This window comes from Arachis hypogaea, chromosome 5 (assembly GCF_003086295.3).
Source record: "Arachis hypogaea cultivar Tifrunner chromosome 5, arahy.Tifrunner.gnm2.J5K5, whole genome shotgun sequence".
Lineage (NCBI taxonomy): Eukaryota > Viridiplantae > Streptophyta > Magnoliopsida > Fabales > Fabaceae > Arachis > Arachis hypogaea.
Window position 1 is genome coordinate 105,497,813 of NC_092040.1, and position 72,089 is coordinate 105,569,901.

The 72,089-nt window shown below is 31.3% G+C and overlaps 4 protein-coding genes and 1 long non-coding RNA gene across 7 annotated transcripts in view; all 5 read right to left on the bottom strand.

Moving 5' to 3' along the window:
- The window catches only part of LOC140184539 (uncharacterized), a 3,600-nt gene extending 1,008 nt beyond the window's left edge, over window positions 1-2,592 (bottom strand). Inside the window, exon 1 of the long non-coding RNA XR_011881571.1 lies at window positions 360-2,592. This is a non-coding gene — a long non-coding RNA (uncharacterized lncRNA). The remainder of the gene's footprint in view (window positions 1-359) is intronic.
- Window positions 2,593-8,414: 5,822 nt separating this feature from the next.
- Window positions 8,415-36,930, bottom strand: LOC112802460 (2-methylene-furan-3-one reductase). Of its 3 annotated transcripts, XM_025845693.3 has the most exons (4): window positions 36,131-36,930; window positions 35,541-35,864; window positions 33,777-33,936; window positions 32,762-33,235 (listed from the first exon to the last, which is right to left on the bottom strand). In XM_025845693.3, exons 1-4 carry the CDS (start codon window positions 36,344-36,346, stop codon window positions 32,970-32,972), a joined length of 966 nt encoding a protein of 321 aa, XP_025701478.1. In that variant the 5' UTR covers window positions 36,347-36,930; the 3' UTR covers window positions 32,762-32,969. The 3 variants fall into 3 exon arrangements, with proteins under 3 accessions (XP_072092458.1, XP_025701480.1, XP_025701478.1); XM_072236357.1 differs by lacking the exons at window positions 32,762-33,235; window positions 33,777-33,936; window positions 35,541-35,864 and adding exons at window positions 8,415-9,000; window positions 9,276-9,596 and having other exon boundaries at window positions 36,131-36,490; XM_025845695.3 differs by lacking the exons at window positions 32,762-33,235; window positions 33,777-33,936; window positions 35,541-35,864; window positions 36,131-36,930 and adding exons at window positions 8,415-9,000; window positions 9,276-9,596; window positions 12,227-12,444.
- A 3,363-nt stretch (window positions 36,931-40,293) lies between these two features.
- On the bottom strand, window positions 40,294-42,615 carry LOC112802461 (2-methylene-furan-3-one reductase). Its single transcript, XM_025845694.3, has 4 exons — window positions 42,218-42,615; window positions 41,655-41,978; window positions 40,892-41,051; window positions 40,294-40,805 (listed from the first exon to the last, which is right to left on the bottom strand). Exons 1-4 carry the CDS (start codon window positions 42,428-42,430, stop codon window positions 40,540-40,542), a joined length of 963 nt encoding a protein of 320 aa, XP_025701479.1. The 5' UTR covers window positions 42,431-42,615; the 3' UTR covers window positions 40,294-40,539.
- Window positions 42,616-46,914: 4,299 nt separating this feature from the next.
- On the bottom strand, window positions 46,915-54,405 carry LOC112799831 (CASP-like protein N24). The gene is made up of 3 exons (XM_025841841.3): window positions 53,831-54,405; window positions 52,205-52,340; window positions 46,915-47,323 (listed from the first exon to the last, which is right to left on the bottom strand). Exons 1-3 carry the CDS (start codon window positions 54,295-54,297, stop codon window positions 47,105-47,107), a joined length of 822 nt encoding a protein of 273 aa, XP_025697626.1. The 5' UTR covers window positions 54,298-54,405; the 3' UTR covers window positions 46,915-47,104.
- A 5,168-nt stretch (window positions 54,406-59,573) lies between these two features.
- LOC112802464 (protein farnesyltransferase subunit beta) lies at window positions 59,574-65,979 on the bottom strand. Its single transcript, XM_025845696.3, has 15 exons — window positions 65,567-65,979; window positions 64,061-64,241; window positions 63,878-63,964; window positions 63,678-63,783; window positions 62,992-63,027; window positions 62,377-62,459; window positions 62,224-62,277; window positions 61,997-62,048; window positions 61,736-61,800; window positions 61,289-61,345; window positions 61,133-61,205; window positions 60,938-61,024; window positions 60,722-60,866; window positions 60,507-60,631; window positions 59,574-60,003 (listed from the first exon to the last, which is right to left on the bottom strand). Exons 2-15 carry the CDS (start codon window positions 64,180-64,182, stop codon window positions 59,764-59,766), a joined length of 1,332 nt encoding a protein of 443 aa, XP_025701481.1. The 5' UTR covers window positions 64,183-64,241; window positions 65,567-65,979; the 3' UTR covers window positions 59,574-59,763.
- Window positions 65,980-72,089: the final 6,110 nt, after the last annotated feature.

The window sequence follows — 72,089 nt, forward strand, 5'->3', positions numbered from 1 at the left end:
AGCCAGCAAACAAACAAATAATGAAGCCAGTAAATAAAATCATGAACAGAGAACAAATAAATCAAGCACAGAAAATCAAAATCAGAAAGCAGCAACAAAATCAATTTTACCATACCACCATCAACAATTCAGATTCAATGAAAATCAGCAACCAAAATTAACAACTCAATCAGAAAAACCAGCATAAAGCCATAAACAACTCAGAATTAACATAAACAACTCAGAATCAGAAAAAATTCTAGCATTAACAATGTTCATCAACAACGCAGAATCGAAAATATTAACGGCCAACAACTCAAAAATCAGAATAAATAAAATTAACAAAATAACCAAAAATAAATTGAGGCAGTAGTGCTTACTGGCGGCGAGGGAGGAAAGAAGGTGACGGCGCGGTGAATACTCCACAGCCGAGCAGAGAGACACGTCGCAGTGAGAAAGAGAGCGACAGAGAGAGCTCGAAACCTCGAATAGAGAGAGAACTCGAAGAGAGAGATGGGCACCAACAAATCGAGCACAGACGACAATGGAGAAGCCCTTCGCGGCGGCGTCGCCAACAGTTTCGAACAAGCACTCGACGTTGAGGAGAAGAGGATCGAGAAGCGAGCAGACCTTCCACGAGCGAAGACGGCACCCAAGTCTGTCTCTGCCGGCGGCGACAACACCGTCTATCGGAAGAGAAGAGCACGGCAATGGGATGGGGTTGGGTTCCTACCGCCGTTAGGGTTTGAGTTTGCCCAGAGAGAGAGAGAGAGAGAGAAAGGGGCAGAGGTGGGTGAGGGCCTGAGGGTTCTGAACGTTTTTTTTTAACAATATATATATATATATATATATATATATATATATATATATATATATATATATATATATATTACTGAACCGAAAAAAAATCGAGCAATTTTGGCAGTTCACCGGTTAATCGTCGGTTTGACCGGTTTTTAAGTCAGTTTTTTGCAGGACGTTTTTTCACAGCAACTGAATTGGACAAATGACTGATTTCCGGTTAACCGGTCGAACCGGCCAGTCCGGTTCGTGTTTTCAGAACTGATTAATATATATAAGGATGTGTGTGGTAGTAAATAATTGAGGCTTGTATTATTATTGTGTCATAAGACGACCTTGTCATTTTCTATGTTATCTGTTTCTATGTATGCCGATAATTATTATAAATATTATCTTCTGCTGAATGATAATGATTGGTGATGACCAATATTCATGTGTATGTTCATAAATAATTCCTGGTCTAGTTTATAGAACTAATTAATAAGATACACGTTGTGTAGTGTGTTGAATATTGGAACAAGAAGAATGTGTACTTACCTATGGAACTAAACTTTAACATCCCACCAGAAGAAAACGGTATATATTTGTAACAAAACTGTTGCATTATATTCTAAAACTGTTATAAAATATTGTTTTTTGAGTATATATACATTTTAGTCCTTAAAGAATTTCGAACCAGACACTTTAGTTTTCAACTAAAATTAATTATTCGATTGTTCTTTAACAATTAATTCCGTCAGTCACTTAGGTCCTTGGCTCCGTCAACTTTAACAGAAGACAAGATGGTCCCTGACAACTCTAACAGGAGACAAAATGATCCCTGACAACTCTAATAAGGGACAAAATGATCCCTTACCCCTTTATTCGAAAATGACGCTATTCTTTCCTAATTTTTATCATATCTCGCATAACCCTAACATTCATATTCTCCTTCTTCACCTTCATAGTCTTCTTTTCCATCTTTTCCTTCCCCCTCTTTTGCTCCAAGATTAAACCTTGGTGTAATTGCTACACGTGTCGCACCTACCTCAACATGTCCCGGACCACACATTTTCTAAATCTCTATAACTGGTACATCCACCTCCTCTGCACTTCACCCACCAGAAGCATCCACTTCCACGTCTTCGATAACATCACCTCCAACCCCGACAACGTCCACGACATCCTCAAGACCAGGTTCCACAACTACCCTAAGGGCATGCCTTTCTCCACTCTTTGGCAAGCAATATAGATTGTTAGACATTAGAACATCATGAGAAGATTATCCTTTGACATCATATTCAAATTCTCATTTGAAATAGACACTGAGTACTTCATTCCTTCTTTCCCGGAGTCCAAGTTGGCAGGCACCTTCGACCTCGCATCCAAGCTATCAGTACAACGAGCAATGTCGTCGTTGCCGCTCATATGGAAACTAAAGCAATTATTGAACATTGGTTCGGAGAAGAAGCTGAAGGAAGCGATCAGAGTGGTGGACAATGTGGTCATGGAGATGATAGGGCAGAGGAGGAGGGAGATTGCAACGACGACGACGGGTCTTGACAAATCAGATTTGCTGTCTTGATTCATGAGATCCATTGAAGATGACAAGTAGTTGAGAGACATAGTCATTAGTTTCCTGAGTATGAATTGGTTGAAAACAAGTTGAGAATTTTTTTTTCTTGTGAACATTGAAGTTATAGAGTGTGCATTGTGTAATTTGAAGTTATCGTATTAGACTATTAGTGTTATGCGAGATATGATAGAAATTGGGAGAGAACAGTGTCGTTTTGGAATAGAGGAAATCAGTGACTATTTTGTCCCATGTTAGAGTTGTCAGGGCCTATTTTGTCCTCTGTTAGAGTTGACAGAGTAAAGAACCTAAGTGATTGACAGAATTAATTGTTAGGGACCAATCGAGTAATTAATTTTAGTTGGGAACTAAAATGTTTAGTCTGAAATTCTTTGAGAACCAAAATTGATATATACTCTTGTTTTTTTTAATAAAATTTTGTCATTGTTGTAAAATATTTTTTTGTAACAACATGAAAATTTATTTCAAGTTTCTGTAGTAATTTTTTTTTACAAAATGCATCGTTTTTTTGTAACAATAAGTTATTTTAATGCAAAAGCTCAAAATGCTTTATAACAAAAAATTAATTTATTGCAAAAATTTAAAATATTTTAAAACGATAAATTTTTGTAACAAAATATTATTTTATTTAAAAAGTACATAATGTTTTGCAACAAAAAATTATGTCACAAAATTTAATATATTTTGTAACAAAATAATTGTATATCACAAAATTTAAAGATATTTTGTAATAAAAATATTTTCTTTAAAGAATTCAAATCTTTTTGTATTAGAAAAGAGAAAAGAAAAACATGTTTTAAAATTTCAAAACTTTTTGTATAAGAACTATATTTTCGGAGGACTTATTAGATCATTTCATCCATTCTCTTTTTTTAGCTAGAGCTTTTTTTTTTAGCGAGAGTTTTAACTTTCTTTTTATCTTTGTTGTTATTTTAAAGAAAGGTTGTGGCTGCTAACCTTGTAAGTATAGTTGTCAAAATCGAACCAGTAATCAACTCGATTAGATTATTGGATTACTGGGTTATTGATTCGACCGTTGAGTTACTGGTTGAACCGATTAATCCGATTCCATTTAAATAAAAATATATAATAATCAATTAATAAACATTAAATCTATATTAAAAAAAATCTCTACTAACATTCTACCAACAAATTTTAATTTCTAAAAATAACTAATAAAAGAATTCTGATTAGCAATAAATCTATATTATTATTTAAACACTCATGTAATAGTAGCAATAAGAATAACAATCAAGTATTAAATCTACGTTAAAACAGCAATAATCAAATATTAATATGGTAACAATTAAGTATTAAATTTACAATAAATCAGTAACAATTAAATATTAAACCAGCAACAACCAAGTATTAAGTACTCTATACAATAACAAAGTATTAAATTTACATTAAACAAGCAACAATCAAGTTTTAATCCAATAACAATCAAGTATTCCATACAAATTTCAATTAGCATAAAAAGTTTAAAACGACAACACCAGCATTAAATTCCAATTGCTTTCAAATTTGCTTTAAAATGTCACTGAATATAAATTCTAATAAACATCAATTTATTTATTTTAAATCTACAATTAAACAGCAGCAATCAAGTTTTAAAAATCAATATACAATAACCAAAAAGATAGAAGTCCAGAATCAGAACTATCTCACAGTGTTTCAATCTGTTCCCATCACAGAGCCAAAGTCAGAGGAGATATGAGATGGAGAGGGCCAGAAGCAGAAACAGAGGAGGCACAAGACAGGCACAAGGCAGAGGCAAAACACACGCAAAGAATAGGGCGACCAAGCACAACGAAGCAAAAACTGGCAAGGGGGAGGCAGAAGCAACAGAGAGCCACGCCGAACGATGACGCGACAATGATGACAAAGACGCATAAGAGCAATGAGATGCGCCAACGCGGTGAAGGCGGACCACGGACATAGGCGACGGCGCAGCGAAGGAGATGCACAGGAGACGACAAGACGATGCAAAGAAACCGGCGACGTGCGGTGGCGGTGACAAACTAAGTGAGAGAATGAGATGCTGAGAGCTTTGTGCCTCTGTGACTTGTGAGTTGTGAGATTGAGTCCGAGAGAGCGAAGGGGATGGGGCTCCGTTAGGGTTTTAATTTTTCCAAAAAGAAGAGCGGGGGAACGGCGTCGTTTCGTGGGAGAAGTTTAAAAAAAATAAAAATCGAACCGGTCCGTTTTTTAAACTCGCCGGTTCAGCAGTTTTTCTTACAACTGACCAGGTCAAACTGGTTCACACCGGTTTCTTGTTCTACCCAGACCGGTCTTATGTCAGTTCACCAATTTTTCGGTCCAACTAATTGAATCGTCCAATTCTGACAACAATACTTGTAACCCTCTCCTCTCTTTTATATTTTTATTTTATTATTTTTTTTCTTTTTCTTGTGTTCTCTTTTATCTTTTTCCTTTTCTCTATTTTTTTTTCAAACCCCTTTTTGCTTTTTTTTTTCTTTTTTTTCTTTCCTTTCTTAATTTCCACCATTTCATTTTCTCCATCTTTTTAAAGGTGTGACCTTAAGAAAAAGAAGAAGTTTGAATCAAAGTGCTCTTCTAAAACTTGAAGCGTGTAACACAGTAAGTTAAGTAAGATATTTTTTTATTTAGTCTCTTTCAACAACAAAAGATAAAAGAAAAAATAGTAGAGAAAACGATATCAATATGTATCCTTGTTTAATCTCGAAATGCAATGAAGTCTACGTCTAGTCTCCACCACAATAACGACAAAATTTCACTATATCCAATTCAAGATATTACAATCACCAATGCCAAGATTAAGATCAAAACAAAAACAAATCGAACCAAATCAGTTCTACACCAAGACCAACGAAGCAATAATTCCGAGCTTCACAAAGTAATGTCAAGACCAAACCAAATTGCCAAGACAAAAAAAAAAGAACAAACTAAATATAAAAAAGTATGATCTTTTCTTCTTAGTTTATGACTATGCACTCAGGCTTTTTTAGATAATCTCTCAATGAATCATAAGTCTTTTATATTAGGAAGACTCAAACAAAATTAAATACATCAAGATGAAAAGACACTCAATGTGCTATCTTTGATTTTTGAATTTTTTTCTTTCCGCCGAGCCTCAAAACCTTATTCTTCTTCTTATATCATAAGCCTAGGTTTTTGTTAGTGATTGCAATAAATCAACCTTCATAAAGACTTGATACTTTTCTTCCTTTGAGTAGCAATACAAATTTTTATATTCTCTTCATATTTTACTCTTATTAGTTGATTAAATATTTTTAAATATAATCAAATTAATATTTTTTTTATCAACTAGTTGTTTGTTGTCCAATCTCTCTCATAATTGTCATGATTGTTTTCTTTTTTATTTGACAATATTAATCTCTTTTATATCTTACTCTTAATAAATCATCATACATATTAATGTTAATCTGAAATTTTATAACACAAATAATGACACCATAAAGTAGAATAAACTATTAATGAGTTCTGTTAAATAAACAACGGAAAATATGAACAATGTAAATAATAGACTCCACTCCAGACTCACTAAAACAAAAAACATTCTACTCTATTTATCTACCACAATTCTAGCATCTCATCTTCTACCTTTTTTTCCTTTTACTGCAGCCGCTTTACTCCCCCTTCCCTGTCGAGCCATCACCAACACACCTCACTGCCATCGACATCGTCTAAAGAAGCAACACGCTGAACCGCCGTTGCACCTTCTTCTCCCATGAATTGTGCTGTCCTTGTGCTTCCTGCAACCGATGCCGCCGCTGCACCTTCTTCTTCCCTGCATCACGTCCCTTGCTCTTGACGCCGCCGTTGCACCGTCTTTTCCCGTAAGTTGTCCCGCCCTATTTTCCCTACAAGCAACGTTGCTACTGCGCGCATTCTCTCTACAATTATTCACACCTACGCTACCGTCGCGAGCTGCGCAACACGTGCCTCCAGCTCAGTGTTCCGCATGTGGCCTTCTCAACCACCGCGCGCCTCCTTCTCCCTGAGCAGCTGTGCCACCACCTCCTCCGCCGCGGTCAACAGCACCCAGTAGTGTCTTTGTCTTTTCTTTACCAATGTCCGTCGCAACTCCTAAACCCTACTCAGATGAAGAAAAAAAAATTGTTTACATCAGTGCTCGCCAAAAATAAATAGAGACCGGAGCCTTTAGAGCAAACTGAAATTGATGAAAAGAATGTTGCTGATCGTGGAAGCCTTATGATTGGTTGTTTTGAACTTTTATCCCAAAAAAAGAATAATAATTAAAAAACAATGAATAATTTGGTACCTGAGTTTAGCAGAATTGTTCAATTTCATTCCTTTATTATTTGATTTGGGAAGCAAAGCCTTGTGAGAATAGAGATAAAAAAAAGAAGATGAAGATTGAAATTTATGAAGTTATAATATTTGTTATGGTTATTGTGGAGATTGAGATTTGAAATATATCAATAGATTATTATTATTGTTGTATGTTGTTGTTGTTAATTGTGGGATTTTTTCTTAGAATTAGTACCTGAAAATTAAATGATAATGTTAGGTGATGAGTTAGAAAAAAGGAGATGGACAAATTTATAAATGAGATAAATTTAAATTTAAGGTTCTTTTATTTTTCATTTTTTTTTAATGAAAAAAGAGGAAAAAAAATGAAAGAAGAACACATAGCAAGAGATTAAAGATTAAAGATGATTAGTAATAGAGTTAATTTTGGAAGTTAATGTGGTTTTTAAATGAAGTTAACCAAAAGTTTAACAATTGAATATTTTTATCGAATATAATTCATCTTTTATGAATATAAAATTAATTTAATTCTTAATGATCAATTTTACCAGTGTTTGAATTTTCATGCTCAGAAATATTTATTTATTTTTTTAAAAAATAACTAAGCTAATGACACTTTTCTACGTGTGTGCGTGAAGTAGTACTAACAAATCCAAGGTAGTATAAACACGATTTTTCAACTATTTATGCTTGGTTTGTACTTTCAAACTTGCATTGGCTGCTTCTTTTTCTTGTTGATTTGTCAAGCTAAGTATTGTTCCAATTTCAACATAGTGGCATGCAACAAGTTTAGATTAAATCTTCAAAGATTTTCTGAAACTTCTACACTTACAAACAAAAATTGATGTTAAAATCTTTAGAATTTTATATTTTGATGTACTTTACGCATTATATTCTCGGAACACCTGAAAGTGTTTTCTGAAAATTCAAAACTAGACGTAGTTGCCTGCGTCTTCATAAATATTACCATTTTGCTTTAGCTTCTAATTAGTAATTCTATTTTTAATCAATTATATACTTTTTCGAAAGGAGAATTCAACTTAACAAGTATGCGATCAATTTGCTCCTCTCTCTCCATCAACCAAACAAAGTAAACTCATCAAACTAATAAAGTTTTGTTTCATTATTCTTCTACCTTCCAAAGTAACTATTAATATATACCGGTGATGGCTTCTTCAGATAATTATTCCACCATTCCAAGTCACACAAAAGCATGGTTCTATTCGGAACATGGGAATCCAGGTGATGTAAAGGTACATCCAAATTGGCCAAACATAATGTTGTCAAATGTTTCTTTTGCTTTTTCTTTCATCTCCCTTAGTAAATGTAGAACTTTCTTTTTTATATATCTTGATTCTGATTATGCATTGGACTAATGCCTTGATGTAGCTGAAGTAACACAAATTGGACTGAGATGAACATATTAGGTCTGCAACACTATTACACACATTAACCACACTTTGGACTTTCAATCTAATATAATATTTGTCATCATCTTATCATATTAAAAATAATTCTAACTCAACAAGAAAAATATAACAATATGCAAAGAAAAAACAATTATATGTGTAAGAGTATAACATTTTCATGTATTAGTAATATGGCTAGCTAGTGTCATGTAAGTGCAACTAACCTATGGTTCCAACTAACTGCCAAGGAGGGGTCTTTATAGGAAAGAAATTTAGTATATATAAGCGGTGTCCAAATAACATAGTTTGATGTTGTTAATCGTTATTTGGTTAATAAAAAGAAAATAAAATAAGGATACGATTAGACTTCGAAATAAATAATAAATAAGAATTTTTATATATACCATAGCATTATACTATTATCATACATACTCTGAATTATTTTTGCCAATAAAACACAACCAATATGTGCAACTATTTTACAACCACCATTTCGAATGGATTTATTACCAATTCACACTCACACTCACACACACACTTAAACAGAAATATTGAATATGCATTATATGCTTATGGGATTGGATGTATAACTACTTTTCCAGTGGCTCTATTGGTCTTGAGGTAGGAAAATGCTTCTATTGCCTTAGAAAATGGGAGAGGGCTCTTTGGATCCAACACTGGCTTCACCTTGCCACTGTCTAAATAAGGTTTGAGTTTGTCCAAGACTGCACCATCTGAATGGAGAAAGAACCATATTGCAGGTGGACTTGCAGGTCCTGCTATTGTTATTACTTGTCCTCCTACTGTGTCATACACAAAATCAAACTTTTCTGGCAGTTCTTCAAAATTCTCCTTTGTATAATCAATAGGCAAGTCTGCTCCTAACTCCCTTAACAGCTCCAATTTTGCAGTACTAGCAGTAGCTGCTACCTTAGATGCACCAAAAACTTGCTTGGCTAACTACAACATCAAATCGCCAGTGACACATGTTTTATACTCCACAATTGGAAAAGAATAAATAAATAAGAATGTTAATAATTAGGTGAAAATCATATCCTAAAAGCAAAAATAGAGTTGGTTTTCTACTAATTAACTTCTTTCGACCAACAATTATTAGTGAATAACCTTTTTCTTTAAACTTGTTCCCTCCCTTTAATCTTTGGCCATTTACTATTTTATTGGCCGAATATTGATAGAAGAAAAGTTGATTCCTTTTAAGATAGCATCATCCAAACCTGAATAACAAGACTTCCAACTCCACCAGCACCTCCAAGAACAAGAATAGATTTTCCAGAAGAAAATTGAGCTCTCTCGATTCCTTGATAAGCAGTGATGATTGCTAAAGGGAGGCTAGAAGCTTCAATAAAGCTCAAATTAGAGGGTTTGTGTGCCAACACCTTCTCTTCGGCACTAGTATACTCTGCTAACGTCCCAATAGCCTTTGGATTCCCAGCATTCTCATTGATATCACCATAAACTTCATCTCCAACCTTAAATTTCTTCACTTTGCTTCCCACTTTCACCACCACACCAGCAACATCATACCCTGGAGCTGTCTTTTCAAACAAAAGCCACACACCAAAATTTCATGTTGAAAAGATTATATACAAATTTTAGTATTATATATTCAGTGGAACTAAATAAGTAGAGGAAAAAATTAAGTAAAAATCAACTTTTAAACTAAACTTTTATCATAAAAAACTGAAACAATGATAATTTTAATTCGGGTTAAGTACGATTTTGGTTCTTAAGATATAGATCGAAAATTTTTTTCGTTCCTAACATTTTTTTTAAAAACAAAATCTTCCCTAAGATTTAAGTTAATTTTAAAATTATCCTTTTTACTTAAATTTTTATTTTTATTATCAAATTACCCCTAACCAAATAAATTATAAAAAAAAAAAGGAGAAACGGAATGGATGAGGGGGAGAAGGGAATTACGCGAGAGGGGGAAGAAGAAGAAGGGGGCAGGAAAGAAGAGGGAGAAAAGAGGGGGGAGGGGGGCACCGGCGAGGCTTGGAGCTGCCGTCGCCATCGGATATCAGAACCAAAGGATGAGAGAGAGAGAGAGAGGTGCTTCGTTGTCGTCGGCGCTCTGCCATTGCCGCCGGTGCTACTGACCTTGCTGCCGCTTCGCGTCTTTGTTGTTGGTCTTTCTTAGGGTTCCAATTTTGTTTTTAATTTGTTCTGCTTCTGATTCTAATTTATTTTGCTTCTGATTCTGTTTCTTTGATTTTATTGTTGTTGTGCTTCTGATTTCATTGTTCTTCTGATTCTGATTTGTTCTGCTTCTGATTATTCTTCTGCTTCTATTTTTTAATTTTAATTTTATTATTTTTGTATTTCTGATTCTGTTTATTTGATTTCATTATTGTTGCACTTTTGATTTTATTGTTCTTCTGATTCTAATTTGTTCTGCTTTTGCTTCTGATTTGTTCTACTTCTAATTGTTCTTCTGCTTTTGATTTTATTTATGCTTCTATTTCTGATTCTACTTTTTATGTTTATTACAGTGAATTTGTTTTTGATTTTATTGTTGCTACTGCTGGTGTTGTGATGAAGAAGAAGAGATGCTGCTGTGATGGAGAAGAAGAAAAAGAATAATAGAAACGAGGTATTTTTGTGAAGAAAAAAAATGGTATTTTGGTATGAAGGATGGTTTTAAAACTAAATTAAACCTTGGGGACGATTTTATGGACAAAAAAAAAGAGTTAAATCTCAATTTGTCCCCTAAAACTTGGCTCAATACTCAATTTAACTCTTACAATTTCGTTAACCCTAATTAGAACCCCTGAATTTGCAACAGTGGCTCTCCCTGCGATCATCTCCGTCACCAAAAGACTGATCTGACACATTTACTTGATAATGATTATATGATTTAGAGGTGTTAGATGACTTAATATGGTCCCTGCAATTAAAATGAATCCCTAGACAAAGTCCCAAAATTTTTAAATTGATCATCCATTGTCATCTTTCCAGAGCTCTGCTAGGTTAAGTTCATATAGAAGCAACTATTCCCATCTATCTCACCACAGCAAGCACGCTCACCACTCCCACCGCATTCCTATCCAAACCAGCGACTCCCTCCTCTCTTCAAATATCACAGTGCCTCGCACAGTCACACCTCTCTTTTTCCCAACTTGGTCGGGGTCGTAGACCTCGCAGGAATGGCATTCAAATTTTTTTGTTCCTCCACCAATATTTGAAAACTTCACGATGTCGCTTCGAAATGGCATTGTTTTGGTCCCTTCCCCTTCAACACAAAAGTCCGCCGCAACTGTAATAACATTAAAAATCGCTCAAAGTTATGGTACAGCAACTTTGTTTCCTCTTCTGCTTTTCTCTTTGTCTGTCTCTCTCTATGCCTCTGCCCTTTTTTTGAAAAAAAAATCAAATGTTTTTATTGTTATTGTTGTTGATGATGGTGAAGAGAGTTATAGGGAAGCTTGTACATAGAGAGAAAAACAGTGGTGGTTATAATGGTGGGATAGTTGTGCGATTTGGAAGGAGAGTTTTAACACCCATTCATACTTAAATGACGTTGCTTTCATAGGATTTGGGCACGAAACCAATATGACTCCATCTTAGATGTGTCATGTGTGTTAAGTAAATGTGCCAGATCAGCATTTCGGTTACGGAGATGATTGCAGGGGCAATCTAGAGCTACTGTTACAAATTTGGGATTCTAATTGAAGTTAGCGAAATTATAAGGATTAAATTGATGAGTATCGAACCAAATTTCAAGGGTTAAAATGAGATTTAATTCGCAAAAGAAAGGTTAAGGATGAAAAAAATTTTCAACCTATACTTTAAGAACCAAAATTGTACTTTTTTAATTATAAAAAATATAATCTAATTTGATATTTTAAAAAATTGTTTTAGTTCTACAAAATTACCAAAAATAATAATCTATTGAATAATTTTGTCAGAATCTTAAAAAGTTTTATGTTCAGATAATTAATTTATAAAAATATTATTTGTATATTAAAATTAACAATCATTTATATATTTATATATTTATGTATAAATATATATTATTTAATTTATTTTTATTATATATTTATATTTTAATATATATTTTATATTAATGATTAAATTTAGTGTACATCTAACTTCGTTGATTAATTTATTCAAGTATATGCATCAAAACTCTTCCTTCAGAATAATAATAATAATAAATTCTTACTGGGAATGGAGAGTCAGTATCTTTAAAAAGTCCAAGGGCCCTCTTATAATCAACAGGGTTAAGGGCTGCAGCCACAACCTTGATGAGAACTTGGTCATCCTTGATTTGTGGCGTAGCTATGTTTGGGTCTAACTTGAGAGTCTCTTCAATGTTCCCATATTCATTGTAGACCCAGGCTTTTATGTGAGATGGGATGCTAGTCGTGCTTGCTGCCATGAACTTGGTTGAGCAGAAAAGCTTAGAAACTGAAGAGGGTATATGAAGAGTGCTAATAAGGTTGAACTTTAAATTAGTGCTCTAGGTAGTGAGTAAATTGCTTCAAAGGTGTGTTACGTTACAATTGGGTAACGTCGCAATCACTGCTTCCAGTGACCACCATGCCTTCTTTTCTGGTTAGGTACATTTTCAGAGATTTTTCTGGAAATGTCACGATGCATGTAGCCGATTTTTCAACAAGGTTCAGGATTTTCCCTTTTCCTTATGTTTTAATTACCATTTATTTAATTTGACGTACATGGTACTACCTTTAAATCTTTTCTAATTTTCAAATTTGGAGGAAAATATGTACAAGGAAATAAGAAATATTCATCAATAATATGTATCTCATTATTCACTAAAAAAAAATTAAAATATTTTAGTGACAATTTATTTTATTTAAAACCACAATAAAAATAATCACTAAGATTCTTATTCACAATTATATATTAGTTGGCTTATACCATTTTTGATAAAAAAATTTATTGGTCATTATGTATAACTTTCAAATGATTGCAAACCAAAAAAAATATTAATTTTTAGTGGTTACTATTCTTAGCAATTTGTATGACGATTAAAATTAATGTTATATTGTCATGTAATTACTTTTAGTTATTATTATTATTAAAATTTTAAGAAATTTTTTAATTATATTCATGCTTAGGGGTGTATTATCTTTTAATACGGCGGTTGCTTGTGGCTAGACAGAGCAAGTGAGAGAGTGAAGGAGGAGCTCGAAAGGGAGATGCTACTGCCTGGTAGCTAGCGTGCTCAGTTGCTCACTCAAGGAAGGAGATTAGGGTTCTGGCCTTTTGGGACTTAGGTAGCGGGTTAGTGGGTTACAAGGAACGAAACAACGTCGTTTTTTTCATAATTAAAAAACGTTCAAGTCTCGAATCGATTTGACTAAGCGATTTTTGGCTGATTCGACGGTCTAATTCCAACTTTTTAAAATTTGCGGACATAGCTCCTAATCGAACCACAATCATCATCGGTTCATGGTTCGACCGATTCAACCAGTCGGTTCAAACCAATTTTCAGAACCTTTGGTCATATGAGTTTCAAATTCACAATAATTACAACACAAATCGGACCAACTCCATCCTAACAAAATTATCCTCATTCATCATGCATGTATCACTTCACCAACAACATACCATAACTCATAATAAAAGCATTGAATACAATCATAAAAGAAAAGCTAAAATAAGATATGGACAATACATGCCTCTCTTCCGATCCCTTGCACGCAATTGTCTCTCATATGCAATATTAGAGTGCGTTTGATTTGTATTTTTATTTTCTGTTTTTATTTTTAATATTTTTTGTTTTTAGATTTTGTGAAGAAAAAGTGAAAACAGAAAATATAATTGTATTATTTTTACTGTTTTCATTTTTTTCTTCACAAAATTCAAAAAACAAAAAACACTAAAATAAAAACACAAATTAAACACACCCCTAATTTTCCTACAATAGATAACAAAAAGTATATTAGTGTTGGTTTTAAACATCAGTATAATTAACTATTTCTAATTTCATGTCAAACAAGTATTTAAACAAAGTGATTAAAAAAAAAAAAGTCACCAAGGCAAAATGAAGAGATAGCTATATACCTATATCACTATATCTTAATACAAGTTGATGCATACAGTCTTTTGAAATTGCGGTTACGGCGGTACCATAACATTATGACGTGACAGGTTTTAACCTTGCCACTATATAGTAGTCATCCGTAGTTTTCACGACCGCATTTGCAGTAGCACCATGGCGGAATGGAATGTAAATGGAAAAATTGTGAGTTTTTCAAATTTTTCAAAAAAGATCTGAGACTGTTTTGGGTAAATTAAGAAAATTAAGTGTTTCGACCAGTCCTAATAATCAGCCTCTTATTTAAAAACTCTCTCCTATGTCTCATCTTCACAAAAATTTCTCTGCCTCATCCATCTCGTCGCACCAATCATCACTGCTGCTAACCACGGTTCCTCTTTTGGTTCGTACATCTTATTTCAACTTTGGAGACAAGTATACAGAACAACACCTTTAAACATGTTGTCATATTGCTTCTCTTCAATATCACGGTGTCCAAAATTCAATTAATCTTTTTTCTAATCTGATGGGAACTCAAGTAACTAAATACCATTTTAAACAAATAATTATTCTTTATTCCTTGTGGTAATCACTTACATGAATATAGAGACATAGGATGAAAACTGAAATTGAAATTTAAAGAAGAAATAATAAAAGGAATACTTATATAATCTACATGCTTATTACATAGACCAAATGGAATCTATAACAAAGAAGGGGATTTAACAAGATTAATTGTAGTAAGAACATGAAATCTAAACGTGTTAAACAATCCCGCTGAAAAAACAAGGCAAGATCTAATGTGCTAGAAAGCCCCAATTACCTAACAACTACTGTTCAAAATAAATAATGCTATTTTTTTTATAAAAACAAAGTTTAAATAATTGTGAAATATATATCTTGCCGTTAGGTTTGTTATAAAAAGAAATATTATATTATATTATATTATATAATTTGGTTAAATTTTTTTATCTTCAATCTCAATTATTTGGATTGAGATATTTTTAAAAAATGTTATTCAAAATTTTTAAATTATTAAATTAAATTAATTATAACTAATTAATTAGGTTGATTAAATATCTAGATATTTTATAATTTAATATAATATAATTTAATTTATATAGATACATGACTTATTACAGTTTTATTATTTATGTAATAAATTCTAAAGATAATTTTTGTAACTTATAATTTATTTTTTTATCTGTATAGTTAATATTAAAGAATAATTTTTTTAATTTTTTATTTATGAATAGATTATTTTCTACTTTAATATATATATATATATATATATATATATATATATATATATATATATATATATATATATGACGAATATTTACTTATAATTTTAAATTATTGTCTAAATATAATTAATATGATATTATTTCCATTATTTGAGCATCAATAATGTCTTTATGAATTTTTTTTATTACATAATTCACTTTGACAAAAAAAAATTGATTTATGAAAATTTAAACTTGAGCAGGTACTATGGTTAAGTTCAAATTTTAATTTATTTTATCATATTATATAAATATTAAATTCTTTGATTAAACACTTATTCAATTATGATACGATATTATATATAATTTTTATATTAGCAATTAAATTTCAGTTGTTATACAAATGTTATATTTTAGGTAATTATATATTTTTTTGTTATTTTAAAAATTATTATATATTTTTAAGATCATTTAATTATGTTTATTTTTTTAAAAGCATTGTCATTATTGAAAAATGATGAGTTTGGAAAACTCTAAATTAACATTTGTGATGACTAAACATTATTAACTTAATTAATTGCAAAAATATTAATTCACATGGGCTGATTAAATTAATTTTTGCAAATACAGGTTTTGTTTGGGCCGAAAATAAAATAAAATGTTGTAAGCCCAAGTGTGAATTTATTTCTCAATTCAGCATTGATTAAAAAATATTCAATGATGTATGGCTGAATTGTTGTGATGTTAATTGGGCCAGTTTACACTATTATTGTTACAAGCCCAAGATCTATGCTAAGTGATCAATGCTTGATCCAAAAAAAAATCCATCAGGAAAGCAAATGTTATCATTTGCCTTGTGCCTTCCAGCGGATTCCATTTCTCACTTTGGGATGTATTTCAAATTTTAATTTGCTGAGCATTGGAAACATAAATGAGAGAGAGAGAGAGAGTATGAGTGACATGATTGATTTGATTAATGCAGCACGCCACTCAAGCAAGGGAAGTAAACGCAATCTCATTAATTTGTTTCATTTCAATTAATTACTTTTACTTTAACTCTACATTCTCTCTCATCTTTCCTTCTTCTCTTTCGGTCTTTACCCAGCAACCATGGAAGCTACACCTACTCACCGAAAGGAAGATGGAGCACGTCTCAAGACCATCATGATGATGGCAAGAAAACATAACAAAATAAAAGTATGCTGTGGCTGAGATCTCCAACCATGAATGGTAAGATATGGTGACAAGATCTTGGCTTCTTCATACCAAAAAAGGTAGAAAGAGATTCGGCCAGCAAGGTGGAGATTCTTGGAGGCATGACTTGTCTCTGATTCTGCTCAACCCCACAGGAAGTAGCTAGAGTGGCGAAGTGATAGAAGAGGCAGAGATTGGAGCAGATGAAGTCATCATCATCATGAAGCATCAAGGACCAGAAATCCATCTTGGAGAGCAAGCTAAGGATGGAGAGCTCGGATTGATGAAGAGTGATGACCAAGGAAGAACTAGAGGTATTTGCATGTTGGGTTTTGCATGGGTTACCTCCTCTCCTCTCTCTCTGGCCGAACTGGTTACGTGTGAAGGAAAAGAAGTTAAGCTAGGTTTTTGGCTTCAAAGGTAAAGGCTTCCCTCTTCTATAAAAAGAGAGAACAACTACTGTTTGAAGCAAGGAGTTAGAAGTAAGTGTGAGAGTGCAAGGCACAGAAGTCTCATAGCTACCTAAGCTTACAGATTTTCTTCTCCTTCAATGTATTCTGTTTTGTAATTTTTCTGTTTAATTTTGTCATGTCTTGAGTCTCATGGAAAAAGACAAACAGTGAGGTTTGTATGAAAAAGCCATAGAGCGGAAAAAGGCAGAGAGTGCAAAATTAAAAGAAAAAGCCATAGATGTCCTTGGAGTTCCTTTGTACATCTGTGTTGTGTTTCATGATTCTGTGGAAATCCCCTTGTAAGTTGGGTTGGTACTTTACAGTTGAAAGCTTGGCAGTGACCAAGTTAAGTTCAGGATTGGGTTTAGAATTTTGGACTTGTCCCAGATAGGAAGGGTAGTTCCTAGGAAGAATTGGTGTATGTAATCAAAGTTGATTATAGTGAAATTCCATCATTGTTGTGATGGAAACTGGATGTAGGCTGCACTGCACTTAGCAGCTGAACCAGGATATATCTGGGTGTTTTTTTCCTTCTCTTCTACTCTATTTTCTGTTTCTTCTGCCCAGGAGATAAAATCGCAAAATATCTTGTGCCAAGTGACGAGACAAAAAGAAAAGTCTTGTGGCTAGGGACGAGACAAAAATCACCAGAAGTTGTTTCAAAGATAAGCAAGTGTTCTGAAGTGAAAAAGGGGCTAAGATTCAACCCCCCTTCTCTTAGCCACTGAAAATCATCAATTGGTATCAGAGCTTGGTCTCAAAGAGATCAAGCTTTGCAGCTTGGAGAAAAGATCCAGATGGCAGAAAGTAGTGGCTCAAATCTGGTGTCCTACAACCTTACAGAAGGACAGTCAAGCAACAGACCGCCTCTTTTCAATGGGAAAAACTAAACCTATTGGAAGGAGATAATGAAGATCTTTGTGCAAGTAGTAGACTACAGACTATGAAAGATTATCCTGGAGGGTCCTCAATTTCCAACCACCACAAGTGCTGAAGGAGTAGTCTCCCTTAAACCAGAAACAAGATGGACCGAGGAAGATAGAAAGAAAGTAGAGTTAAATGCCAAGGCTGTAAACCTACTCAACTGTGCTATCAGCTTTGAGGAATACCGACGGGTATCACGATGCACAACGGCAAAGGAAATCTGGGACAAACTGCAAATCACTCATGAAGGAACCACCATTGTGAAGAAGACTCGGATAGACATGTTGAACAGAGAGTATGAAATGTTTGTAATGAAGGAAGGAGAATCTATTGATGAATTTTTCGAACGGTTCAACACCATCATTGTTGGCTTAGATGTTATGGGAATAACACATTCTGATTCTGTGCTTGTGAGAAGAGTGTTGAGATGTCTCACTAAAGGAAGGAGAATCTATTGATGAACTGTTCGAATGGTTCAACACCATCATTGTTGGCTTAGATGCTATGGGAATAACACATTCTGATTCTGTGCTTGTGAGAAGAGTGTTGAGATGTCTCACTAAAGAGTGGAAAATAAAAGCTTTAATTATTTCTGAGAGCAGTAGCCTAGATTCCATGACATGTGATGATTTGAGAGGAAACTTACTTGCCTTTGAAAACACTTATTTGAAAAAAATTCAAAAAAGAAAGGAATTGCTTTTTCTTCTGTAACTAACCCCTGGATGATGAATCCAGTGATAATTTCTCTGAAAATGAGTTTGTGTTGTTTGCCAAAAAATTCAGGAAAATGGTGAAGTTCAAAGGGAAAGGCAAAGACAGCAGCTCACGGAAAATGAAGAAAGATCTAAGCAAAGTAACTTGTTACAACTGCAAGGAAATGAGGCATTTCAAATCTGATTGTCCCAAGTTGAAGAAGGAGGAGAAGCCAAAAGGAGGAAAGAAGAAGGGACTGATGGCTTCATGGGAGGACTTGGAAAATGACTCAGACAATGATGAAGAATCAGAAACCAAGTCACAACCTTGTCTCATGGCAGATCACATAGATCAGGTAGTCTTTCACAACCCTAACACTGAAGATCTTCATCTTATGATAGACCACCTTTCTGGAAAAATAAGATGTTTTCTACTTGATAACCAAGATCTTGAACAACAAATTATCATTCTTAAAGTTAAAAATGGTTTTCTCAAGGAAAAGCTAAGGGAGGCTGAAACTGCTTGTGATCTTGTTGAAGAAAATAAGCAGTTAAAAGCCCAACTTAGAAGTTGTGAAAGTGACTATTTTGTTATTGCATATGTAAATTGTTTTAAGGAGAATGAAGAGTTGCTGAAAAAGATTAAAAATCTTGAAAATGACTTAGCCAAATTTACTCAAAGTTCTGAAAATTTAAATCAAATATTGGCTAGTCAAAAACCACTCTTTGATAAAGCTGGTTTAGGGTTTTACAAAATCTGATGAGAAACCTTCTTTTGAAAATAGAGCTTCATCTTCTAATGACACAAGGTTTCAAGATCCCACATACTTTAACAAATCAGCAACTCCAAAGTTTTGTAGACTATGCAACCGAAATGGACACTTTCCCATTCAATGCTTTTTTGGTGAAAGAATGATTGGTGACAAAGTTTACAAAATTATTTTTGATTACAATGGCTTGGGTCATAGGAGATGGTTTAACGTGAAAGGATCCAAGAAAATTTGGATACCTAAGGTCACTTGAGCTTGTTTTGTAGGTGTGCCTAGCATCCAAACGGAAGAAAAATATGTGGTACATGGACAGCGGATGTTCTAGGCACATGACCGGAAAGACAACCTTCTTCATAAAGCTTGATGAATATGATGGAGGACTTGTCACTTTCGGTGATGATGGTAAAGGAAAGATAGTGGCCGTTGGTAAAGTTGGTAAAAGCTTTTCATCTTGTATAAATGATGTTCTTCTTGTAAATGGTTTGAAACATAATTTACTTAGTATAAGCCAATTGTGTGATTTAGGTTTTGAAGTTGTTTTTAGAAAATTTGTATGTTTGGTTGTTTGTGAAAAAACTGGGGAGATTTTATTTGAAGCTAAGAGATGCAACAATGTGTATGGATTAACTCTTGAGGACTTGAAAGAACAAAATGTAACATGTTTTACCTCTCTTGAATCTGAAAAATGGCTGTGGCATAGAAAGTTGGGTCATGCTAGCATGTACCAAATTGCTAAGCTAGTAAAGAAAATTTTGGTTAGAGGAATTCCCAATATCAGATTTGATAAGGATCTTACTTGTGATGCTTGTCAATTAGGCAAACAAGTAAAATCATCTTTTAAACCAAAAAATGAAATTTCAACCAAAAGGCCATTAGAGATGTTACACATTGATCTTTTTGATCCAACAAGAACTCAAAGTCTAGGAGGTAAACACTATGGTTTGGTAGTGGTAGATGATTACTCTAGATTTAGTTGGGTACTTTTTCTTGCTCATAAAAATGATGCTTTTCATGCTTTCTCAACCCTTTGCAAGAAAATTCAAAATGAAAGAGATTTAAAAGTGGCACATTTGAGAAGTGATCACGGAAAAGAATTTGAAAACTAAGACTTTGAAAAATTCTGTGATGACTTTGGAATTACTCATAATTTTTCATGCCTTAGAACACCTCAACAAAATGGGGTTATTAAAAGAAGGAATAGAAGCCTTCAAGAGATGACTAGGGCTATGTTATGTTATACGTGCCCGGTCACCCTTACGACGTAGGGTCAATAAAGTATTGAGTTTCAACCTAGAACACGTGGTGGCAAGCCACGGTTCTGTTACCCAAGAAAACTCGTATCTCAGATATTATTAATTCATAAGCCGTTTAATATCCATAATCATTATATAATCATTCATCATAGCATGGCATCATAACTTCATTTAACATCTACATCTTTTTCTTATAACTCATCATGTTTACCCCTTTCTTCATCCCGAAGTTACCTTATTTCCCTAGCTTCAACTAGCTACTAGACTTAGTATATTACTTTATGACTAAAAGGATGAAAATTGAGGTTAGAAATCTAAAATCTAGTGTAAAACACAAAAACCTGTTTTGCAAGAAACAGGGGCCACGCGTGGCCACACGTACGTGTGGGAGTATAAAAAAGCAACTCGCGTGCGCATTTCCTTACTATGTGTACGCATGGTCATGCATGCTAGTTCATTACGCATACACGTGGGGCTACTCGTGCACGCACAGTTTAAAATTTCATGCCACGCGTACGCGTGGGCCATACGTTCTTAAAAAAAACACCAGATTACCTAGAAAGCTGCACAAACCTGTATTATCTACCTGCATAACACATAATTCACACCAAAACTTTCGACGTGCATAACTTAATTGTTTTTCTTCCGTTTTTCGAACGGCGTAAATTTTACGAACCCAATTTTTATTTAAAACAAGTTAGAAACAAATTGAGGGTCAGGAAGCCAAGTTATGCCTCGCCGAAGTTCGGCCAAGAACCAACTTTTTCAAAAGCTTCAAAACCTCATTTTCTTTTCAAAACTCATTCCCACTCAACTCAACATACCTATAACCATCAATATAACTTACCCTTAACAATAGCACAACAATCCTTGCAACCCTATCATTTTCTTAGCTAAATAACATCCAATTTCAACCCAATCTTTACAAGTTTGATCACAAACTAACATATCAATCTATATACATATATTGCCACGATCATAAATTATCTAACCACCATCACATCATCATTCATTGTATCAATACCAACAAAATCAAGTAAACACCACTCAAGCTCAAACCATATCATTATACTGCCACGATCATAAAAGCTCCATCCATCATTATTATACTAGCATATATATATATATATATATATATATATATATATATATATATATATATATATATATATATATATTCAACCCACATTGTCAATTGCTCAACTATAACCAAACACCAAGAAGACATCATAAATTCACCATATTCCTCAACACATGCCCAACATCAAATTATCCATTAATATCATAAAGACTAATCATTTAACATATTCAACCACTTCAACTTATCATATAGTTCTCTAACCTAAGTTTTCACAGAGCATTACATATTAAATGCACAAAACTTAAACCATACCTTGGCCGATCACCACGTTAGGTCCATGGCAGCCACCTAAGCCACACACACAGCCCCACAAGTTTCAAAAATCACCAAGACCTTAGCACCAATCCTCCACCAAGCCTCCAATTGTCCACAATTCAATTCCAATACATATATATATATATATATATATATATATATATATATATATATATATATACCTAGTTCACACATATTACACATATATACTTCAAAATTTAGACTTCACATAATAAAATCAAGAGTTGGCTAGGTTAGGTGATCCTTACCGCACCCACGCACAAAGCAACTCAAACTTGATAAGCTCCGCAAGCTAAATCGAACCTAGAACACTAAATTTGACAAAATCTCATTACAAGGGCTCAATTTCAAAAATCAAAAGGGGTAGAGAATCTGAGATGGGATTGTAGCTTACCTGTGAAATTGATCTGATAGAAATGTAGAGCTCGATGCGCTGGACGCGTGGCCGCAAATGGTGCGGCGATCGGAGTTCAGACGAAAGAGTTATGGTGGTTTATGGTGAGGGTGAGGGTTAGGAAGCTCTCCTCTCCCCCTTGTTGCTTCAATGTATTTCTTAGCTGAATGGGGAAGGAGATGGCTTCTGCCCACTTAGGTGATTGGGTCCGGTTGGACTCACAGGCCTGGTTTGGATCCGGTTCAACCGATTCGGTCTATCCTGCCTAATTTTGGGCTAAATTTTTTGAAATTAGTGTCAAAATTCTCATTTTGAAAAGCTCTAACCTATTTTAATATTAGATTACATTTTTAATTTTTCTAATTAAAATTTAATTTATTGACTAATTATTTGCTAATTTTAGCAGGGTTTACATCCTACCTACCTAATTAAGAATTTTGTCCACAAAATTTAGAGTTAGTTACCTAAAAAGAGGTGTGGGTAGTCCTTCTGCATCTCTGACTCAAGCTCCCAGGTTTACTCTTCAATAGCAGCTCGAGTCCACGCTACTTTTACCATAGAAACTTCTTTTCCGCGTAAATGCTTGATGCTGGTATCATCAATCCTGACTGGAGTTACCGGAAGCGTCAGATCTTCTCTTACTCGAACGAATTCTGGTTCTAGGACATGACTCGGGTCAAAAGTGTAATTACAAAGCTGTAATACGTGAAACACGTCATGCAGGTTCGAAAGATGTGGTGGTTAAGCGATCCTATATGCCACTAATCCAATTCTCTTCAGGATCTCAAATGGTCCAATGTAACCAGGATTTAAATTTTTAGTCTTAATGGATCTCCCTTTTCCGGTGGTTGGAATAATCTTCAGGAAGACGTGTTCTCCTTCCTCAAGTTCCAAAGACTTCCGCCTTTGTTCAGCATAGCTCTTCTGACGGCTTTGAGCTATAAGCATTCGGCTATGGATTTTCTTTATTTGCTCAGTGGTTTCAGCTATCATTTCAGGTCCTAACAAGCTCCTTTCTCCGGCTTCATACCAACATAAGGGAGATTGACATTTCCTTCCATACAAAGCTTCATACAAAGCCATTCCAATGCTCGTATGGTAGCTATTGTTATAAGAAAACTCCACTATGAGCATATATCGATCCCAACTCGCCGTCTGGTCCAAAACACAAGCTCATAACATAGCTTCCAAGGTTTGGATTGTTTTTTCTGATTGGCCATCCATCTGAGGGTGATATACAGTGCTTAGACTCATTTGAGTGCCAAATGCTCGCTGAAAGGCTTCGCAGAACCGTGAGGTGAAGTGAGGATCTCTGTCAGATATAATGGTGGAAGGTACACCATGTAACCTTACAATTTTCTTAATGTATAGCCACGCTAACTCCTCTATTGTGCAACTTATCCGAATGGGAAGAAAGTGAGCCAACTTGGTTAGTCGATCCACAACTACCCATATGGCATCACAACCCGTCTGAGTTCTCGGAAAACCCAACACTAAATCCATAGCAATGCTCACCCATTTCCACTGCGGAATTTCCAAAGGTTGAAGGGTTCCTGATGGTCTCTGGTGTTCAATTTTAACTTTCTGGCAAGTTAGGCACTTGGAAATGTACAACGCCACATCATTTTTCATTCCTAGCCACCAGAACATTGTTTTTAGATCTTGATACATCTTGGTGCTTCTTGGATGGATTGAGAACCCGCTCTTATGAGCTTCCTCCAATATGCTCTGTTGCAAATTCCCGACATCTGGCACAATGATCCGATCCTTGAACCTCTATAACCCATTCTTATCTTCTGACACTATCCACCGTTTGCCTTTTTCAATCGCCGACAAAATCTTATACAATTCTTTGTCATTCTGATGAGCCTTTAGGAGTTCAGCTTTGAAATCACTTGAAATCTGTAGTTGACTTAAGCACAGTGTTCCAAACTCTTCTCTGATTCCCAGTTTCAACCCTTGGAATGCTTTCAGTAACTCTTCCTCTCGTAGCATCATCCAAGCAGTGCATAAAGATTTTTTACTCAAGGCATCCACTACAACATTTGCCTTTTCAGGATGGTAGTTCAACTGAAGTCATAATCCTTCAAAAGTTCCATCCATTTCCTTTGACGCATATTCAAATTTTTTTGTTCAAAGAGGTACTTCAAACTCTTATGGTCTGAGAAACCTTGAAACCTGACACCATAGAGGTAATGCCTCCAGATTTTCAAAGCAAAAACAACGGCAGCAAGCTCCAAATCGTGAGTTGGATAGTTTCTTTCATGCGGCCTTAACTGACATGAGGCATAAGCTACGACTTTATGGTGCTGCATCAGCTCGCATCCTAAACCCTTCAGTGATGAATTGTAGTATACTTTGAATGGTTTTCCCGGATCAGGCAACACCAACACGGGTGCAGTAGTCAATCCTGCTTTAATGCAAGAAAACTCTCCTCGCTCTTAGGAGTCCACACAAAAGGAACATCCTTCCTAGTCAACTTGGTCAAAGGCAAAGCAAGCTGTGAAAACTCTCCAATAATAACCCGCCAAACCTAAGAAACTTCTGATCTCCGTCACTGAAGTTGGTCGCTCGTAATTCATTACTGCTTCAACCTTAGCAGGATCTACTGTTATTCCCTGCTTACTCACCACGTGGCCAAGAAATTTCACTTCTGACTTCCAGAACTCACACTTAGATAGCTTGGCATACAACTTCCTATCCTTTAAGATTTGCAGCACTGTCCGTAAGTGATCCGCATGCTCATCCTCTATCTTAGAGTAAATAAGAATGTCATCGATAAACACAACAACAATCTTATCCAGATATGGATGGAAAATCATATTCATGTAATCCATGAATATTGTCGGAGCATTAGTCAATCTGAAAGACATCACTGTGTATTCATAGTGACCATAGCGTGTCCTAAAGGTAGTTTTGGGAATATCCTCATTTCTGACCCTTATCTGGTGGTATCCGGATTGTAGATCAATCTTAGAGAACACACCGAATCCCTGTAACTGGTCCATCAAGTCATCAATTCTTGGCAACAGGTATTTATTCTTCACAGTAATCTTATTCAGCTGCCGATAATCAACACATAAGTGCATGCTTCCATCTTTCTTCTTCACCAGTAACACTGGCGTGCCCCACGGAGAAACACTTGGTCAGATAAAGTTCTTACCCAATAGATCTTCTAGCTAAGACTTCATCTCGGCCATTTCTAGAGGTGACATCCTATAAGGAGCACTCGAGATTGATCCGGCCCCAGGCACCAACTCAATAGCGAACTCAACTTCTCAGTTAGGTGGAAATTCATCAATATCGTCAGGAAATACCTCCGAAAACTCACACACAACCGGAATTTACTCCAAGCTTTGATCATCACCCGAAACACCCGTAGTGAACAACAAAATACCCCGATATTTGGCCCCAGAACAATTCACCATCATAGTATTCACCATCACCGAAATTTACTCCAAGCTTTTATTCCGTTCTTTGAACAGCGTAAACTTTACGAACCCAATTTTCATGTAAAACAAGTTAGAAACAAATTGAGGGTTCGAAAGCCAAATTATGCCTCGCAAAGGTTCAGCCAAAAACCAACTTTTTCAAAAGCTTCAAAACCTCATTTTCTTTTCAAAACTCATTCTCACTCAACTCAACATATCCATAACCATCAAGATAACTTATCCTTAACAATAGCACAATAATCCTTGCAACCCTATCATTTCCTTAGCTAAATAACATCCCATTTCAACCCAATCTTTACAAGTTTAATCACAAACTAACATATCAATCTATATACATATATTGCCATGATCATAAATTATCCAACTACCATCACATCATCATTCATTGTATCAATACCAACAAAATCAAGTCAACACCACTCAAACTCAAATCATATCATTATATTGCCATGAACATAAATGCTCCATCCATCATTATTATACTAGCATATATATGCTCACATCAAATTATCCATCAATATCATAAAGACTAATTATTTAACATATTCAACCACTTCAACTTATCCTATAGCTCTCTAGCCTAAGTTTTCACAGAGCATTACATATTAAATGCGCAAAACCTAAACTATACCTTGGCCGATCACCACGTTTGGTCCAAGACAGCCACCTAAGCCACACACACAGCCCTACAAGTTTCAAAAATCACCAAGACCTTAGTACCAATCCTCCACCAAGCCTTCAATTGTCCACAATTCAATTCCAAGACACATATATAAACCTAGTTCACACATATTACACATATATACTTCAAAATTCAGACTTCACCTATTAAAATCAAGAGTTGGCTAGGTTAGGTGATCCTTACCGCACCCACGCACAAAGCAACTCAAACCTGATAAGCTCCGCAAGCTAAATCGAACCTAGAACACCAAATTTTACAAAATGTCATTACAAGGGCTCAATTTTGAAAATCAAAAGGGGGTAGAGAATTTGAGATGGAATTTTGGCTTACCTGTGAAATTGATCTGATAGAAACGTAGAACTCGACACGCTGGACGCGTGGCCGCAAACGGTGCGGCGATCGGAACTCAGACGAAAGAGTTATGGTGGTTTATGGTGATGGTGAGGGTTAGGAAGCTCTCCTCTCCCCGTTTCTACTTCAGAGGGTTTCTTAGCTGAATGGGGAAGGAGATGGCTTCCGCCCATTGAAGTGATTGGGTCCGATTGGGCCCACGGACTCGGTTTGGATCCGGTTCAACCGGTTTGGCCCATCCGGCCTAATTTTGAGTCAAATTTTTTGAAATTAGTGTCAAAATTCTTGTTTCGAAGAGTTCTACCATATTTTAATATTATATTTATATTTTTAATTTTTCTAATTAAAATTCAATTTATTGACTAATTATTTGCTAATTTTAGCGGGGTTTACAATTTTTATTAAAAAATTTATAAGATAGCAAATGTTATGTTGTTTTAATTTTATCCTTAACATTTAGTTTTAATTTTATCTTTAGAGTTTTAATATGTTTTAATTTTGTGACTTGCTACACATACAAGTCTTTTTGGCATACAAGTCTATACAAGTCAGCCAAGCCCAACAAAAACAACTCTCAATTTAAAGAGCGTGTAAACACGCGCTTCTTCCAAAAAGAATTATAAGAAAACAAAATAAGAAGATGAGGAAGAAGAAGCAGTAGAAGATGGGAAGGAGGAAGAGAAAGAGTTTTGAATTATACAGAACTTATCAGAATAAAAATACACCCAAATATCTTCGTGTTACACCCAAATTTGTTGCAAATACAGAAAAATGTTTCTTCTAATGCTGCATTTTTTCTTCTTTTTTTTCTTATTTCTTTCTTTCTTTTAGTTAAATGAATATAAGTTCATGCTCTTCCAAGTAATTTTGTAGCATTATGTATTTCTTCTTCTTCTTTGTTTGATTTTTTTTGTTTTTATTCTTGTTAAGAGAGTAAAACAAGAAAAAACTTGAGAAGGTAAAACAAAAAGGAAAAGATGAATAAGGAAAAAAAAAGAAGATGGTGATGATGATAAAAAAAGATGAAGCAGTAGAAGATGAGGATGACAAAGAAAAAGAGTTTTGAATTATGTAGAACTTATCAGAATAAAAATACAACCAAATATCTTTGTATTACACCCAAATTTACTACAAATACAGAAAAATATTTTCTCTAATGCTGTATTTTTTTCTTTTTTCTTATTTCTTTTAGTTAAATAAATGTAATTTATGCTCTTCCAAGTAATTTTGCAGCATTATGTATTTCTTCTTCTTTTTTGTTTGATTTTTTTTTATTCTTGTTAAAAGAGTAAAACAAGAAAAAAATTAAGAAGGTAAAACAAAAAGGAAAAGATGAATAAGAAAAAAAGAAGAATATGGTGATGATGATAAAAAAAAGAAGCAGTAGAAGATGAAGAGGAGAAAGAGAAATAGTTTTGAATTATGCAAAACTTATTAGAATAAAAATATACCCAAAATTCTTAAAATACACCTAAATATCTTCGTGTTACACCCAAATTTGCTGCAAATACAGAAAAATGTTTCCTCTAATATTACATTTTTTTCTGAATTGAACCATACCTCAGCCACTTGATTAGATTCAAAACAATAAAAGCAGGAGAAGAAATTCCAATGAAAAAAGAAGGAGGAAGAGGAAGAGGTAGTGCTGATGATGGCGATAACGAAGAAGAAGAACATGTAGTAATGAAATAATTCTTTAATTATACCACTAGGGTGAACAACATTAATTATAACTAATCAATTATATTATATAATTTGACCAAGATAAATATTAAATTATTTAATAAATAATAAATAAAAAAATAAAATAAATGAATTTAATTTAAATTATTCTCTTATTATTTTTAGATGTGCTTTTATGTATTTTGATTAATAATTCTTAAAAGAGTTACTATTTTATTTACTAATATTTTAAATTTTCTATAATATTTTCATAGAACTTGATTAATAGATTTTTCTTCATAATATATTTTTTTAATTTTTTAATAAAAATATTTTTTAATTTTTGTCTTTCATCTTTTATATTTATTAATTATACTAAATTTTTCTTACAATGTATTTTTATCAACTACACGCATTTTCTTTTCTGTCTTTTTTTATTTTTTTAAATTATTTTGTTATCTTATTTTTAATTGTTTATTTTACTTTTACTCCTCATATATATGTTTAATGTATTTTACTTCTTCTTAATCTTAATTTTATAGTTAACTTTCAATTATATAGAATTAAATAATTTATTTTAAAATATGCTTAAATATATTATCGATTATATACGGTCATTAGGATAAACAAACAAATATAAATTGAATATATAATTTAATTTTAATTTAAACTAAAAACTAAATGAATTGTCAGAAAAACAGCAACCAATTTTGTTTTTAATTTCTTTCTAATTTTATTTAAAGGTAAAGTTTCTCTATAACCACTAACATCGCATAAAAAAATTATAAGTCTCTATAAAATATAAAATATATAAGATAAATAACATATATATATATATGTAATTTCAAAGTTATTAATCATAGATTATAGACAAATTTCTAAAAAAAAAATCTTATGAACCAACATGCAATTTTTTATATTTTTATTTTTTTCTAAATTTTTCAAAGTTATCAACATTTAAGTTGCTTATACATCACTTCTCAAAATATTATAATTTCACAAGTTATAATATGTAATATTAATTATTGTTATATATATGAAAAATGTGACTTATTTAGTGGTTATCTATTTATCTTCTATTAATATTATTATAACAAGGATACATGTGATTTTACAAAAATAATATAACCTAGACTTTGATTATCTAAGAATTTACTAAGTGGCTAGAATAGCTCCATACCACGAACCAATGAATGCTAACGATATAGATGATCATAAAAATAGTGGGAACCACAAAAATAGCGAGTATTTGCTGGGATTATTACTCGCGCTTTAGGCTAGATGAAGACTTGTAAAATCCCCACAACCCACCATGCAAAAATGGATAAGGACACAGACATAAGTATCCGCATCCATGGGACCATTAAATTCACCCGAATATAAAATTACTAATTTATCTTAATTTATATATACATAAATCTATTTCTTGAATTTAGTAACCCTAATTCCTGCTTCAAATTCGAATTCTTTCTTTTTCTTTCAGACTCATTCTCAACCTCGATTCTCTCTCTCTCTCTCTCTCTAACTCAGTTTTCTTGCCTCTCAAGTCCGTCACTACGTTGCTCAGTATCTTCCTAAAAAATTATGTTATGTTATTATATTGGAATATATTTTTATGTCTTTTTCCTTTTGAAATGTTATTTTTCATAATGAATATGTTATGAATTGTGTTGAATTATATTGAATTGATTATTGTATGATTATTTTATTATGCCTTTTTGTGTTAATTTTTTTCAAAAATTTTCAAAAAATATTTGTAGATACCCGAGAAAATTTGTGTTCTCTAAGGGGATAATTAAACAGGAACTTGCAAAGACGGAGAAGGGATGGGGACATATCCATTACCATATCTAACAAGCAACGGAGAACCAATTTAAGCCGATTTGAGTGGGATACATGGACTTCATCTATATTGAGTTTTTAAGGTAATAAACCTAAGTCGGATTTGGGACCTAGCAATGAGTCTAGGTTGATCTTACTTGCATTGAGGTCTTACTAGGTTCAAGTATATTTTGGATTAATATTTTGAGTCATTGTTATAACAAATAGTATACTATTTAATATTCTAACACTTAGTATATATAAAATTTGGATATATTTACAAAAGATTTTTTTAATTCAAATTAATAAAAAAAATTAATTATCTTTTTATTAGTTTAAATATTATTTACTAATGTAATAAAAAAGTAAAAATAACAATAATCACTCACATAATTAAAATAGATAATCCTAATATATATATGACCCTATATATATCAAGAATTATTATATATGATAAATAATTTTTTTATAATGATTATTTATATAATTTATTGCATAATTTTTTTCATCTTAATATTTAATGAATTTAAGATACAAGATATTATTTAACATACAAAATAAGTAACTTAAGTTATTATCTAGGACAATAAGTATAATACTGTAAATACCTACTTACTTATTAGTAGTGAAAAAAATGTAAATAGTATCAATTGATATTTTTTAGTATAAAAGTAATAATAAAGGTTATTAATTAAGTTAATTATATAATTAAAAAGTAGTATGAATAAGTTTTTAAATAATAATAAAAAATGAGGTCATTATTTTCACATATTATAAAGTTTATAAAAAAAATTTTGAACAATAATTCAATCCTCAATAGATTATATATTAGTCTTGTCAAAAAAATAAATAATTAATACATAAGATATTATTATTTACGTACTAATATAATATATATTATCGATTATTAAGTTTATAATTAATTTTTAATCCATCTTTTGGTAACTAAAATTTAAATGATTGAAATTATTAAATGCTGAATATTTTGCACATAATCAATTTTATTTTTGTTATTGAAATTAAAAAAAGAAGAATTGTTAATCAAATTTAAATTTAAATTTGAGTAAGAAAATAAAAAATGTTTTAAATTTTATTTCACTAACCGAAATTAATTTTAAGATAAAAAATTACTTTGTACATCTTATTGTAGGATAGTATGGTCATTTACTATTTTTTTAATGGTAAATATTGTCAAATAAAATAGTATAAGAAATTAAAAAAATGTATTTATCAGAAAATACTATTAATAGAATAAATTATAGGAAGAATTTTAAGTATACCAAATACACTGATGTTCCAATAATTTTAACTGTTAATCTTAATTATAAAAAATATATATAATATATATTTATTAAAATCAACTCTTAAGGTTACTAAAATACCGGTATTCTCGGTGTATTTGAAAACTTTCCTAAATTATATATTGAATAACAAAAATTGTTATTGGTTTATTTTCACACTAACTAATACTCAACCATGGTGTTTTAGTACAAGATATTACCAAAAAATATTAATCAATCTAATAACTTTTGTAATAACATAAGTTTATAAGATTGAAAATTTAAAAATCATGTCATAAAATGTGAATCTTTAACAAGTAACAATATAGATCATATTATTTTTACTTCAAGAATAATGAATACGATACAAACAAATAAAATTATTTTAGGTAAATTTCAATAAAGACAAAAATTCATAAGTATTGCTATTAATGAGAAATTAATCTATTTTAAAAATAAATAAAAAAATTTTCTACGAATTTCTTAATTAATTTGGCAAACCGATGATTAATCCACCACGTATTGATACTCTTTTATTAAGGGCCTAACGTTATTAATGGACACAAGGCGAGATTCGAATTCCAAATATTTGTTTAAGCTAACGGACAAATCACAAATGAAATGACCATTCAACCAATTTAAATTAGTTAAGACAAATACTAATTATTTTTAATATTTTTTATTTAATTAATAATTTTATATATTATCTCACAGAAAACAAAAATATACACTAATTTTTTATGTAAAACAAGGTCTTCCATTTGAAATGAAAGATTATCAAGCTACTTAACTTTCTTCTTGAATTCAAACTTCATCACCACATACAACTTATAACCAAATCAAAATTGATTTTTGTCCTCCTATCATGTTGTGTTAATCTCTTCATCTAATAACGACTCTTATAGATCTCTCCCAAATCTCTATCAAACACTATAAATAGTGAATATAATTTTCACTTAAAATATCCACACTCTAACAAGTTCAATAATTATTTCTTGAGTCTTACTGACTTGATTATTGAAATTTTACAGGTACTATTTTGAAAAACTACGTTGGAGTAACCCAGCTTAGAATCCAAATTAAAACTTCTACAATAATTTGTTTTTTATATATTATTTTACAGTACCAAGAATATAACATTTTCATGTATTAATAACATGGCTACCAGCCAAGTATAAACCATATATAGTATTATCATACATGCTCTTAATTATTTTTGTCAACAACACACAACCAATGTGTGCAATTATTTTACATCCACCATTTTCAGATGGATTTATTACATGCACACACCTTCACTTAACTAGAAATATTGAACATGCATTATATGCTTATGGGATTGGATGTATAACTACTTTTCCAGTGGCTCTATTGGTCTTGAGGTAGGAAAATGCTTCTATTGCCTTAGAAAATGGGAGAGGGCTCTTTGGATCCAACACTGGCTTCACCTTGCCACTGTCTAAATAAGGTTTGAGTTTGTCCAAGACTGCACCATCTGAATGGAGAAAGAACCATATTGCAGGTGGACTTGCAGGTCCTGCTATTGTTATTACTTTTCCCCCTTCTTTAATTGCCTTCAATGCCTTGTCAGTTTGTCCTATTTTGATTAAAAAAAACAAATCTCAAAACAAATGATATTCTATTCCTTAACAAATATTTTAGTCATTAATTGTCATTTCAACGAACATATAAGTGATATAACCAACTTTATTCAACGAAGGCACATGCAAATTAAGGTTGACATGTATGTATATACGAAAGAATGTTATTTGGATAATAACTTAAAGTTTGCCTCACCCTTTTCTTTAGCAAATACAGTACTGCAAATTCTACTCGTTCTCTATTTAATTCTATTTTTCTTCTTACTTTGTGAAACTATAAACTTCAAAGATACAAATTATTACGTAATAATTTTTTAAATTTTCATCCAACAACATATACATCCTTTTGTAATTTCAAAATAGTAATTTAGTTCTATACAATTTTACTTTACATTAATAATTAATTACAATTTACTAATGAGAGAACATCACGTGAAAATAATATAATGTGTTAAGAGTATTCGCACAAATTGGCACTAAAAAAATGATCACATAACAAATAGCTTTTAATAGTGGCAAAAGTAGCATATATCATACCTACTGTATCATACACAACATCAAACTTTTGTGGCAGCTCCTCAAAATTCTCCTTTGTATAATCAATTGGCAAGTCTACTCCTAACTTCCTTAACAGCTCCAGTTTCCCGGTACTAGCGGTAGCTGCTACCTTAGCTGCACCGAAAACTTGCTTGGCTAGCTACAACATCAAACATTATTTTAAATGTATGGTTTCCAAGAGAGAAATTCTTATTGATTCTTGGGTACTATGTGTTTTACAATCGCGATCAAAATGATATAAATAAAATAAAAAAATTTTAGAAAACGAGACCATAGACATTGGTCTATTGTCACTCTCAATACTAATAAAGTAGAGATTGGGTTACGATTATGGACAAAAGTATGACTGTAATCAATGATCACGTTTTGCAACTAGGTGAAAAATAACCATGGGCTTAACTCAAAACCGTGACAATTTATAATCGAACTGGCATTATTCACGGTTATTAACTGTAACATCAACATGTACATAGTCACAATTAAGCTAGCCGTAAATACTGTTCAAAGATGTTGTGCCAGGGCTGATTTGCATATAACTAGACAATGATCCATAAATTGAAATAAATGGAATGAGTCTTGAAAAAACTAATCTCAACTTTAGATATTAGACAAGGGCCGTACAATGGGCCAAATTTATCGGTTAATCTATTTATCACTTAAACAAATGGTGTTTTACTTTTAATATCACTCCACTCAAATTTCTCATTAAATGGACTCAACTCGATTAACCTAAAAATATAATAGAAATATATTAGTCTGCATACTAAACAGATAATTTGTTTAATTTTTTTGTATTTTTTAAAAAATTTAACAATTTTTTTAAAATATTTTCTTGATCCGATCCAAATACTTGATTTATCCATTAAAAAAATTTTGTTTGTTTAAAGTTTGTCTCAAAAGTTGTCTTTTTTGTCCAAATTTTTTTGCCTAAAATTGAATTTTTTATTCAAAATTTTTTTCAAAAATAAAAAAATGAATGAGTCAGCTTATATAACTCATTGGACTGACCAACAACTAGAACTGAAAACTAAGACTCTTGACCAAAAAAAATAAACGAATCAATATAATATGAAGACTTTTATGAATCATGGACATTTTTCTTATTTATCGTGTCTACGTATTATACACATTTTGAATACAATACTTATGGGAACAAATTTTTTGAAATGTTAAAAAAATTGAGAGTGTAAAGTGTGATCTCGAATCTTTTATTATTCTCTCTCATATTTATTTTTGTCCCACTTATAAAATTAATGATGAGAGGTCACATTTTACTTTCTCAATTGTTAAAAGAAATTGAGAGAATTCATTTTCATACTCATGAATATTCATTTGACAAACATGTCAATAAAAAATTTTTTTTTAGACATACTTAAACATATTTAAATATCATCATGTGTCAGCATATCTAACCTTATTCTTAATATATATTTTTAAAATAAGTTTGAAAATAATATATATTATTAATTATTAAAATAAAAAATATTTTAAATACTTTATATAATTAAAAATATTTAAAATAATTTAAAAATTAATTTATATTTTAATATTAATAAAATATTAAAATATTATTATAATTTATCTAAAATACTTTATATTTTATATATATTTGCATTATAGGTATACTTAGACAAACTGGACTAACCGGGTCTCATCGACCTGTGTTGAAGGCCCTGTATTAGAAAATCTAAATATGATTCTACTATATGATGGAAGATAGCATCATTATTCAAAGTTTCAAACCTGGGTAACAAGACTTCCAACTCCACCAGCACCTCCAAGAACAAGTATAGATTTTCCAGCAAAAAATTCAACTCTCTCAAGACCTTGATAAGCAGTGATGATTGCTGCAGGGAGGCTAGCAGCTTCAATAAAGCTCAAATTAGAGGGTTTGTGAGCCAACACTTTCTCTTCAGCACTAGTATACTCTGCCACTGACCCAATAGCTTTTGGATTATTCACAGCATATTCATTTATATCACCATAAACTTCATCTCCAACCTTGAATTTCTTCACTTCGCTTCCCACTTTCACCACCACACCAGCCACATCATACCCTGGAGCAGTCTTTTTCAAATTCCAACCACCACATGCACAAATTAAATAAACAATAAAAAACAGTACTTTCTTTCTTTTATCATAATTGTATACAAGAAAACAAAAAAGTCACGTATCAAAAAAACAATTGATTAAGATTGTTATTTCAAAAATTAATTAATATTATTTCTATGATATTATTATATATAACAAATATATAATTATTTTAAAATTTGAACTAAAAACTATTATTTTTTAACAAATAAAAATAATAAAATAATGATAAAAAAACTTACTGGGAATGGAGAGTCAGAGTCCTTGAAAAATCCAAGGGCCCTCTTATAATCAACAGGGTTAAGGGCTGCAGCCACAACCTTGATGAGAACCTGATCATCCTTGAGTTGTGGTAAAGCTATGTTTGAGTCAAGCTTAAGAGTCTCTTCAATGTTTCCATATTCATTGTAGACCCAAGCTTTTATGTGAGATGGAATGCTGGCTGTGCTTGCTGCCATGATTTTGATCGATGATGATATATTTAATATGTAGCTAAAGCTTAGAAACTGAAGACAATATGGGGAGTGATAACTGATAATTAGAGTTGAACTTTAAATCAGGGGGATGGGTGGGTACTGGTTAGAGCGTCCATTATTCAAACGTAGTTGACAAAGAAAAAGTCCTCTAATCACATCTATTATTCTATTTTTAAAGATTATCATTCATATTTTCAATGGACTAACATAGCAATACATAATTAAATGTACGTATTTCTTATCTCTAGTAAATCAAAATTAAATTTTTATATTTATATACACTAATTTTATTCACTACTTTTGCTTTCTTTTCCGTTAAGGTTCATGTTGTGAAAGCAAAAACAACACAAGATAAAGGATCATTTTGTTTTCTATTTTTTTTAAATGTTTTGTAATAAAAAAAATCAGTAAAAAATAATCAAAATTTATTTTATTTAATATTTATTAATAATTATAACAATAATTAATAATTATTAAATAAAATAAATTCTGACTATTTTTTTTTTGTGTCTCTACCAATTTTTTTTTAATGGAAATGCTAAGATGCATGTGGCCGATTTTTCAACAAGGTTCATGATTTTATTTTAATCTTTATAGATGAAAATTTTGTACAAGAAAATAAGGATTCTTGATGAATAATAGAGTTAAACTCCAAAATGGTCCATAAGATTGACGTTTTGCACTGAAATCGTCTCTGAGATTTCAATTGCACCAATTATGTTCCTGAGATTGAAAAAAATGCACCATAGTAGTCCCTGACCCATTTTCCATTAACGACGTGATGACATGACACGATGACGTGGACTGTAAGTGACACGTGTCACTTCATGATTTGGCCACATGTAATGGTAGGATGATGTGGTGACCAGTGACACGTGGCATGCTGACGTGGATAGTTGTGCCACGTGTCACAATGTTATTTGGCCACGTGTCCGGTTGTGCCACGTGTCGCAACAATATTCGTCCATGTGTCATCCATTATGCCATCGTTGTATATGCACCAAATTAGTCCCTCACTTTGCATTAAGTGACTCATTTTAATTCTTGAAATTAAATGTCGTGCACCAAACTAGTCCCTTCACCAATTTTTTCTCATTTTTTTCTATAAATTCAAAATTCTCAATATTTTTTAATGCATTAATTTCAATTCTATTTTTTCACACGTTCTTCAAATAAAAATGTTTTTATAAAATATTTTTTTTCTTGCGAATACCCTATTCGCCGACTTGGAGTTGACGTGAAGGCTTTTCAAGCACCTTCACTACCATCTCCAACCTCTTTCAGTACCTTTATAAAATATTTTTTTTTCCTGCGGATACCTCTAATAGCCGCCGTCTTGGAGTTGACGTGAAGGCATTTCAAGTTTCCCTCATTATCATCTCCGATATTTTTCGTCTAGACTGCAGAGATCAAAAGTGGTAGTGAGGGTGGTTGAAGTGCCTTTAATCTAGCTCATTTATACATAACAAAAACGTGTATTTCATAAGAAAAAAATATTTATTTTAATTATTAATTTTTTGTTAAAAACACATGTTTTTTTATGAAAAAAATGTGTCTAATCAATCATATAATTATTTTTTTATAATAACATACTTATATATTACAAAATTTACCAATATTAAATTATTAAAAAAATTATATAATTAAAACTAAAATCTTAAAATTTTTTTAAAAGCACTTGTATTTAAACGATATATGAAAAAATAAAATTGAAATTAGTGTATCCAAGATATTAAAATTTTAAATTTAAAAAAAAATTTAAAAATTGGTGAAGAGACTAGTTTGGTGCACGACATTCAATTTCAGGGATTAAAATGAGTCACTTAATGCAAAGTGATGGACTAATTTGGTGCATATACAACGATGGCATAATTGATAACATATGGACGAATACTGTTGCGACATGTGGTACAACCGGACACGTGGCCAAATAACATTGTGACACGTGGCACAATTATTCATGTCAGCATGCCACGTGTCACTGGTCACCACATCATCCTACCATTACACGTGGCCAAATCATGAAGTGATACGTGTCACTTATAGTTTACGTCATCATGCCATGTCATCACGTCGTTAATAGAAAATAGGTCAGGAACTATTATGGTGTATTTTTTTTAATCTCAATGATGTAATTGGTGCAATTGAAATCTCAAAAACGATTTCAGTGCAAAACGCCAATCTCAAGGACTATTTTGAGGTTTAACTCTGAATAATATGTATCTTGTAGAGGTACAAAACTTCTAGATGCATATATACAAATAGGCTTTAGAAGTCAAAGGATAAATGCTTCACGCGCTAAAATTCTAATTTGCCACTTTTTAATTAATTCATTATAAATTATTATTATTTTTAAATTATTTATTAATATACCTTTATTTTTATCACGGCGGTATTTTTATTTTTTATTGTAAATAATATTATATAGCCAATAAATATTATCAGTTCTTGGTTAATAATAATTATTTGTATTTATATTTATAAAAATTTTGTACACAAAAAATATATAATTTATACTTTTATTTATCAAATTTTATATATATGAATCAATATAATTTATATTCATATTTTTTAGAATTTACACACATAAATTAATAAAATTTATTTATTAAAAACAGTTTAATATTTATATTGATTAAATTATAATAAAAATATTAAAAATTACTGCCCACTAATAAGAATTTCTCTTTTATTATTATTTTTATGCCAATTAATGATGCTAAAAGAAAAAAGTGAGTTTAATTCAGAATTTTGATTTATCGTTTTGAACTTAATTATCCCTTTTCGATTTTATTATTGAGTTTTATATTCCCTATTTATATGTAGTTAAAGTTGTCATGTGCAAACCAATGAGTTATAGCTACAAAGTTGCTTCATACTCACCAATATTTATAATATTTTAATTAATATTTTAAATTTTATTTGCAATTAAATTTTTTAACAAATAATTATATTTTAATTATATAATGGGATCTCAATTATCATTTTAGTTTTGATAATTACGTAGAAAACTGAAGACTTTGTGTTCAGTTAGTTTATGTTTTCGTTTTATTTTTGTTTTTAATATTTTTCTTTTTCTAGAATTTTGTAAATACATAATAAAAATATAAAATAAAAATATATTTTTATTATTTTATTTTATTTATTTGTTATATTTTGAAAATAAAAAAAGAAAAGAAAAAGTATTTTAAGGATATAAAACTCTAATAATAATATTTTTAATATATCATATATCTACGAAGAATATTAAAAAGTCAATATTTTTTAGTGAAACATAAAAAAAAATAATTAGTATCGATTAAAATATATAAAATAAAAAATATTTAGTTTGACCAAAGAAATGTCACATTATCACCCAACCAGATTAAAATTAAAGTATTTAGTTTGACCAAAGAAATGTGACATTATCAACCACGAACGTTTTCCTTTTATTTAGGCCAAAAAGTCCAAAACAGATGTAAGGAATGACATTATCACAAGTGTGCTGAATTGGGTGTTTCTTCTACTTTTTCTTTTGGATTGTTGTGCTCTCAATTACAGGACAATTTTCCATGAATAAAATGACCAGAAAAGAAACCAAAGGTCTAGTGGTTACCGATTAGGATCGAGGCGTTGATACAGTGATAAAGAGAAAGGTTAACCATTTTTGAAATAAAATAGTGGGATTTTGATATAATCGGAGATATAAATTTAATGATAATTAATCTTTTATTTTATTAATTTTTTTAGAGAATCTAAATTTTAAAAACAGTGTTCTAAAAGAAGTATAAAAAAAGTTAAGACGAAAGATCAATCTAAATTAAATACTCAAGTAGAGGATTAGATGTTGAGAGTTGTCATCCAAAAATCTAATGAAGCTAGCCTTACTCTAAGCTAGTTTAAGAGGCATTCATCAATTGGTTGAAATCGCTTATGATGCAACTTGTCAATAAACAATTAGATGTTTGTATATAATAAATATTTTTTAACCCCATAATCAATATACAATGCAACTTGTCATTGCTTATTAGGTGTCCAAATCACAAACCAAATGGATAGTTAAAACAACCTTAGTAAAAGGAGTTTCAGGAACCCACACTCTTTTCCTTTTTATTACATAGCCACAACAAAACAACGGAAACTAACTAAGAACACAGAGACATGGATATCTTAATATATAAATAATCAATTTATGTTCATGGGATGGGGTGTATGACTATTTTGCCGGTGGCTCTATGAGTCTTCAAGTAGGCAAATGCTTCAACGACATTAGAAAATGGAAAGGGACTTTTAGGATCCACTATTGGCTTGATCTTCCCACTCTCCAAGTAAGGTTTTAATTTCTCCAACACAACACCTTCTGAATTGAGTAAGTACCAAATAGCAGGAGGAATTTCAGGTTCTACTATTGTCACAACTTTACCCCCTTCTTTGATAGCTTTCAATGCCCTCTCATTTTGACCTGTTTTTAGAAACATTCATGATTTTAATTAGTTTTCTATAGTGTAATTCATATAAATAGTTCGGATTTTTCAAACAACAACTTACCAACTGCATCGAACACTACATCAAACTTTTCTGGAAGATCTTCAAAATTGACCTTGGTGTAGTCAATAAGCAAGTCTGCTCCCAAATTTCTCAACAGTTCCAATTTGCCACTGCTGGCTGTGGCTGCTATCTTTGATGCTCCAAACACATGCTTGCTAAGCTGCCTCATCAAACAAGTAGATTAACTCATATTTTTATTTATTAAATATATATAATATCATTAGCAAGAGTTTAATTTTAATGCACTGACAGTGTAAAAAAATTTACACGTTCGAACAATTACATCCATCTTTTGATAATCATTCACGTAATCAATAAAAATAGTAGTTATTTTTTATAATATAGCGTTACGTGCATTCAATCACGTGTAAAGTTGTTTTATACTAATAGTGTATTAAAATAAATTCTACTAATAAATATAAAATTAAACAAAATAATTAATATTTTATATTTAAAGATATATACGGTAAAACATATTTAATATTGATCTGTCCTTTATATATTATAGATATAGATATTTTCATAGTAAAAATGATAAAGACTCATATGTAATTATTTTTATATAAAAAATTAATAGTTAAAATTTTTTAGATAATTTAACATATTTGACTAAATTGATGTGATTTAACCATTTTTAACTATTATCTTCCTATGAAAGTAAGTACACGTTAGTTTTGAACTTATTAGATATGAAAAAGTTATATGATCAAAACATAAACATTATGAAATAGAAGGAGTACTATAATAATAGAATGCACCAAACCTGAACAACATGAGTTCCAACTCCACCAGCACCTCCAAGAACAAGGATAGATTTTTGGGAAGAAAGAGAAGCTCTTTCAAGTCCTTGGTAGGCAGTGATGATTGCCAAAGGGAGGCTAGAGGCTTCAACAAAGCTCAAATTGAAGGGTTTGTGAGCCAACACTTTCTCTTCGGCTGCAGTATACTCTGCTAGTGACCCTATGGCCTTTGGGTTCTTCAATGCATTCTCATTGATGTCGCCATACACTTCATCTCCAACTTTGAACTTCTTCACTTTGCTTCCCACTTTCACTACCACACCCGCAACGTCATAGCCAGGGGAAGTCTGAATTTTGAATATTTTTTGTTGAGGTTGAGATTCAAATTAATTGCAAAATGTTGATAGTACAACGTTGTTTCCCAAACTTTTTAACTTACAGGTTTAATTTTCACATAATATATTATATTTGTATTCAATTATATATTATGTTTTATGTAATAGAATCACTATATAAAATATTTTATATTATAATAAAAGTAAATCTTTAAAACTATCTTGGTGTCGAGTTAAGATAATTCTATTACCGGCAAAGGAGAGTCGGAGTTCTTGAAATTTCCAAGGGCCCTCTTATAATCAACAGGGTTAAGAGCTGCAGCCACAACCTTAATGAGAACCTGATCATCATTGAGTTCTGGTACAGGGACATTAGGATCAAACTTGAGAATGTCTTCAATGTTACCATATTCAGAGTAGGTCCAAGCTTTCATGTGAGATGGAATGCTAGGTGTGCTTGCCATGATAATAGATTTAATCAACTAACTATTTGGTATAAGGGAAAATAAATGAAATAAAGGACAAGATTCAATGGACAGAAATGAAATTCGGAAGTTGGATTGAACTTGGTAATATTTGTATGTTTGTGATATGAAGATGGTATGGCAGTATGGCTATTTATATAGCATGGCCACAATAATAGTGTTACACCTTACAAAATGGGAAATAATTCAATTCAATGCACTTATCAGTTATCATGATGTCACTCCTTACATTTGTTTTGGACAAGTTAAAAGGGCAACGTTGGTTGATGTTAGAACTTAGAATAACGTCGCATTTCTTTGACCAAGCTAGCTACTTTAACTTTTGCTTTGAAACAACTTGAGACGGAAATTAAAGCTGTTTGGACTGGAGCACACTTGCCGCAATATGTAGCCTCAATTCATAAAATTAAAGTCTTTTAATGTTCGATATTTTACAAAATAAAGGGTAAATTAAACTACTCAATGTTACCTGAAAATTTTTCAAACGTAGTAATAATAATCAAATATTAAATCTTTTTTAAAAAATTTTAAAGATCAAATTTTAGTGCTTCTTTATACAAGTATTATTAGAAGGTCTAGATATTTTCATCCTTAATATTTGGTAATTTTATGTCAAATACCAACAAATTTTTTAAAAATAAAAAAGTCTAAAGATAAATTTTTGTTTCGATTTTTTGTATGCACCTTATAAATAATTATCCAAATGTTCTCACAAAAATTTAAATAAATACACAAATTATTTGTTAATACAAAATTTATTTGAAACTTATAAAAAATATAATATTTTTTTATCTTTGTCGTTTTTAAAACTCATTTAGAGGTTTATTTTTCATTTATATCTTTTAAGGTTATTATTACTAATAGTATAAACTTTTAAATATTATTTTAATAATTCACCCATATATAAATAAAATAGCTATAGAATTATAAGCCCTTTAAATTATTCAACTATATTGGTCCACTACAAGAAACACCGTTAAAATTGACGGTTAAACTGTCGATAATATTTAAAATCGATGGTAAAATTGACGGCGAATGAAATCGCTTTTAAACTTGTCGATTTTTCAAAATTCTAATAAAATTAATGATTCTGTCAATAATAATTTATTAAAATCGACAATCTTTCCGTCTATAATATGAGTTTGAGAATTTTACCTGCTTAATAAAATCGACAATTTTACCGTCGATATTATTATACAAAATCGACAGCGTTTCTGTCAATATTTTATTCATTAAAATCGATAAAAGAGCCGTCGATTTAATTATTAAAATACGGACAAGTTCGTTATTTATATTTTGTTTTCTTTTGTCTATTTTAAATTTAAAAAGCGATAACTTTATCGTCGATTTTAATAGCCACATTTTTTTAATTATTTTTTCTATTTGAAAAATAGTAGACAATTAATGCAAATAAACTTTTAAATATAAAAATAATATTTATACAAAATATTAGATAACAAGACAAATAAACTTTTACATATAATTTATATTAAATATCAGATAATAAATTTACAAGCTTATCAAAATAATAAATAATTATCTAACATAAAGAGTCAAAACAAGATAAATAACTAAACTTATCAAATTCGACATTACTAGTATTGGTTACAAGAAGGATCATTTGGGATATCTTCAACATATAACCATTCTGTTTCCAATCTAGTTACCAGATATTAAAAACTCCATCCTCTCTCAAAAACCATGAATCCTTCTCAACGAAAACAATATCAAGTTGAAATAATCTTCCACATCCAATTATTTAAACTTCAATAAATATACTCAATTACACAACATAAAAGACAGTAAACAACAAAAAGGAAATTGAAGCTTACCTGAAGTTAAAGAACTATTTTTCCCACATAATAAAACAGCCTTTTTAATGTGGTTTGCAACTTTAGCTTGAATACCAAATCTCGTCAAATGGTATCTTGTGACAGCAGCTCTAACAGGTTTTTCATTAACGACTATAGCTTTAAGCCCTCTAAAACTAGAAGGAAGATTTTTCATATTCAGCTTCTTCACATTTATTTTTGAATTTAATCCCAATTCCAATGTCCTTCACACACACCATTAAAGTAATTTGCTCATAGTATTCACTTGAGGCCACCTTCTTCACCAAACCATCAAACAAAAATTCCTCATCAGCAATTAGATGCTTGAAATTATCCCAATTGTTCCATTCATTAGCAACTTCACACCCGCTCAGAGTTTTCGAATTACAACCCTCGGACATATACCCAACAACTTCCTCTGTTTCTCCATTTTGATAAGTCTCATGTTTTATACATTGTGGGCTTTCTATTTTAATTTCTGCTAGATAAACTTTTACAAATATATGTTCTCGTTCACTGAACTACAAAAAATTTATACTTGTCAACAACTAGCTTGCAAAGAAATTAATACAACATGCATATTAATAATGCAAAGAAATGTATTTGCACTTTTTAAAACAATTCACGTTAACTCAATCATTAATCATATATCAACAATACTTCATCATTTTCTTAATCATCATTATTATAGTTCTCTTTCATATCATAATCAACATGTTCACATTTTCTCAATTAGAACTCTATCTTTCATAACCCCATCCACTACCACTTACCGCCTCTTATAGGTTCACTCTTTTCTCACATACGCATGTCTTCCTTTTTCATCAAAATGGCTAAGTTGCAAAAAAATCAGATTTTTACACCAAACTTCAAACGCGCATAACTTTTTTATTTTAAATGGTTTTCATCAATTCTTCAAACGGCATAAACTTTACGGACCCAATATTCATTTGAAACAAGTTTGACAAAATTTAAGAATTCGAATGCCGAATTATGGCTCACCAAAATTGATTAAATAAAAATTAAATTTTTACCAAAATCACCACAATCCCTATGCTTTCCAAACTCTAAATCCTATAGCATAAGTTTATAACCAAAACAACCACACAATTATAATTCATCTGTTTTCCAACTATTTCTCATCATCCGTACCTATAATGTCATCAATATACAATACAATTTTCAATCCAAATTACAAACATTATTCATCAATTTCATCATTATAAGTTACTATCGCCATTAACCACCATCATCATCAACAATTCTCATCAATTCTCGTCAATATCAATACTCAACACACCTTTATCACAAATTCAACAATTCACACAAAACTTACTAAACCTTAGCAATTCCATTTAGTTCAACTTAATCTATGGTCAACTAGCCTAAATTTTCACGCAACATTATATATTACCTACGAGAAACTAAAACCATACTTTGGCCGATTCCTCTTTAATACTCAGACACCACAAATTTCACCGTTTCTCAAACTCCAAAGCTTCAACTCCTCACCAAACACGAAATCCCAACCACCAAATTTAAACTCAAACTTTTCAACACCACCAATTTGACCCAAAAACTCACAATTTAATATCTAATACTAACAATATTACTCAAAATCAACTTAGGTTCATAATTATTAATAATTTACAAGAATTAGAAGTTTCTCACTTTACCAATGAAAATTTGGAACAAGACCCAGCAAATTTATAAAATTAGTTTGATTCTAAACACTAAAATTCAACAAAATCTCAACACATTTGCTCAAGATTTTTGAAAATGAGGGAATGAGCAGCTGAGTAAAAAATTGAGATTTACCTACCAATTTGTTCGGTGAATTTTATAGAACTTGACACAATGATCGCGTGACCGCAAACAATGCGGTAATCAGAACTCCGAATGAAAGTTATGGCGATTTGAAATTTGATAAAAGTTTGGATTAGATTTCCCCGTTAATTTTGTGAATTTTACACAAGTTACCTGTTTTTTGCGCTTTGATAATTTCTTTTTCTTCGTATCATATTACACAAAGAACGTGGTAAGCATAGATAATATTACATCTCACATAAAAGCTTGGACCTACTCGGAATATGGCAGTATTAGTTTGATAAAACTGTAGTAATACCGCAACTCAAACAAGACCAAGTGCTCATTAACCTTGTTGCCGCTGCCCTCGTCAAGATTGATGAAAATGAAAATATTAAAACCTTACTTGATCAAAATGGAAAAATTAAAGCTTGTTTATTTGTAAATAATTAATGCATTTCTAAATAGTTCTGAGGATTGAACCAAACTCATCAATTCAATTAGATTAATCAAAAATCGATCATCAAATCAATTCGATTTGAGTAAAAAATTAGTTGGTAATGAAATGATCAAAAAACTAAAAAAAAAAGTCAAAGAACATAATAATTGGTTAAACCATTATAATTTTTGAATAATTAACTAATTTAAAATAATAAAATATATACAAAAATTATTTTTAAAAAAATATATTTTACACATAAATATATTATTTTACTATATCTAATTCAACTTTAATTAAATTTTGATTGGACTTTCAAATTTTTAAATTTTTAATTCTACTGATTTAATGACCAATTAGGTTTTCAAAACCAACAACATATAAAATTGAAACAAACAAATATCATTGATTTCATTCCCACATTATCTTGAGAGTTCAGGAAACGGAAAAACTTACCTCTTCAGAAACCAATCTAGCTAGCTTCTAAAAATCTAGGACAGGTGCTAATAATTTCATAATTAATCAACATGAAAACCATCAAACTTCATGTTCATGAACAACTACACAGAGATATAGTTAGTTGTTGAACTTGCAAAGGATGTAACCAGAGAGAAGAGTGGCCATGGCAAATGACTTAAAAGCAAGGAAGGACAAAGCCGCAGATGCACTAGCCATTTCAACGAATTCAGATGGAATTACTACAGAAAACACATATTGCTGCTGTCGGGATGTGTTGATTACTGAGGTTATAGTGACAGCTGAGGTTGCTGCTGCCAGTAACAAATATGTCAACACCTGCAACAACCAACCAATACTTTATCATTTACTTCATCATGCATGTATTCATACTTACATTGAATACACCGCATAATTTGGTTTCCTGGTTACACAGATCAGCCATTATATAATTCGAAAATGTTTGGTAATAAAAAGAAATGGGCTAAAATCAACTAAAATTTATTTTATTTGATATTTATTAATTATTATAATAATTAATAAATATTAAATAAAATAAGTTTTAACTATTTTTTTTTCCTAATATTACCATATATAATTTTATTGAGCCGGCATCTAACGATATTTTTGAAATAGGGTGAGAACCTATTCATATAATAAAAATATTTCTACTTAAAGATAATAGTTAAAATATAGAGACGTTATTTAAGTAAAAATATTAAATTATTTAATAATTTTTAATTATTATTTTTATATAAAAATATTTATATATGAATAATTATTTAAAAATAATAATGTTACTCTACACATATTTTTTATATTATATATACATAAATTTATAAAAAAAATGACATTATTAAAAATAAGAGTTATAATATTCATTTATTCTCTATTATTTGAGAAGTCTGATGCGCGTCATATTACGTCTATATAATAATTAGGAATATAAAAAATGTCATATGACATGTCATGTGTTGTATTATCGTGTTAAGATAAAAAAAATGCTATTTATCATGGCATGCATATTATCATCATTAGGGTTGAAAGTGATTTGAACTAAGTTGAGTAAAATTAAATTTAAATTTAATTTATGAGATAATTTATTAATAATTGAGTCTATTTATAAAGTTTAAATTCGACTTACTTATTATTCACAAATCAGTTCGAGAACATAAACTAACTCAAATAACATAAATATAATATATAATTTTATAAAAATAAAAATTTATACCTCTATTAATTAATTATATATATATATATATGTATATATATATATATATATATATATATATATATATAACTCCGCCTATGTTACACTTGTGGTACATAGCCGGTCCCAAGCCCGGATAAAGGAGGAGGGTTGTGTTAGGTCTTCGACAATCAACGTAAAAATATAGCCGAACCCCCCATGACATGAATCAAAGACATTATTGCGCTAAAGCTAGGTCGTTACCCGGAAGTAACGCGCCGTATGGCTCGAGTACGGTGTCAAAGCAAGAGCCGCTGCATCGGTGCCCGGATGTAGTGTTAAATGAGCAAGGGTTCTCGCGTTTTTGTGAACGGACGAGGGTAAATAAGCTAGTTCACAAAGGAAAAGGTAAAGGTCGAAGCGACAAAAGGTTGAGATTTGGGACATGGAACATAGGCACTCTAACAGGAAAGTCCATGGAGGTGGTGGATACCATGACAAGGAGGAAGATTAACATTATGTGCCTACAAGAAACGAAATGGGTTGGTGCAAAGGCTAGGGAGTTGGATTCTTCTGGTTTCAAACTTTGGTATACAGGAAAGGTGAAGAATAGGAATGGAGTTGGAATAATTGTGGATAAGCAGTGGAAGAAGGACGTAGTTGATATCAAGAGGGTGGGAGATCGGATCATCTCTATCAAACTTGTGGTGGAGGGAGGTGCTTTTCATGTGATTAGCGCCTATGCACCGCAAGTGGGTTCGGACGAACAACACAAGATAAGGTTTTGGGAGGATCTAGAGAGTTTAGTTCAAGGCATATCTTTGGGAGATAAGATTTTCTTAGGAGGAGATTTAAATGGCCATGTTGGGAGAGAAGTGACTGGATATGGGAGTATTCACGGAGGCCATGGTTTCGGGGTGATCAATGCCGAGGGTAAAACTATTTTGGACTTTTCCTCAACTTTTGATCTTCTCATTGCAAATACATGTTTTAAAAAGAGAGACGAACATCTTATAACCTATAAGAGTGGCATGACAAGCTCTCAAATCGACTTCTTCTTGTTGAGGAGAGTCGACCGGAAATTTTGCATTAACTGTAAAATTATCCCGGGAGAGAGTTTGACAACACAACATAGGGTGCTCGTCATGGATTTTCGCGTTGAGCAAAAGTTGAGGAAAAGACATCATACGAAGAACCCAAGGACGAGGTGGTGGCGGATGAAAGGTGAGGAACAAAGAAGCTTCCTAAGACGGGTAGGAGAAGAGGCAAGGTGGGATGGGAATGGAAGCGCGGAAGAGATGTGGAGGGAGATGACAGAAGTTATTAGAAGAACAGCAAAAGAAAGTTTTGGTGAATCTAAAGGAATAGGACCAAGAGACAAGGAGTCCTGGTGGTGGAATGCGAGTATACAAGAAAAGATAAAGATAAAAAGAGAATGCTTTAAAGAGTGGTCTTTATGCCGCAATGCAGATAACTGGGAAAAATATAAGGCGGCTAAGAAAGAGACAAAAGTGGCTGTAAGTGAAGCAAGAACAAGAGCATATGAGGCTCTCTACCAGTCTTTGGACACGAAAGAAGGAAAAAAAGGTATATATAGAATTGCAAAGAGCCGGGAAAGAAGAACGAGAGATTTGGATCAGGTTAAGTGCATAAAGGATAAGGATGGAGAGGTGTTGGCTCAAGAGGAGAAGATTAATGAAAGGTGGAAGAGCTACTTCTACGAGTTATTTAATGAGGGATAGAAGACTCTTCCGAGCCTTGGTCGATTATGCACAAGGAAAGAAGATCAAAACTTTGACTACTATCGAAGGATTCGAGACTTCGAGGTAAAAGAGGCTCTAAAGCAGATGAAAAATGGCAGGGCAGTAGGACCTGATAATATCCCGATTGAGGTTTGGAAGGGTCTTGGAGGAAAAGGCATCAACTGGTTAACCAAGCTTTTTAATGAGATTTTAAGGTCAAAGAAGATGCCTGATGAGTGGAGAAAGAGCACCTTGGTACCTATCTACAAGAATAAGGGGGATATACAAAGTTGCGGAAATTATAGAGGGATTAAGCTTATGAGTCATACTATGAAGTTATGGGAAAGGGTGATAGAATGGAGGTTGAGAAAAGAGACACAAGTAACAGAGAACCAATTTGGATTTATGCCAGGCAGATCTACCACTGAAGCGATATACCTATTAAGAAGGATGATGGAGAGGTATCGTAGTAATAAAAGGGATCTACACATGGTGTTTATTGATTTGGAAAAAGTGTATGATAGGGTACCAAGGGAGGTCTTATGGAAGGTTTTAGAAAAGAGGAGAGTAAGGATCGCATATATTCGGGCAATTAAAGACATGTATGATGGGGCCACAACTAGTGTGAAGACTCAAGGTGGTGTGACAGAGGAATTCCCTATTGGTATAGGATTACACCAGGGATCATCCTTAAGTCCATACCTTTTCACATTAGTCTTGGAAGTACTCACAGAGCACATCCAAGAGCCTGTGCCATGGTGCATGCTTTTTGCCGATGATATCGTCCTTATGGGAAAGTCAAGGGAATACCTAAATAAGAAGTTGGAGTTATGGAGAGAAGCTCTAGAAGTGTATGGTCTGTGCATAAGCCGTAGCAAGACAGAATATATGGAATGTAAGTTCAGTCTGAGAAGGGAAAACTCCAATATGGAGGTGAAAATTGGAGAGAACACCTTACGAAAAGTTAAAAGTTTTAAGTATCTTGGGTGCATCATACAGGATAATGGAGAGATTGAACATGATGTAAATCATAGGATCCAAGCAGGTTGGTCAAAATGGCGGAGTGCATCTGGTTTTATATGCGACAAAAAAGTGCCTTTAAAACTTAAAGGTAAATTCTATCGCACCGCTATAAGACCGGCTATGCTGTATGGTACGGAGTGTTGGGCGGCTAAAGGAGAGCACGAACATAAGTTGAGTGTGGCAGAGATGAAGATGTTGAGATGGATGAGTGGTCATACGCGATTGGATAAAATAAGGAATGAATATATAAGGGAGAGAGTTGGAGTAGCACCCATTGTGGAAAAGATGGTTGAATCGCGTCTCAGGTGGTTTGGACATGTGAGAAGAAGACCGATAGAACATCCAGTCAGGAGGGTGGATGAGATGGAAGATGGACAAAGGGCGAAAGGCAGAGAAAGACCTAAGAAGACCATCCATGAGGTGGTCAAACGAGATCTACATGTAAACGGTCTCTCTGTAGACATGATACATGACAGAGCACAATGGCGTCGTTTGATTCATGTAGCCGACCCTACTTAGTGGGACAAGGCTTTGTTGTTGTTATATATATATATATATATATATATATATATATATATATATATATATAATTGAGTTAGCTCACGAGATAATGAGCTAAGTCTATTTAAGTTTTAAGTTCGGTTTATATAATAAATAAGTTCAAATTTAGGTTAAAGTTTGATTCACAAACTCATAAGTTCAGTTTAAAAAATCAAATTTAAATGGACTCATGAATTTATTTAATTCACTTTCAATACTAACTATGGCTAATTTAAATAACCTATTATTCTTAATAAATAAAAAAATAATTTAACTATAAGTTGATCATGTTCTTTTCTTCTCTTTAGTTAACAATAACTAAAGAATTAAAGAATCTAATAAGAGTATTAGAAAATAGTATGTATTGAATTTATTTGGATAAACTATTATAAAAAGATTTTTTTAAATAATATTTTTTTTATAAAATTTTTTAAAGAATAAAAATAATTTTATATTTAAATATCTTTTCATATAAAAATATTTTTTTATTTAATAATTATGTGTAGGTATAATAATATAAAAATATTTATTTATTTATTATATTAAAAATATATTTTAAAATAATTTTTTTAAAAATATATAATTATAATTTCTAAAAAAATATTTTATTTTTTAATATTTTATTTTTATTATTAAAATTTTATTAAATATAATAAAAGCAAAAATAAAATTACTAAAATATTTTTTTAACTATTTAATAACACCCAGACAAAAACAGTACCTTACCTGATCAATAGCAAAAGTGATGCTACGAATCACTTTGGTGTTTCCAATGTGTTTTTTAGTGATCAAATACTTCCCAAGTTCACATATTTGCACCAGAGTATACGCACACCCGATCACATTTGCTGCCAGGCAATAGCTGCATAATAATCACACCAGAACCAAATTTTACCACATAATACAACAATTAGCTATTATATGTATAAATAGTTTATATATGAAAAAATTTAACATTTAATTCTAAATTTTATATATAATTAAAAAATTAGGAGTGAGAATAGACAATATTTGCTAAGTGAAGATAAAATTGAAGTTTTCAGAATAGAGTTAACAAAAAACTGTTTATAAATATCAAAAATTAATTATTAAATTAATCACTATACATTTGTATATATTTACATAATAAAATCATCAAAATTCATAAAAAAGTATTCCTCAAAATTTCAATGGTAAAATAATTAAATTCTTATAACAATATAATTAAGTTAAAATGTTTATAAACACAAAATAAATTACTATTTTTACATTCTTATTTTTATTTTGATTATGAATATAAAATAATTTAATTGTATTATTTATAAAATTTAGTTTTTAAGTATAAATTTAAAATTTGATTATCATATTTGAAATTTAATTATAAAAATAAATATGTGGTCATTTAGTATTTTTATATGTATCAAGAAGAGTAAAAAAGAGGAGAGAGACGGCCTTGCCCGGAAATTTTTGAAAATAAATATGTATGTAACTATTAAAGATAAGAATAATGTTATATCCAAGTTTTTTTTTGGTTAACCAAGTCCAATGCAAACTTATTCATTTTATTTCTTTTTTCTTTTAATATTTTTTATCATAATTATGGAAATGATGATATTTTTTTTTATCTTGTGTTCATACAACTTATCTTCAATATTTTGTTAATTATCTCTCTACCTTCCATAAATTTTATATTTCTAATATATATATTTTCTCCTTTCCCCTTATTTTCTCAATAAATATCTCTTTTTCATATCTTTCTATCACAAAAACTAACATGCATATTTATATTTTTTATTAAATACCACTTTTTAATTTAAACTAAAGTGGTATCTGTGTTTTTTAGTTTTAATAATAATAATAATAATAATAATAATAATAAAATAATTGGTTATATGAGTTTAGTTAAATAAAAAAGTATATGTACAAGAATTAAGAGAATAAAAATAAAATTAAATTCAAGTAAAAATTCATATGATCACATTATTTAAGTTAGATATAAACAAAAATATCGAATACAAATGACTAAATTGTTCAATTAAAATAATTGGTATACCAATAACTCATGAAGTTTAGGACTAAATTTTTTTGAAAGAGTTGGGAAGTAATATTTAAAAAAAAAAGTTTGGAAGTTCGTCAGGTTTTTTAACCAAGAATTTGACTAAAATTATTGACGGCCCCCCGCCCCTTTCCTTATAGTATTTCTATAAGAGTGACTAAATTTTTGTGTTCATTTAGCATAATAGTAACAAAAGAATGTAACAACATCCCCGTACAAAATTTTAGATCAAATTGAATAAAATAAAATTAAAAAATAAAATGTTGAAACTTGTTCATGACACAATAGGAAGGAAGGAGGAGGGAAGAGCAACATACTTGAGTTCCTTATATGTGTAGAATGAGTAAGAAAATGGCCCTTTATTGGTATCACTAGCTAACACTGAAAATGAAACCAAACACAACACAAATGTAGCAATTCTGAGCCCTAGCAATACCATGCTCAACTTGGCCTCTTTCTTGGACATCAAGTAACCACTATTTCGACCCCCATCCACTATGCCTTCTTCAACCTTATCCGGCTCGTCCTGTGCCATTTTCACCGCCGTTGCGCCTACTGGAGGGGCCTCACTGCTGGAGAATGAGCCGCCGGAAGAATGGTATGTGATGGACCGTGGCGACTCAGAAACCAGTAGTTGGGGTTCCTCCTTCCTCTTATTCTTGATATTCTTCTCTTTTGAAGTTTCTATTTTGTCTTGTGAATCCTTTTTCACTTGTTGAGGCTTTGCTTCCTCTTGTAGTTTTGATACATCTTTCATTTCTTGTGTTGAGGTTTCCTTGCTCATTATGATACTTGTGCAAAATTGATCTGAACACTTCTAAATTTTCTCTTCCAGTTATAAATATTGATAAATATATAGCTACTTATATATTCTCAAAGAAGCCAAAATGTTATTAATATAAAAATAAAATTGATAAAATAAAATAAAATAAAAGCAATGCGCTTGGCTTGATATGTTGCTTAATGTAATGATCATTTCCTATTATATTTAGAATAAAAGAATAGTATTTAACTAAACTTATATCTACCTCTCGACTTTTGGTGTGTACTATTAGGTGGTCTGAAAAAAAAAAATTTCTAGCTAAAGCAACAATCACCACTTGACCATCTTGAGGCGTAACATGACCCCAACTCATGTACAAAAGAAGTGTTCAATTATATTTTATTCATTATTTTATAATTTTTAATATAATAATATAATGTGATTATGAAATAATATATATATATATATATATATATATATATATATATATATATATATATATATATATATATATATATATATATATATGTTACTTTTCCGTTTCGGTCCTATAGAATATGAAGAAGCTAAGCAAGTGTCGTATAAAGTATGCATAATGGCTCTTCTGCTTCATTTTTTTTGTAACAATAATAATATAAAATTTAGAAAGGATAATGAATACATAACTTTGGAAAAATTTTAAGTATACCATCATACCGTGTTTTAGTATTTTTAACCGTTGATTTTAATTATAAAAAATATATATAATATATATAATTAAGATCAACAGTTAAAAATTACTGATACACCAATATGACAGTATATTTAAAAATCTTTCCGTAACTTTTTTATCTGCTGAAAACAGTAACAATTCCAAACAACAGTTGTAATGCACAACTGAAAGATTATCGTATCTTCATAATATGCAATAAAAAAAATATTTTAAAAATTTATTTTGTACTTAAATTTATTTTAAAAATAATATATAGATCAAATCTAAATATTTAAATATATTAATAAAAATAATATTTTTTATCGTATAAAAGTATTATGAGTATTCATTTGCACCGTTTAGGTTGTTTTATGTGAGAAGTACATACTCTTTCAATTTGTTCTACTAGAATTTTTTGAAAACAAAATTTTTGTGCCGTTTAAGTCAATGTTTGATTTTGTCAATTCCTTTCTTTAATCCTTTCTTTATTTCCTTCTTTATTTCTTCCCTTTAATTCGTCATGAGAGTTCTTTCATGGTAGCGGCTTGGGAAGATTCCTACGAACAGTTCATAACCTTAAAGGGATATGTTAATTTCACTCCTCCGAAATTGTGTTTCTATGTGAATCAAAAAATCAATCTTATCTGGTAGAAAGTAAATTGAGATCTTGTTATTTTACGAATTGGAGGATTGTTAGTCTAACGAGTGCAGCTGGTGGATTGGCTTTAGCATGGAAGGAGGGCACAACGGTTGAGATTCTTATTGAAAAAGAGTTTTTCATAGCTGTCAAGGTAACTGATCATGTTTTGAACTATTCTTGGGGGATGATTGGGGTACATTTAAATAGCTTGGATGGGATTTAGTCTATCCAATACACAGAACTTTCTTCTTTTGTACAAGGTTTCTTTGGAAAAGTTATAATTATGGGTGATTTTAATGCTATAGTGAGCCTCGAGGAAAAGGAAGTAGGGGGGTTAAAATCAGCTTCATCTATTTCTGAATTTGTGAATTTTATTGATGGTGGTAGACTAAAGGACTTGGGTATGATTGGAAGAAGGTTCACCAGAACTAATAAGCGACGAGGGCAAGACCAAATCAGGGAGCAGCTTGACCGTGTACTTGCAAACGGTGAGTGAATGGATTATTTTCCATCAGCCTTGCTGTCTCGACTCGCAGCAAACGGTTCAGATCATGCGCCTATCCTTCCTGATACAAATTCGGTTATAGAAAAATCTAATCGGAGGTTTAAGTTTTAGGAGAGATGGTGTGGTTTAGAAGAAATTCAGATAATTATCACTGAAACTTGGAAGAAATGGGTGGACGGCTCAGCAATGTTTGTTTTGGCTAAAAATTGAAGCATTGTAGGCACCGTATTGTTCAATGGCAGCAAAAGAACAAATCTAATTCGAAGAAGGACATTAATGAACTCACATCTCAGCTTGAAATTCTTAAAGAGAAAGATATTACATGGGAAGAATAGGTTGAAGTCTTGAAAAATAAACTTGAGGATGCTTACTTTAGGGAAGAAAGCTATTGGAGGGAGAAATCTCGTGTAAAGTGGCTAAAAAAAGGGGGACAGAAATACAAGTTTCTTTCACCAATCATTCTAATTCAGACTCCAGAGAAATAAAATTTAAAAACTGAAAAAAAATGATGGTACGTATGCTACCATCAGTGAGAAAATTGCACAAGTATCTGAAACATACTTCAAAGATATCTTCACATCAATTGACCAAGCTAATTCGACACATGCATTCGAAGATTTTGAAACTAAAGTTTCAGCAACCATGAACAGAAAATTAACTAGATCAGTCAGTTTTACTTAGGTAAAACGTGCGGTCTTTAGTGTTCACCCCCAGGGCGCCCCTGGTGACGATGGATTTACGGCTAAATTCTTTCAATTCTATTGAAGTTTAGTAGGCGAGGATGTTTTTAAGGCTGTCCGCGATTTTTTTGTCAGTGGTAGACTACTAAAGAGTTTCAACCATACACAAATTTGTCTCATTCCTAAGATTCCTGATGCAAAGGATATGACACAGGTTAGACCCATCAGCCTTTCCTCAGTTGTGTATAAGATTATTTCTAAAGCACTAATCTATCAGCTACAGAAATTTATGACTTCGCTGATCAGCCATAATCAAAGTATCTTCATTAAGGGTAGATTGATTTCAAACAATGTCCTAGTCGCTCATGAATATATGCACTATCTAAAGACAAAGAAGAGGAGCCCATCGAGTGAAATAGCTGTTAAATTGGATATGAGTAAAGCCTATGATCGTGTTGAGCGGCATTTTCTTAGGTTCATTTTGGAGAAGTTGTGATTTGAATCTAGGTGGATTGGTTGGATACAGGAGGTGGTGATTACAGTTTCTTACTCTGTTGTTGTCGAAGGTCAACCTTTTGGTTTTTTTAAATCAAATAGAGGTATCTGTCAAGGAGACCCTCTATCTCTATACCTTTTTCTTTTTGTGCAGAAGGATTATCCTTTTTGTTAAATAAGGCAGAGCAAAACGGTCTCATTGAAGGTATTCAGATCAATCGAAGATGTCGTACTGTTAATCATTTATTGTTTGCAGATGACTCAATCTTTTTTGCTAAATAAGTAAATATTATTTTTATATTTTATTTCAACTAATAATTATCATATATGTTGTATTTTTTTAATTTATTATTTAAGAAAAGTATGTTTAATATTATTTTGAGAGTAGACATATTTAAGAGAATAGAAAAAACGAATTTTATTGATATTTTTTAATAAAATTAAACTTTTAAAAATATTTGTATTTTGCGGATATATCCGATATCCGATCCGATTCGATCCGCAAATTTGCGGAGCGAATAAGATCAGATCCAAGTTTAAAAACTGCGGATATAGGATCCGATCCGATCCGATAATTTTAGTGCGGATCGAATCAAAATTTTGGCCATATTCGATCCGATCCGATCCGCGTTCATCCCTAGAAATTAGCTCCTCTGGATAAATGGAGACAGGGGTGGAAATTGAGATACATGTCGTGAAAATATATAATTTTTTTGCAAAAAAATTTACCTAAATGCCATATATATTATTTTATTTTATTTTAATTTGTATATTAAAAATTTTGTATGTATATTAATTATGTTAAAATTATATTTGAATTATGTTTAATTTAATATATTTAGTTGAATTATATTAAATTTTATTATATTATATTTTTTTAAATTTAATATTCATAAATATATGCAAATATTCACTACTCCTGCAAGGAAAACAAACGAAGACTCTTGATGAAAATAAAATAGGAATAGAAGACATTTTACTAAATCGGTTGAGAGGACACTAGAAAAATTTCCGCCCCGTATAATTCTATTGTCATTTCTGTTTATATTTTTTTTTTTTTTGTCAAATGGATTAGACAATTCCTAATTCTAGTTATTACTCATATAATACACACTCATACAACACATTCACACACACTACATGAGTTTATTTAAGAGTTCATTTATTTTCTCATAAAACTTAAACCCAGATGCAACTTCTTATAACTTATAAGGAAGTAGATACTGCTACTAGTTTCAAACCTCAGCTGCTCCCTACTCATATTGTAATACTGATCAGGGAGACCTGCATTGGAGGCTTGGAGCTCGTGCCGCGAATATCTTATCCTAGCTCCATCTCCACATTTCTATCACGAGTTCTGTTTGATTTAAAAAAAGATTTGTAATCCATTTGTTGAAAAACACAATAAATTATTCAGGCTTTAAAATAAAAAAATAAAAAAGATTTTTTAATAATAAAATTAAAATTATTTTTTCAAATAAATTATCCAAACTTTAAATTTCAAAATACGTTTTTTTTTTTTTAGAATTTTAGCAAGTTCATGCACCTACCAGCAAACTTCACTAAACATCTTCATAAATATTAAATTGAGTAAGAAGAAAAGTTAAAAAGTTAATAAGAAACCATTATCTATATATTTTTGGAGAATATGATAATAGTTGCAATGTTGAAAAAGCTTATCTGTATATTTTTATGTACTCCTATAAAATTTGAGTTTCGTTTTCAGCCAAATTTTTTTATGGAGGATTTGGATGAAATTCGTCGGGGATGCGACGAAGTTTATAAAATTATAGTCCATTCTGAAAAATTAATGTCCGTTTAATTTTGTTTGGAAAATAATTTTTTTTAATTTATAATAGAAAAAAAAAACAAAGTTAAGAAAATAACATAAGAGTCCATTTAGCTATTCATTCCAAAGTCAAACCATTTCAAATATACAAGATTCTTCATGTGTTATCAATCACTTCTATGATAATGTAACCTAAATTTCATACTAACAACTAATAATAATTAGAATTCCACTTTTAAGTTGTATAAGAGAAATATTGGACAAACTAGTGTTTTTGTAACAGTCTCGATAGTCTTAAAAGAAACTTTTCTGAAAAAATGACAACGATTACTTTGAACCAACATAAGAAGAACCAAAAACAAATAATAGAAGAAAAAAAATGCAAGAAAATAGCACAAGTCAGCATCGAAAACAGCCAGAGGAGGAGGAGCAGAAAAGAAAGAATGACGGAAGGAAAAGAACACAGAACATGGGAGAAGAAGCTAAGGAAATCAGACTTGGTTGAAAAGAACTTATTTACCTAGTACTATTGTTTATATTATTAAAACAATATGTAACCCACCAATCCTATAGTTAAGTACATTAATGTTGTATCGAAATTGGTGTACACATTCTAGGAATAAATACAGCTTTAGATAGTAGCATTTTACATCAAAGTGAAACAAAACATGGGCATAACTATACTAATCATGATCCACCAACGAAGAATTCATGAGCTTCACGATATCGTTCTAAAACAACATTATAGAGAGGGTGTATAGGTTCTAAAAGATTGGAGTAAGGGCCCAACACTGCCTTAGGTAGAGGTGGAGAATCTGGGTGCTTTGACCAGCTATACTGGCACAATGAAAGTCCACTCAAACAGTAACATGTGTGATAGTGGTCTCTGCGTTTACCTGGTTTGTCTCGAAGTCCACCATCTTGCTCCTTCGTTAAGGAAAGAATAAAATATTCAAGGGTCAAAAGCATGTAATAGAATGGAATATTATGATTCTGATATCCTAAAATAGGCAAAAGAAACCAGTGCAATTTTTTCTACGGATTTGAGCTAGTTGATTTTACGCAACTGATTCAACTGACATTTTGATTTTTGAGTGTCAAAGTTTGTAGCTAAAGAAATTTAAGTATCTATCCCTCACTCATTTGTATGTCTACCACAGATTAGGTATGCCAAGAAGTACATGAAATACCATGTTTAAAAGGAAAAAGGTACCTTACTGTTATATAACTTGAATCTTAGGGTGTCATGTATCATACAGCATAACTTTAAGGGTGATCAGACCCAACGATTTCGAAGTCTTGAATGCAGATATGAGATATGATATAACGCTAAATATCTAACTTTTCAAGGTATCACCGAGGCATATTCACTCTTAGGAGAATGATACAAAATACCAAGTGAAAACAGAAACAGCAAATAAGACGCGGACCTGTGCGCATAGAAGAATATATTGCTGCAAGGCAATGCTGTGAAACAGTGGATCCTTTGCTCTCCAGTCATTAATGAAGTTATAACCTATATTCTTAAAATCAGCTGAACAGGATTCACTCATGCCTGCGAGAATATCGGAAGAAACAGGTACTAAGAAGAAAATGAAATTTCATTATAGGAAGACTAAAACCATATACTTTAAAGTGAGCCAACCTTCATGCCAGAGATGGGATGCTGCATCACTGGAGGTTCCATGCAGACAGACTTTCTCCTCAGGTATGCTAGAAATATTTGAGACTTCGGCCATTTGTTTGTTAATAATAGAATATAATCTTTGTAATAGTGCAACAGCACCTCCCTGATTACTTTCAAATTTTAGTCCAACTATGTCACAGAAGACTGATGAAGTAAACAGAAAATTGCAATCACCTGCCAAAAGGAATAGCATCCGTCCACCAATTTGTTTGTTCTCCCCTGGAATCCACACTCCTTACCTTGCCGGAATACTGTCCATTCCTAATACAAAGCCATGGAATATTATACCATTTAAAGTATGGGCAAGTTCAGAAGTAACTCTTACATGCTAATAATTGAAAGTCAGAACGAAAGCAACAAATCTCTTACAACTAATCGAGGCAGATCCAAGCGATTAACCTCCCCAATCAAAATCATTGCAGCCAATCCACAAAAGGTGTACCTGATAAAGAAATAATCAATGTCTATAATGGCACATTACATTATTTGGAAAGTATATCACAAACAGAGTATGCCGAAACATACCCACCATGAGCCTCAGAACCTGGCTCACCAGCAATGCCACCCTCATAAGTTTGACAGCTGCAGAGAAACATCATAGACCATAGAAAATATATCAAGGAAATACACAGAATGAAATTATACAACTTTGTAGTTGACCATTGAACCAAACAAGAAGAAAACAATGCTTACAAATAATCACATTGTGGCTATTGGTGCTTTCAATAATTATAAGTGGCCAACCGGCTAACCTAAAGGCCCCAACTTAAGGCCACATAGTAAACTAATTATGGATCATAGAACAGACTGCATTAATTCCACTATGATTTCAACACTCACAAGTTGATCTCAAGGATAATCTATCAACAATCTAACCAATAAAAATGGAAAATAATAAATTTTATTCTACAAGCAAAAAACATACAGCCAGAATTAGCAACAGATTTCAAGTTACAGCTTCTTGAAACTAACCTTAGAATGTAGTCCCCAACATTCTGGGTCAGCTCTTCATCCAAAATGTTCAAAACACTTGCGACCTGAAACCAACAAGATTCTGTGTTATGAAATAGATGCCTAGCGATAAAAGTACCATAAAAAGTCTCCCTCCAACAATGAGGATAATAGAGTACAACAGTAATAAGATTAGTCTCCAAAAAAGTGCAATGTACGATTATATATACATACATCTATAGTTAAGCATATGTGGAACAGATAAAGAGATAACCAACTTACAGAAATGGCCGTGTAGCAAGCTCGAACATCAATTTCTCCTTCAACATGCATCCTGGATAAAGATTTGGGGATTAAACGACAATGGTGGACCAAATCATCTCTAAAAGCGTAGTGTGTAGTGCATAAGTTCTTATATATAAAACTCAAGCAATGATCACCAAATATAAGTAGAACCACAACCATCTAATTCCGTATCATTAATCTGAAAGATAAGCAAGGCAACATACCTGAATCCGCCATTTGGTTGTTTCATCCGCCGTAGAAACCCATACAGTTTATCTCTGAGATAATATATTCAAAGAATTGTACCAGTGAATTCCAGAAGTATGAAAACTATCATTACAACGTAACATCATGTATTGATTGACATAAACTGACACCTATTAATGGATGCTAAAGATTTATCACCACCCAAAGTAATAAGGGTATTGACAGCAGCATATGTTGTGGCAAGATGAGGCATCTGAGAAAGATTCAAGCATATGAATCATTATGTTATTTTAAAGTTTAAACAGTAAAAGAATACAAGGGAGAGATATAACAATAACTACAACAACCAACACCAGGGCTTGTTCTACTAGTCAGTAGACTACATGGACCCAATGCCATAGTATCCTATTATAAACTATATCTAAATTCAAACCATTAAATCTAAATCTACTTTATTGTTTCCATTTTTAGTTTCCCGTGTTCTCCCTCTAGCCAATAAGCTATATCCATATTCAACTTAACAGGTTGCAAGTTGCAACTCAAGAACTACAACTAAGAGAATTTTTCTTTTAACAACCTGGTCAGTTATTTATCTACTTATCTATTCATTTACATAGGAGTTGGCAGGAAGACACAATAAATTGCAGTTTAAGAGCAAGTGAAAGAGGAAAAGCTTAAAATTTGAACTCCATAAGACCATAGCTCAATGCTCAAGTAGAAAGGGGAAAAAACAGAAAACAGAAAAAAGAAAAGAGAGAACAGATTATTTTAGATTAGCCGCTTGCCTGGCCTGGTCCCCCAGCAAAACCACCATTCGGATCCTGTTGATACACAAAGAACAAGAAACTAAAGTAATGAGCAGGGCAGCCAAGAGACCAAGTCTAAATATAAAGAACACAAAAGACAGCCAGAACATATCTCCGCTGTAAAAAAGGGGCACGATAAGACTTAGCAACACACTAGGGCTCATTATCTCAACTTGACAGACATAAGCACAGCATCTCTCTTTCTTGTCTCTCTGTTTAGGGTTGTTTTCTTTAGGCATGAACACTTCTAAATAGTCACCATCTCCATGTTGGACAAGTGCCAGACACATTAGAGACAATTTCGTATACAATCTTCTACTTCTACTTTTTAATTCTTAGAACGAATTTGGACTGGTAAACTACAATATTTGTCTATAAACCTACTATTACTAATACTAACGTAACATCTAGAACCTTTTTTTGTTATTAATTTTCGAAAGAAAATATAAACGAATACTAGCTCCTATAAACATTGTTTATTTGTTTTACTTAAAAATGTACCTTAATATTGTATTATGACTGCACTGTCTAATATCCAAATAATTTCAATGCACTACCAATGAAGAGCCAGGAAATTGCATATCCAAATGCTTCATAATCTCATTAGTTGCACAATTTTTTTATTTATTTGGCCAAAACAACTGATTGAATGAAAAATTCAAAACCTTGCAACGGTTGAGAAACTCGACAGTGTTGTCTTGGAGTTCATCGTCGATGGATTCTCCCAACAAAGCAATCGAGTGGATGATCCAGTAACAAAGCCATGGCCGACTACACAAAACAAGTTTTCAAACTTAACAAAAAAAAAAAAAAATATATATATATATATATAGAGAGAGAGAGAGAGAGAGAGAGGGAGAGAGACTTGGCATCAAGAACGGAAAAGTTGGGACCGAGATGGCGAAGGCCTTTGGTGAGAAACTCGATGTGCTTATCGCGCTGCAGCTCCAACCTATCATATCATATAACCGGTTAAACAGAATTAGGAGAATGATTACAGAAAACAGAGAATAATTAAGAGGATTAAGTGAGTGAGTGAATTAGTTACATGAGTGATTGGGCGTTGGGAGGGATCGTCGCGAAAAGCTGGTAAATCTGGAACACTTGCGACTCAACCATCCACTGGTCACGCTGGCTCACTGTTGGACTCGATGACGTCATTTCATCCATCTTCACACGCACGGGAACAGTTCGTCACAGGCTCGCAGCTCCAATGTTCTCAGATACTCCTGTTTTCACGTTATTTATTCAGAAAGATTGAGACATAGGGTGTAGTACGGTTAAATCAAAGGGAGGATAAATCTGGAACATTGCACTTTAGGACTAGGTAGCATAGTTATCAGAACCGGTAATTGACCTGGTCATACAACCAGGTCACCAGGATACTAATTCAACCGGTGGGTCATTGATTCAATCCGGTTGCCCCGGTCATAATTAAATAAAAATATAGAACTATAAAAATAAAATTAAAATTAAAAATTAAAATGCATATCTTCACAAACATATTAATAAAAATCAAGTATCAATTTTTAGACATAATTAATGATGCAAAAAGAGATAATAAATTAGTCACTAATACAAAATACTTTCTCAATTTAAATGAACAAGAGAAAACAAAAGATAACACAATCAGTTAATCAAATCCAATGAGTGATCACAAAGTTGACATCTATATCTTCATAGGACAAATTTGGAGATTGACCAACATTTTCCTCATTTTGATTTGCATCTATATCTTCCATAGCATTGTTTCTGATGGTGTTTGTGATGAAGACATTTTTAAACTTCTAACAAAAAAACCAAAAGATTTACCACAACAAAAGATTTAACTAAGTGATTATTTAATTAAGACAGCAATAGATTTAGAGATCAGTGATGATAATCAGCAACAATTCAACTGAGCGATGTTTTTCAGCAACAAAAAAAAATTAACACACTGATATATTCAGCAACAAATTCAAGTCACATCAACAAATTCAACTCATTGATAATTTTCAATAACAAATTCAACTATGATAATTTTCAGCAACAAAAACTTTACCTCCAAATATGATTTACAACAACAAAAAATTTAGCTAAATCATTATTTCAATAACACGGCAACAAATTCAACAACCAATGATTTAGCTAAGTGATTATTTAAACAAAACAGCAACAAATTCAAACTTTCAAAATTTAGTGATGATAATCAGCAACAAATTAAACTCGGTGATGTCCAGCAACAAATTAAATTGCTAAGTGATATATATTCAGCAACAAATTCCACTTACAACAACAAATTCATCTATAATAATTTCCAGCAACAAAATCTTTACCTCCAAATATGATTTACAGCAACAAATAAAATTTAACTAAGTCTTGGAACAGAGAACATAACAATTTGCCGTATTAAGCGAACCGGATCCTCTACAGTATGAAGTTGTTTCTGATCAGAAGCTTCGTATTTATTGAGTTATCTTTAACTAAATCATTATTTCAGCAACAAATTCAAGGTATAGTGATGATTTACAGCAATGAAATTGAAAAAGAAATAACAGGGCCGAAGGAAGCTCACCTCAGCACCTGCTCAGGGACAAAATGACAGCGAAGGAAGGAAGCTGACCAACTGAACTGACGGCCGAAGCAAGAAGATGACAACGACCACCACCTGAGGGACCAGATGCTGGTTCCGTCTGGTTCTTCCGCCGGGGAAGCGAGCGCAGGATGGTGGCGACTGAGCTTGAGACTGTGAGGACTGAGAACATAGAGCGCGACGAGTGGCTGAGTCCAAAACGGTGAGTGCCAGGCCGAGAGAGAAGTGAGACACCGGAGACGAGAGTGGCGTGAGACGGTGAGAGGCGAGAGAGCTTGAGGGAGAGAGTGGCAAGAAAGAAACCAGAGAAGAGAGATGTTGGGGCTTCAGGGGTGGGTAGGGTAGTGGCTCATTCAGATTAGGGCATTCTGGGTTGGGGCGAGGAAACGACGCCGTTTCTGTTTAAAGAAAAAACTATATAAACCGATAGGGTCACCAGCAATGTTTTAGAAACCGGACCAAACTGATCGGTTCGACCGAATTAACTAAAACCGGTCATTTAATCAATTCGGTTGATGTCTAAAATCATACTACAAAAAACCAGTTAAAAAACTGGTCAACCGACTAAATTGAAAACTACACCGAAAATCAGAGTAAATGGCAAAAAATTTCTATGATAGAAAGTAACATATCTCCTATCTAATTCATTATTATCGTGCATTTATATTATCTCACTAGTTTTTATTTTATTTTATATTATTATTATTATTATTTAAAAATTCTGATTTATTTTTAGACTAAAGAAATCACTCCAACTGTAATACCTTACCTTTCAGCACGTCATGATCGTACCAAAAGTAAGGTATTACTGACCTATTTTTCTTTTTTACTATTTAATATTAAGCCTTTAGATCGATACCGCGTTTCAATTTTAAGAAAATGCCGGAAAACTTTAGTTTTTGTTACTGAAAATCATATACCAAAGATCTCCAAGAAATACTAGTCACATAGTTATTAATAATAATAAATATCATACAAAATAATTCAAATAAAATTCAGTTACAACTTCTATCCCTCTGTATAAAATAAAGTCTTAAATAACAAGGGCGAGGGAATTCTATAAAAGCAACTCAACACATGAACTTAACTTAAATAAAACTCCTAATCTCCCGCGGCTTCAGACCGAGTCTCCGAACCTGTGTCATTGAAAGGGTGGAGGATTTTGGGGTGGGAACAAACCACTAGTTCTCAGTAGGGAATAGGAATGCCGTAAAAGTAATGAAATAAAATGCAAATAACTAACTTTACTCAATAAAACCATTTTGTTAAACCCTTGGAAATACTTTTTATTTTTACCTTATTACATTCTTTAAATTTCCGAACTTAAACTAATCCCAATCACAACCTCAGTTTCCAATCACAGAGAAACAACAGCAAAAGAAACAGATCAATAAACGAACAAATTGCAATAAGACAAACAAGTCAAGCAGCACAATCACAAAGAAAATATAACAAGCAAAACAAGATCAAATGCAAATGCGCAATCAATATGATGCATGTCTCTCCTAAGCAGGTCATGAGCTCATGCGTCGGTTGTCTACCCGCAACCCGACGTTACTCGGAGCAAACCCCGAATATGGTTTCTTTACTGTGTCAATTAGACACCTTGGCATCACAGTTACCCGTGTCAATTAGGCCTCATCATAATAATGTGTATCACAGTAAAAAACAGTGCTATCAATTAGGCGAACATTCCCGCATTAGCAATCTCAGGCTATCCGTTAGGCGGGCACTTTCGCATTAGCAGTTTGGCACAAATGCCCAATTAAACATACAATATGCTATCAGTTAGGCGGACACTTCCACATTAGCACTCGGCACAAAGGCCCATTCAATATAATTCTTAACTTTTATTTCATTCCTTGTTCCTCATTTTTCTTTCTTCACTATATCTCTCAATATCATTGCCTTTAACCTTTCTTAGGGGCAACTTACATTCCTTTTCATTTCCTAAGTTTGTCTAATCTAAAATCATGTTGGTAAGGTAACTCTAGAGATCTTAATCTTTAATTTAAGTAAGGTTTTACTGAATTTGGATTAGAATTGAATTTTATACAAGCTTTAAAATTATGCTGTTGCATTTACAAAAAATTCGAAAAACGGACAGCAGCCATGTTTTCTATAAATTCCATAATAATTTCAATTCTAATCCGTTGCTTCTAAATTTTAGTGAGATTACAGTCAACATCCCTAAGTTTCAGAATCCACAAGTTTCAGGTTCATATCACTTCATTTGATTAATTAAATATCAATTGGAAGTGGAGCCCTGTTTTCATAAACCAGTTCAGAGTTTTCAGCAAACAACAAACCTTCCAAGTGACTTATCTAAGTCTACAAAATAGATATGAACATGAAACTTGTACTCACATAAAATAGACTGATAGATCTTTAAAATCCTTTTAAAATCAACTCAAAATTCTGTTTAAATTAAAAGTTATAGCGTTTGGAAGTTGGTACTGCAGAACCAATAAACCAGAAAAATCTGCAGCAACCACTAAACTTAAAAAAACATATCTTCCAAACTACTTGGATAAATTCTCTGAAATTTTTATGAAATATTCAAGACACACTAAAGTTTTACAGAAAAATAATTTTGTCTAAAAATTAAGTCTGGACTACTCCAAAAAAGCATTCGTTCTGCTGCAAATTATGCAGATTTCTGCTCCAAAGAGCGCGGTCTCCCTCTTATGTTCCCCTCTCCTCTCGTTCTCTCTACTCTCTCGAATCTCACTCTCTTTTCCCCTTTTTCTTTTCTTCTGTTGTGTGAGGTTGCTTGTGTTGTGTGTATACAAGGAAAAGGTGTAGCGGTGGTGAGTGAATAGTGAAAAAGAGGTGAGTGTGGCTCACTGAGAGGTGTCTAGGTGTGGAGGGGGTTACGTGTGTGATTTGTGTGAGAGGGGTTAGGGTTAGTAAAATTAGGAATTAAGGTTCAGAATTGGGAATTTAGGGTTTGCGTAAAGTTTTAATTTGAAATCAAATTTAATCAATATAATTAATTTTAAAAATACTATTTTATTTTTCAAATTACAAATAATTTGTAATTAAATACTTTAATTTAAAATTATAGATGAATTAATAAATTTTCTTTTAATTTATAATATTATTCAAAACTTTAAATTATTTTAATTTAAATTATATACAAAACTTTCTTTTATCTCCAATTACTAAAATTATGAATTTTAATTAAGTAAAAACCATTAATTTTAGTAAATCAAAAATACCTAATTATAATTGAAATTTATATAAAACCAAATTGATTTAAAACATGAAGTCTCATAATCTTTCTAAAAAAAATCATATATATATATATATATATATATATATATAATTATAAATAATTTATTATTTATTTTTTAAAAATCAGGAGCTTACACCAACTTAAGGAACATTAGAAAAAATGTCCAACACACAAGAAATAGAAGTATCAGATCTCTATAACTTTCTGTGTTTTTGATGACATTGTTCAAAAGTCCAACTCAAATATTTTCATTGTTGGATCCACTACAATATGGTGAGACATGGAAGAACCATGGATATGATAGTATTAAAAGGATAATGGTTAAAGTACGCCATGTCACTATGAGCAGGATAAATGGGAATGAGGAGAGTTCCACTATAAGATTGATGAGAATGGGCTATTGGATAATGATGCATAGGATATTGTGGCAATCCTAGTTTTTTTGTTGTCGCTGCATGTGTAACTTTTGATAATTTTATTTTTAATGTGTTGGATATTTTTTTTAATGTTTCTTGAGTTGAAATGATCTCTTTAATCTAAAAATAAATCAAAATTTTTAAATAACTACAATATAAAATTAAAAAAAAAACTATTGAAACAAGTCAAAGTCAAAATAAGACTTTAATTTCATTCAAATGCATTGATGATAATGAATTAGATAGGAGATATATTATTTTCTACCATAGACATTTTTTATCATTTACTCTAATCTTTGGCGTAGCTTTCAATTTAGATACTAACTTTTTGCTTTCACTCCTCTTGAGTTTTTTTCTTATAAAAAAAAGAAACAATATAAGCATTACGTGTAACATTATAATATTCAAATTCTTATACTCGAGCCATAAGTTAATGATAATAAAATAGTACGATTCTTAAGTAAATTTTTACTTATAATAATATAATAATATAATAAATATAAACTAATTAATAAAATATTAAAATTTAAAAATAATAATTATTTTTATAAAAATAAAATAAAAATACTTATAATAAAAAATTAAAATTTATATAATTATTTAATTATACCGAATTAATCGGTTTGATCATTGATCTACTAATTGAACCAATAATTCAGTAATTTAATAATTTAATCGGTTTGATCACTAATTCGGTTCTTATAACTATATTTAGAGTATAAATTCAAAGATAAAATTAGATAACTATTAATTTTATAAATTATTTTGAGACTTAAGTATAATTTTAAAAACTATTTTGAGGCTTAACTCATTATTTACTTGTATATGTTCCAGTGCTCTTAATTTTCCTTCAAAGAAAACAATATTAATGCAAAATATTATATAAGAAATTAATTAACTTCTTCTTTTTTCCTTTTAAAAATTTTGAAAGTTGGTTAGGTATAGGAATTCACGTTTATAAATAAAAGTTAGGTAGAGAATCGCATTATAACTTATCCGGATAATAAATAAGTTCAAAATTTCTCATCTGTCTGCATACTCATCCATTTTTATGATAATTCACTATTACTGAAATTCAGATTCTGAGATTCGAAAATAGTCAATTAGTTTGAAATTTTAATAGATGGAAGTTAAAATTGTCTATTTTAATTATAATTATTAATTAGTAGTTGAAAACTTTTAGGCTTAATTATGCTATTTGTTCTTTCATCAAATTTTTGAATTCACAGCTTAAATATTTGTAGTGAAATCATTATACTAGATAGTAACTTTTCATTACGTTCTTAACAACTACTTTTATTAAAAAATACAAAGTATTTTTATAATATTTATTTTCACATTTTATGTAAGAAAATTTGTATTTTTTTAAAAAATAACTAATAAAATTCTAATTAAAAATTCAATAAAATTATAGACTACAATATAATTTTATCAATTTTTTATTACTTTTTAAATTAAAATTTTTTTATTTAAATATTTTTTTATAGTGTCACTTTTTTTTTGGTGACTTTTTTATAGTGTCACTTGACTCAGTATAGAACAAGAACTAATCTGTTACATATTTGAATTTTATTTAATAATTTATCGTTGATCAATAAATTATTACATATACAAGATAAGATGTAATATAATATTTATTTAAACGAACTAGTAAATTAACTGTCAGATTAACCTAAATTAATTTAAATATTCTAACACAATTAAAGATAAAAATATTATTTCTAAGAATTTAAATACTAAAAAATATCAATCTCGCTACGTTACCAACAGTATTTCTGTCAACTTCTGCCAACTCTTATTTATAACTGTGTTTAATGGAAGTGTCTTTGTAGATGTATCTACTAAAAATGTCTTTATAAATGTATTTTTTGAATGTGTCTCTTTATATATGTATTTAAAATATAATAATTAATTATTGTTCATAATAAATTAACAGATAATATATTGATACCCTATATTTTCTCAAAAAATATTTCATTCTTTAAATACGCCATGCAAAAACAATACTCTTAGTGTGTGTTTAGATTGTGGTTGGTTAAACTGGAGTTTGAAATAAAAGTGATTTTATAAAATTGATTTTGGGTAGAAATAAGTTTGTGTTAATATGATTTATATTTGGCAACTCTATACTAAAATTGATTTTGATAAAATAAATATTGTTTGGATAATATTAGTTAAAATCACTTTTAGATAGATAATTACTAAAAAAGACATGACATTAAATTATAATGTTATTTTTTTATATATATTTAATTTTTTTTATATTTTTTTCTATATGTTTTTATATAATATATTTTTAATATTTTTAGTACTCTTTTTTAGTATGTTATAATTTTTTTCTATTATTATTATTTATGGTTATTTTTTTAATTTATTTTACCTAATGGAACCAATAAATTATATTATAAAAAGATAATAATAAATATAATACACAAAAATTATTATTATAAAAATATATAATGTCAAATAAAAAATTAATAAAAAATATAAATAATAAATAATAGAAAAAAAGAGCTCATATAAAGAGAAATAATAAGAATTTTATAAATAATATAATAATATGTATAAAGGATAAATTTGGTAAAAGAAAAATAAAGGTTAAATGTCAATAGTTAAAAGTCAGTTAATGCAACGCAGAAGTTAAAAATTTTTGTTTCTGTAAACATAGTTTTGTTTATAAATAGAAAAATTAGTCAAACTAAAAATAGAAGCGTTCAAGAACAATAACGTGTTTTTCCTTCTTTAACGTGGTTGCCAAACACACTCTTAGTAGTTAGTATTTACTATTTTGGACCACTAAAAAAATATCAGCTCTGCCAGACTGCCAGTTCTACCAGACGTGGCGAGCGGC

Excerpts from the sequence above, each read along its gene's own strand:
- LOC112802460 (XM_025845693.3), bottom strand. The coding sequence starts at position 36,346 with ATGGCAGCAAGCACAGCCAGCATTCCATCTCACATAAAAGCTTGGGTC. Across the intron at positions 35,865-36,130 it reads ACTCTGACTCTCCATTCCCA|ACTGCTCCAGGGTATGATGT; the intron begins GTAAGTTTTTTT and ends AATTTGAAAAAG. Across the intron at positions 33,236-33,776 it reads TGTTGTGTATGATACAGTAG|GACAAACTGACAAGGCATTG; the intron begins GTATGATATATG and ends TAATCAAAATAG.
- LOC112802461 (XM_025845694.3), bottom strand. The coding sequence starts at position 42,430 with ATGGCAAGCACACCTAGCATTCCATCTCACATGAAAGCTTGGACCTAC. Across the intron at positions 41,052-41,654 it reads TTGGAACTCATGTTGTTCAG|CTTAGCAAGCATGTGTTTGG; the intron begins GTTTGGTGCATT and ends TTGATGAGGCAG. Across the intron at positions 40,806-40,891 it reads TGTAGTGTTCGATGCAGTTG|GTCAAAATGAGAGGGCATTG; the intron begins GTAAGTTGTTGT and ends TTCTAAAAACAG.
- LOC112799831 (XM_025841841.3), bottom strand. The coding sequence starts at position 54,297 with ATGAGCAAGGAAACCTCAACACAAGAAATGAAAGATGTATCAAAACTA. Across the intron at positions 52,341-53,830 it reads TACACATATAAGGAACTCAA|CTATTGCCTGGCAGCAAATG; the intron begins GTATGTTGCTCT and ends ATTATTATGCAG. Across the intron at positions 47,324-52,204 it reads TCACTTTTGCTATTGATCAG|GTGTTGACATATTTGTTACT; the intron begins GTAAGGTACTGT and ends TGGTTGTTGCAG.
- LOC112802464 (XM_025845696.3), bottom strand. The coding sequence starts at position 64,182 with ATGGATGAAATGACGTCATCGAGTCCAACAGTGAGCCAGCGTGACCAG. Across the intron at positions 62,278-62,376 it reads TCTTTAGCATCCATTAATAG|AGATAAACTGTATGGGTTTC; the intron begins GTGTCAGTTTAT and ends ATATTATCTCAG. Across the intron at positions 61,346-61,735 it reads GTTGGGGACTACATTCTAAG|CTGTCAAACTTATGAGGGTG; the intron begins GTTAGTTTCAAG and ends GTTTCTCTGCAG.